This window comes from Setaria viridis, chromosome 4 (genome assembly GCF_005286985.2).
Source record: "Setaria viridis chromosome 4, Setaria_viridis_v4.0, whole genome shotgun sequence".
In the NCBI taxonomy this organism is placed as follows: Eukaryota; Viridiplantae; Streptophyta; class Magnoliopsida; order Poales; family Poaceae; genus Setaria; species Setaria viridis.
The window spans coordinates 7,440,161-7,506,347 of record NC_048266.2 but is presented as its reverse complement, the minus strand read 5'-3'; the positions used below and the strand labels follow the sequence as shown (position 1 = coordinate 7,506,347).

Genomic DNA, 66,187 nt, shown 5'->3' with positions numbered 1-66,187 from the left:
CCAATTCTTAGAGATCCTCCGATCCTCCAACGATCCCAGCAAGCGTCAACACCATAAGCTCGTCGAAATAAGAACGGCAAATCGAAGAAACAATTATGTATATTTACACCTTCGGCGCCGACGACGTGCAGTGAAATTCGTCACCGTTTTCCGGGCTCTACACCAAAGTAGAGCAACCAGGCTTCCCCGTGTCGTAGACGGCGGGGAGCAGGTACTTGTGTCCCCCGGCGCCAATGGCATTGTAGCTGCCTCCGGTGTCCTTGTCGACGAGCACGTCCCCGGCGTACCCGGGGTACGATCCGCTTCCGTACACCCCGGCGCACGCCGTGCACGCCTCCAGCGCGGCGTCCTTCTCGCCCTGGTAGTAGGCGTCGCGGAACGGGTTGGTCACGGCCCCCGCCACCATGCTGGCGAGCGTCACCATCATGCCGTCGACGCCGACGTCGCCGTTGGGCGCGCCCAGGGGCTTGTCCTGCGGGCCGTACGACGGCTTCGCGAACGGCCACGCGCACTGCCCGGGGCACTGCCGCTTGGCGTCACCCGCCCACGCGTAGGCGTAGCCCGCGCCGGCGTCGGCGCCGTGGAGCCCGCACCGCACGCTGCCGAAGCCGTCGACGACGACGCCCGGGTCCGTGAGCACCAGCACGAGCCCGCCCTTCCTGGGCCCCGCGCCCGCCGCGAGCTGGAACACCTGGTCCAGCGTCAGGGACTTGCCGAGAGAGTACTGCTCGTCGGAGGCCTGGCTGGCGAGGAGGATACGCGTGTCGCCGCCGCCGGTGGCGGTGGAGGTGGACAGGTAGACGTTGTGGATGGTGCTCCACCACTGCGCGACCGAGGGCGTCGCGGAGTGGGGTTTGGAGGTCAGCGACTCGATGAAGTCGACGACGATGGCCTTCTGCTCGGCCGAGAAGCTCCCGTACCAGACGATGAAGACGGGGATGTCGCCGCTGAGGACGGCGCCGCCGTGGTACGTCAGCTGGTCGCCCGCCGGGGCCTCCACCAGCTCGAGCTCCCGCCGCTGGCACAGCGACGGCCGCGCCAGGCTCAGGAGGATCAGCGTGGTTGTTACCATCTGTAGCGCCTTCGTAGAGATCAAGCTGCGAGAATCCATTTGGAATCAGTCCGCAACTACGATCGAGTTAAGATCGGAAGATGATGGTAAACTCGGGGACTTGCTGATTGCGAGACGAAGGGCTCCGTTAACAAGGGATTTATAGGCCATTGATAAACCTTCCTGCTCCGTGGCGCAAGCTGATCTGTGATCTGATCATGGCACGCATCCATGTTCAAATTACCATCGTGTCACGCCATATGCACGTTTGCAGTTGCAGCATTGCTGCAGGCAAAGGTTTGTTTCTTATTTGAACGGTGCTCAGAGCTCACAGACGGTGGTCGGCTGATGCGTAGATTTCCCGGTGCAAGGCACGGCGTGCGAATTGGCGAACTGAAACGTTCAGAGCGCTCTCGCTGCTCGTGGCAGTATCGTAGGCACGGGACTTGACCAACGGGGCTTTGCATTGTCACGTAAGCGGAGTAGTACTTTCGTACAGTACTAGGCAGCAAGCGCAGCGTCGAAGGCACACGAAAGCGACGAAATAACCTCGCGATCCCGGCAACCATCCAGAATCCACCGAAAATCTGGCCGGCCAGCTCGTCAAGGTGGTATCCCGGCCGCCGAGGTCGGGGGCTCGGGGCCGGCCGGCCACGGTCGCGCGCGCGCGTTCCCGGGAACCTGGCGAGTGCGGCGCGAGAAAAAAAGCCTCGCCTTTGCCCATGGACGCATAGTGAATTGGTGATTTGGTGAGAGTTCCTGTGGCTGGAGCAGGCGAGGCGAGCACCGCCGCCGAAGCTCCAGTCGTGCACCACGATTCTGGACGTGAACGGCTGAACGCATCATGGAGCTGGTGCCCGTAGCGCAACGCGAGGATCGTTAGAAGTTTTTTTTTTCCGGTTCCCACAGGATCGGACATGGTCGGCTTTGGGTAGATCGAACTCGTTTCCTGGTGCACATCCACTAGGCCCCGAATCATGTGACGCAGATTCTTGGACTGCACTGCTAGTACTAGTGCATGAGGATCAACTGCGCTTCGGAAATGTTTGACGTCAAATGCATCAAAGAGAAGCCCTGGTGGTGGTGGCTGGTGCTTGAGTAGTTGACACACTATGGAAAGGTCGCGTGGTATTGTCGTGTATTGGAATAAACTTCGTACTTTCTGCTAGCCGTTGACCTGAGCTGGCTGGCAAGTGCAAAGGTTTCGGCTTTCTCGAAACGCGCAGACATGATGATGAACAAAGGGAACGAAGGTTCGAAACTCCGAAGTCCGAATTCATACTAGGTATGTAGTATTGGGCCAGGCTTTGCCTCGGCTCACCACCCCCACCCGGCCAGATGCCACCAGCCAGGCAGGCAACAATACACACAAATGGGCCCCACTCTAGTACGGCTTTCCTCTGGCAAACAAGTAAATTCTAGGCCCTTTTAGCACGTTCTGCGATCAAGAAATCGTAGCCGCGTTATCTAAAAAAGAAATCGTCGATGTTGCCTAATGCCTGTGGACATGCCAGGCTTCCGCTCCCGCAGACCAACTGATCAAGCTCACTCATCCACTTCAAAATTCAGAATCGGATCTTTCAGAATTTTCATATCAAAGCACGAAAACAGTCCAGCACGATTCAATACAGAGTTATAGAAGACGAGACAGAGCCCTTGAGAAACAGATACTTCACATTTTATACAGTTTACATCCAGTTGGTGTTTCAGGGTCTAATTGGTTTGATGTCAAAATGTTGGCATGTCAAAATGTTGGCATGCTAAAATTTTGACCACTATTTACAATTTTTTTTCCATGTTTAGCAAGTTTTTTATCCAACTTTTAGCTTGCCAAAACTCTAACATGCTAAAATTTTAGCATCCAACCAATGAGACCCTTAGACAACACTCCATTTCGACCTTCGCCAAATTACTACACACACGCTGACGCACAAGCACATCGTCACTTTATCTTCCACTGACGGATGCCAAGACACGGCGCCGCGCGCGCGCTCTCTTCTCACACCAAGGTGGCGCAGTCACCCGTGTCGGGGTCGTACAGCGCCGGGAGCAGGTACTTCCTCCCGCGGGCCCCGTTGGCGTTGTAGCTGGCGCCCGTCGCCTTATCCACGAGCAGCTCCCCGGCGTACCCGGGGTAGGCGCCCCTGCCGTACACCCCCGCGCACGCCGTGGCGGCCTCCAGCGGCGCGCCGCGGTCGCCCTGGTAGAACCCGTCCCCGAACGGGTTGGTCACCGCGCCGGCCACCATGCTGGCCACGCTGATCACCGCGCCGTCCATTCCGGCGTCCCCGTTGGGGGCCACCAGCGGCGGCGCCTGGGGCCCGTACACCGGCTGGTGGAACGGCCACGCGCACTGCCCGGGGCACTGCGTCGCCGGGTTCCCCACCCACGCGTACGCCGCGCGCGCGCCGCCGCCGCCGTACGAGCCGTGGTGCCCGCACCGGCTCGCGCAGAAGCCCTCCACCGCCACGTCCTGCGCCGTGAGCACCAGCGCGACGCCGCCGCCCACCTTCGCCGGGCGCGCCCTCGCCGCCAGCGCCGGGAGCTGGGACATCTTCAGGCTCTTCCCCAGCGAGCAACCCTCGTCCGAGACCTGCCCGGCCAGGACCACCCGCGCGATCCTGGCGCCGCCGCCGTGGGCGCCGTTCTTGCTGGCGGCCGCCGCCTTGGAGAGGTAGAGCCGGTTGATGTTGCTCCACCACTGGGCGACGGAAGGCCCCTGCGCCGCGGCGGAGAGGGAGAGGAGGAAGTCGGTGACGATGGCCTTCTGCGCCGGCGTGAAGCGGCCGTACCAGAGGACGGAGACGGAGATGTCGCCGCTCAGCACGGCGCCGCCGTGGTACCTCAGCATGTCGCTGGGCGGCGGCTTGTAGAGCTCCATCAGCCTCCTGCTGGGGCTGGCCATGGACACTCCCGCGGCCACGGAGCCCCACGCCGAGCTCAGGAGCGCAAGCGCCAGGAGCAAGAGCAGAGCATGGGTTCTCCGACGGAGGAAGCTACTGGAAGCTGCTGAGGCCATCGCCTCCACTAGGAGTGAACTACCAAGTGGAGCACTACGCAGTGGCACTAGAGTAGACAGCTGGTGTGTCTTGACTGGAAGGCTCAGTGGTGGTGTGTGCTTCCGAAATGGCGAGGAGCTGGGCTTTTATAGGGCTTGCTGCCTGCCATTGTTTAGTGATCACTGGTCAGGAATTCAGGATGAGATCGGCCTGATGGGCAGGAGTAGCTGCGTGCACGCGACGCGTTCGCCGGGCTGCACTTGTTCGAGGCGTGTTCAGCTCTGGGTGACCGGAGATCAACTGGAACTTGGGGACAGCTGGATTAGCATGGGCAGCGCGTGCGCGGCGCCTCTTTCTGACCGTGAACGGACGATCGAGCGATGGATGCTTCGCGGTTCGCTCGCTCGCTCCACGACTCCACCAGTAGACTTCTACCTCCTTTTCGGCTGAATTTTTGGCGCTACACTGAACTGTCCCGGCCCAAATAATTGCTCGGCTGTAGCGGACTAGCGGCGCGGCCTGCCTCGGCGCATCAGTGTTTGGCAGTACAGTCTTGATTAAACATTAAGTTGACCTAATCCATGATGAGAATCTTGGATCCGTGATGTAACGTGATGGGCATTCGTGCGTGGGCAGGAGACACATATGATTGGGCGTGTTTTAAAGAGGGAAAGCTGACCCGGTTGTTGGCTTGGTCCTATCTCAGGGGGAGAGGTGGCAGGGTCATCGGATCGGAGAGTGATCCAGTCCCAACAGTGGGTTCCGGCAGCGCTGTCCCGGCTTTACTGGACTCTGATGGAGCCGTCGGGGTTGGGGTCGAGTGGAATGCTAGGTTCACTGGCCACTAGCTAGTCATCAGTTATCGCCACCGCTAATCAAATCTTATTGGAGTGAAATGGCACGCTTAGTCCAATGCACGTCGGCTGCGGTGGCTCCGGTCCCTCGCGAATGCGCGTGCCCCCCCCCCCCCCCCCCCCCCCCCCCCTTCCTGTATGGGCATTGAGTTGACAGGCGGGCTCTGCACTGCAATGCTTTGAGAAGCTGGTTAGTTCGGGGGTTGTAGGAGCCTTTCCGGGTTGGTTTGCGTGCCTGTCGCAGGTGTCGCTCCTCTCTGAGCTGCTGTCAGTGTACTGCTAGCTGTGAGCCAGAGTCCCAGTGGTAGCACTGTGTCTTTGCCGAAACCAAACTTCCGAGCAGCTCCAGTGTGGTTCAAAATCGAACCGTGGGCTGTTCTAACCGAACAAAGAACACTGCAGCGTTCGAACGTTGGTTGTCAGACGCAAAATCGACGTTTGCAGACGAGCCGAACTCCGACGAATTAAAATAATCACGCCAACTGCCGTCGTCCACCAGCAGGCAGCGCAGCACCACGTCGCGTGGGTCCCATGAGACTCGTGCTGAGAAAGAGCGGACTCATTTTTTTCGTGCGTGGGTCCTATGATTCGATGCTGACGATGGAGCTAGCGAACGGTAGTTTTGTTCGGCTTGCGTGGACTCCAACAGTCGAACCAGGACTAGAGCCGCTCATACAGTCGAGTTAACCATGGTGATTACTGATCGGAGACTGTCATGGATGGCCGCTCTGCTGTACTCTGTGGTCAGTCAACCCACCTTCATCCCCTCCTGCATTCCTGCCTACCTCCTACGAGCCCGGCGCTATTGAGCCTCTGCCCTCTGCCCACTGGCAATGATTGTGTGGCCCCGTTTGTTCCTAGATTCTAGATCGAGTTTTGAGTACCAGTGTACCACCGCAGCCGGGACCGTGAAGCTATGCAATGCCCACGAGTGCGCTACGCGCCGGGACGCCGGATGAACGAAGCTGACTCCTGCCGAGATCTGTGGCGGCAAGGCCGATGGTGGCCCAGCACAGGCGCGAGGCCGGGGCCGGCCTCATGATGACGAGGCCGACGACCTTTTGACGCGCCGCTGGCGGCTTGCGTGCAGCCACACCACACGTGACCCATGCGGCCGTCGACGGCAGGCCGGCGCGGGCGCGTCGGCAGGTAGCGCCGGGTCACCACCGGTCGGCCGGCCCGCCCTCGGCCATCGCCGTCTGCTCGCGGATGCAGCTACAGCCGCGCGCGGCAGCTGGTGGTAATAGACCGCTCACCCTCCCTCCGACTCCGAGCCGCGTGCGATAGGTGTCCGTGCAGCCGTGCGCCCGTGCCATCGATGCGTTGCGGGCTCTGCAGCGGACGCGATGAGATCGATGGCTGCTACCATAAAATTCAGACTATTGCTTGTTGTTTTGTCAGCAATTTAATTTGATCTGTAGCATTTTTTTATTAAAACTATTAGCAGTGAAACTCAGTACTTGCTAGGAATGAGTGCATGTTTTGCAGACATGCATTTCTACAGTGACATGCATGCTGCAAGTATCCAAATCCAGCAGTGCCCAATGGAACAGTCAGCGACGCTGACTGCTGATTGTTGCCGAAAGCAATTATTCTGGACAGGCCCAGGCGCACAGCTGATTCCTCGCCGCGCGCACTGTGCACGGCGACGGCGGCGGCCGGCTGTCGCTTCTGACGCGTGACTGCCTGCCCGATCCCAGACTGCATGCGGCGCACCAATTCAATGGCGACAGGAGCCTTTCAGAGAACAGGTCCACGGACCACGGTTCTGGGCTGCCGCCTCCATTATTGGCGCCGGGAAACTGCAGCAGCTACCGCCCGCCGCTGTGCCGGCCGGGGTCCCGTCCCCTGTGCAGGTGGTGTCCTACGCGAAACGGCGACACGTCTCCGCACGCGTTCGAGTGCATGGAAGCCAGCTGTTCCGGGATTACACATGATGGCCTCTCGAGTTTACGGGGCACTAATAAGCGCTTGCTTTGCCGGTAATCCTTTTGGGGTCGATGCCTTTGGTTAGGTTGCTTACTCATGGAGCGGCGCATGATGTTAGTATACTCCTATAACACTTTGCTTTGGTGACTTGTCGACACTAAGCTAGTAAGCGTACTCCTACAGTCCTACTACACTAAAGTAATCTCTAGAGCAGCGGCGGCAGGTCTCCAAGTGCTCTTGTTTGGTGGCTAAATACGCCTCTAGGATAATCTATACAAAGCCTCTGGTTTTTATTTTCATTTTTCAGAGTGTATTTGGTTGCATGCACCACATGATGCATGCATGGATGATCCTAGATAGGGTGGTTCAATCAATTTGCTTGAATAATGTATTAAGTGGGATGGCCTCATCCTAGATGAGCTGGTCCAATTCACCCAACCAAACGAAAGGATCATTATTATTTTGAATCATTTCATACCAAACACACCCTCAGGTTCTAGACTCATCTGATTTGTCATGGGACGAGAGGGAGCAGGTGGCCAATTATCGGCCTCAAAAAATCAAGACTGATCTTTTCAAGTGAGAGAGAGAAGACCGTACTCCAAGAATCATTTGGTCCCATTCCACATCACTGGTCATTATTTCATTACCAAATGGATGCATGGAGCATATTCCTATACAAAATAAATGAGTGGGAAATAAAATAGCTCGATAGAGGCATCCAGCTGGAGGTGCGACGGGACGAGCGAGCGGACCGTGACGGCCCATGCGTGCATGCATGTACATGCGAACGGCGATGGCGATACCTCCCGTGTCAAGTTCCGGCGCCAACTTTTCGCTTGGGGTCGAACGTTCCGAAGGAGCTCCCATCCCCGACGGGCCGACGGCGTCGTCGTCATGGGGGCCCTCCAATTATGTGTGGTCCGATCAATGCTAAGCTTGTTTGACCTCCACGTACGCCGGTGATGATTGGGGTCTGGGGTCGCACGGTCAGTTCACGTCCTGATCCTCTAGGACACCAGCATTATGTTCTCGATCGCTTCGCTTAACCAAGATCCTGCTTTCCTAATTCAATGTATCAAAAATTATTTCGAGAGTGTGATACGTGTATTGCGAGTGCCTAGAGTTTTAGAAAATGTTATTGTAGATTTGTAGTGAGTAGTGACAGAATACGGTTGAAGTGAGTAGTGTGAATTGATTGGTACATAGTACCAGCCTAACTTAATATGTTACTAGACAAAAAAAGATTTGAAATTTTGGAGCGAGCAAATTCGAAATTGAACTAAACAGCGTCAAACGTTGAAGGTGGAGGCGGCACGTTTAATTTGCGGCCATTATAGTCTGGTTCAAGGGAACTGTCAGTTTTCCCTCAACCACTAGCTCTTTAGAGTGAAAACTGTTTGGAGTGTTACGGCACCTTGAAGCACGGTAAGCACCCTCTTCAGCTGAGTGTTTAGGACTCAACTGGTTGGTACCTGAAGCACGGTAAATATACCATTACCACAAAGTGACTCGTTTCGCATGCTTATATCATATGCATCCACGTACGCTCGCATCAATGCCACTCCGCCACTCCGGTGTGGGAGCGCCTCTATATAAGCAGTTCTCTGCCTGGCTCTGCTCCCCACACTCCAAAACATCACCTCTCCCATTCCCAAACTGAGTCGCCGCCTCACCGAGCTAGAGAATTAAAGATTCTTCCAAGATTCTAGCACCTCTCGAGAGCCTTCTCCCAATGGCCAAGCACAGTGCGCTCCTCCTGCTACTGATGGTGCTCGCCGTAACCATGGGCGCCGCGCCATCAGCGGCGTTCCTGGTCCAGCCACAGCCGAACCTCCTCACGTACCACAACGGCGCGGTGCTGAGCGGCGACATCCCCGTATCCATCCTCTGGTACGGCCGCTTCACGCCGGCGCAGAAGGCCGTCGTCTCCGACTTCCTCCTCTCCCTCTCCGCCGCGCCCGCGCCGCGGGAGGCGCCGCCGTCCCCCGCCCCGTCCGTCGCCCAGTGGTGGAGCAGCATCAACCAGCTCTACCTCTCCAAGGCGGCGGCCGTCAGCAAGAACGGCGCACACGGCGGCGCCGCCGTGGCCAGGAGCGCGCGGGTCGTCCTGTCGCGCCAGGTCTCCGACGAGGGGTGCTCGCTGGGGAAGAGCCTGAAGCTGTCCCAGCTCCCGGCGCTGGCAGCCAGGGCGCGTGGCCCTGCGAAGGCGTCCGGCGGCGGCGGCATCGCGCTGGTGCTCACGGCGCGGGACGTGGCGGTGGAGGGCTTCTGCATGAGCCGGTGCGGGCACCACGGGTCGGACCCGCGGTCCCGGGCGGCGTACGCGTGGGTGGGGAACCCCGCCGACCAGTGTCCGGGGCAGTGCGCGTGGCCGTTCCACCAGCCGGCGTACGGGCCACAGGCGCCGCCGCTGGTGCCGCCCAGCGGGGACGCCGGCATGGACGGCGTGGTGATCAACGTGGCCACCGTGGTGGCCGGCGCGGTCACCAACCCGTTCGGGGACGGGTTCTACCAGGGCGACCGCGGCGCGCCGCTGGAGGCCGCCACGGCGTGCGCGGGGGTGTACGGCAGGGGCGCCTACCCCGGGTACGCCGGGGAGCTGCTCGTGGACAAGGCGACGGGCGCCAGCTACAACGCGCACGGCGCGAGGGGGAGGAAGTACCTGCTGCCGGCGCTGTTCGACCCCGACACGTCGGCGTGCTCCACGCTGGTGTAGCCGCCGTGGACCGGATAGAGACGAAGTGACGTCGACGGATAAAAAAGCTTTTAAATGTTGTTGCTGGGTGTAAATACTGTAGAGTATGTACAGTGAGTATCATCGTACGTAACGTGCCGGGCAGTCCCAGTCTAAATAAGGACGTGTAAAGTTTTGTTGTATATATCGTGTATTCGTGTGCCACAGTTCTTGCATTTGCATATACGGTTCGTCCGATGCTTCACGTGTTCCGAGAGGGACGGTGCCGCGTGTAGCAGGTGAATCTGGAGCTCGGGAGGCTTATCGGCTAGACGTTGACGACGACGACGCCACGGCGAAAGGGCGATCCGGTCCATGCTGCCGTATTTGGGTGCGTGTGCTGTTGGCGTCAGGGAATGCCACGTAAGGTACGATTCGATAGTGACTCATACCGCACGTGAGGTGTATGTCAGTGTGTGGAATTCGTGTGCGAGTGTCTCGGTGACCCAGTGTGGCCACTGGGCCCCAGCGGGATGGAGACAAAATGGGCCGGCTTTTGCTTTAATGGGCCAGGATACATTATCTAACGGGCTGATAGTAGCCACACTCTTGTTTAATGGGCTCATATTTTTGTTCTGGCCCAAAAATGGAATTGATTTTCGACCCTTGGTTCTCAAACCCGTTCATTTGCATTTGTCAGAAAATGCTCATTTTCACTAATTTTGACCGATCAAAAGAAGAAATGCTAGTATTTTTCCAGTCAAAAGAAGAAATGCTCATTTAACAATTTAGAGTTGAGGATAAAGAAAACAATTATGGACGATGTAACTAATAAAAAATATAATAACATAAAATATTGCAAGAAGGCCACACAGGTATATATATTTAAATAAATTAAATAAAAACCATAAAAATGATATAACTCTCTGGCACGCAAACCCCAAAGGCAAAACCAGGAGCTAGCTCCAAATACTGCCAACAGAAACCACACGCCGGCAACATCAGTCGTCAATCATTTAAACACTGGCAGAATAAGCCCCGAAATCCATTCAACCAGACATTTTCTCCTGGTCCAAAAACACTAAACAAATGCGCAACACAAACACAATCCCGCGGCCGTTCAAACTTACAGCCATGAAAATTGTTGCGGCCACGTTCCGTCCCACCGCAAGTTGCAACAGGCCAACGACTTCGTACTCGTCTTCGTCTCGGCAACGGCAAGTCCGCATCTCCCATTCCCGATTTCGAATCGCGCTACGTGCATCTGCGAACGGACGGCGCCAGGAAATCCAAACCCGGAGCTGATGCACGCGCGCGTCATGCGCCTCGTAACTCCACGGCGCGCCCGCGGCACACCTCCCTCACGTCGTCGCCTTTACGCCCACACGCTCCAGCTTCCCGCTATATAAACCCGCCGCGACACCACGAGCTAGTCCCAACCCCAAGTGCCCGAACTCCTCACGCACCGCCACTACGTGCGCACCCGTTTGCACAAACTCGTGGCTCGATCAACACCTCATTGATCTCGACCTTCTCGCGCAGCAAGAACCATGGGCGGCGGGCGCAAGAAGCAGGCGTTCCAGCCGCTGCTGATCCGCTTCGTCCTCGCCGCCGTCGTGCTGAGCGCTGCGGCGGCGCCGCGGTGCGCGGCGTTCAACCCGCGCATGCTGTTCCTGGTGAAGCCCGACCCGATCGTGCTGCGGGACCACGGCGGCGCGCTGCTCACGGGGAACCTCACCGTCAACCTGCTCTTCTACGGGCGCTTCACCCCGGCGCAGCGCGCGATCGTCGCCGACTTCGTCCGCTCCCTCTCGACTGCTGCAGCGCCCCGGCACCGGGCCGCCGCCGCTCCGTCCGTGGCGTCGTGGTGGCGGACCACCTCGCTGTACCGCGGCGGCGGCGCGCGGGTGGCGCTCGGCAGGCAGATCCTCGACGAGCGCATGTCGTTGGGCCCGGGCCCGCTTTCGCCGGGCAACGTGACAGCGCTGGCGCGCGCCGCGGGGCACCACCGGGGCGCCGTCACGGCCGTGCTCACGGCCGCCGACGTCCCCGTGGTACCCTTCTGCGTGTCGCGGTGCGGCGCCCACGGCCGCGACCTCGCCGGCGCGCACGGCAGGGCGCGGTACGCGTACCTGTGGGCGGGGAATCCGGCGCGGCAGTGCCCCGGCCAGTGCGCGTGGCCGTTCCACCAGCCGCCGTACGGGCCCCAGGCGCCGCCGCTCGTGCCGCCCAACGGCGACGTCGGCGTCGACGGCATGGTCATCAGCCTCGCCGCGCTCCTCACCGGCACGGTCACCAATCCCTACGGGGACGGGTACTACCAGGGCGACGCCGGCGCCGGGCTCGAGGCCGCCACGGCGTGCGCCGGGATCTTCGGGAGCGGGGCCTACCCCGGGTACCCCGGGAAGCTGCTCACGGACCCGGCCACCGGCGCGAGCTACAACGCCGTCGGGCTGGGCGGGAGGAAGTACCTGCTCCCGGCGTTGTGGGACCCGACGACCTCGCAGTGCAAGACACTTGTGTAGACATGGCGGGACTGACGCCCGCAGCGCGTGGAGACGGCCAAGTGCTTTGCATGAGGGAGGAAAAATAAATGCCTCATTTATTTCCATTCCTTTTGTTCAGTTTGTTGCATGTACTTGTAGTTTGCTCTCCGAGGAGCATTTGTAGTAGGATGTCTGTGCTAATGGATTTGCATGTTATGTTTAAACACGAAGTAATACTACTATCTCTACTTGAAGTAGTAGTTTGTTCTCCAGGAACGATTTTATGATGCATTTTAGGATGTCTCACGGCGGTAGTCTCCGGAGGTCACTGCTCGGTCGCTTGGCCTAAGATCTATTGCGCTACAGAATTGGGAGGACTCGGGCTCATTGATCTGAGGGTCATGGGATGGGCCCTCCGCCTCATATGGTCCTGGCTAGGTCGATTGGATCCTGACAAAACCTGGATAGATCTACCTGCAGCCCATGATAAGGAGGTGGTCGCGATGTTTGAGGCATCTCTTCTGGACAATCACCTTTATTCTAGTCGGATAGAGGGCTTAACGGGTCTTTAATTAAGGAAGTGGCCCCAGATCTTTACCAGGCGATCCCAACAAGGTGCCGCAAAACTAGAACCGTTAAGGACGCCATGACCGGTCGAAGATGGGTTAGGGATCTAAAAGGGGCACTCACAATATAGGTCATTGCCCAATACCTACGTTTGTGGGACCGTCTCCAGGACATAGACCTAAACCCCGAAGTCCCAGACCCATTCAGTGGAAATGGTACCGGATGGAAGGTACTCGGCAAAGACCACGTACAAGGTCTTCTTCCATGGTCATACCTACTTGCCAGGTGGGAAAACAATCTGAAAAGCGAGGGTACTGTTAAAGTGCAAATTCTTATTCTGGTTGGCCGTCTACAAATGATGCTGGACATTAGATCGTTTGTCTCGTCACGGCCTACCAAACTACGGCAACTGTGCGTTGTGTGCACAGGAACCGAAAACGGTCGATCACCTTCTGTTAGGATGTGTCTTCAACAGGGAATGCTGGTTTAAACTGCTCCGGGTCTCCGGAAAGCAGGTCTAACCCCAGCTATAGGGAGGAGTTGTTGTCGTGGTGGTTACAAGGTCGAAAAAGGATTGACAAAGCGATCCGAAAAGGTTTTGACTCCTTGATCATGCTGACGATTTGGAAAATTTGTTTAGAACGGTACAATAGGATTTTTAGGGGGAGGCCATGTCGGTGACAATGGTACTGACCGTATTCTTGCTGAAGGAGGATGCTGGATCGAAAGCGGGCTAAAGGAGCCGTCATTCTTCATTAGGTCTTATGGCTAGTTTTAGTTCGTCATTAGTGGTAGGTCGTTTTTTCTTCTAACTTTCTTTGTAAGTTTTCCTTTCTGTTTTAGGTAAGAGGTCATTTAAAACCCTGTCCAAATCTCTGCTTCTTTTGAATGAAATACTTGCCCAGGCAAGTTCTCAAAAAAAAAATTAGGATGTCTCTGCCAATAGATCTGCATGTTATGTTTAAGTTTAGTTGTTCACAGCTCCTACAAACAAAAATCACCGGCAACTGCTAAATATGCTAGTATGTTTAAGTGTTAAATGCTGCTTCTCGGAGGAGCATTTGTAGGATGTCTGAGATATGGATTTGAATGTTTCGTTTACTACTATTATCAATCCATTTTGTCCATTTACCCTCATATATAAAATTTATGTTTGACTTGTGCACAGAACTATTTCGATTGGTCCAATCTACTCTATAACAATTTTTTTCTTTTTTATTTCTCTTGGTACAAATTGAGTTTAAGTTCAAAGTTGTGATTGGATAGAGATGACTTATGTTTAAAAAATATTTTAAAATTTTTTCATAATTATTTTCATAGGTTAAGAACATTTAATACATAATGAACTTAACGATACAAACATGCGTGAAAAGTAATTATAAAAAAATTCTAATGTATTTTTCTAGGAGATCATGTTATAAGTCTGCTTGTAAAATTTGAAATTGAAACTCCAAACTCCAGCTGTGCATGGAGAAAGGAAAAAAAAGTAAATCCCTTTAGGAGGTGGATTAGACTTTCAATGGAGTAAATTGAATCTAAAGTTTGTTATGAGGTTAATAGGATAAAGCGGATCGACGAGGTGCGCACAATGGACTTTTGTTTGTTTAAACATGGAGTAATGCTATCTCTACTTGAAATCATCATTATTTTTGTTCACATTCCTTGTTCAATTTGTTGAGTACTTGCATGTACTCCCTCCGGGCTGGGCTCCGGCCCATGACAAATTAACGAATAACACTATTGAGTACTTGTGTATCAATTGGTTAGTTTTGCTGTGGTGGAACCTAATAATCTCGTTTGAGTCTTAGACTCAATCTAGGTGTTCGTATTTTTTCTAAAATTATTTCAAAATAAATGGAACATCCATCGATAGATGAGTTCTAATGAAAACTAAAACAAATCAGCAAAACCAACATGCATATTGGCATGAGTAAATTCGAGGTCGGGATTGGGAGTTAATTTCGGCGGTTTGTCCACGAATGTAAACGAGGAAATAGTGAGAATAGGCAGAGAAGTTGGTCTGTTGCGAAACGTGCCAGAAATCAGAAAATGGGTCGATGCACGGTGTTGTTTTGCACTTGCAGTCTTGCACACAGGATTAACTTCTATAGCTGCACTACCCAGTGGCAAATTAAATTAGCTAGGAATGCTAATCTGAAATTTGGGGCATGTGCGATGGCGCACTCTGCAATTGCTCATATACAGGCCCGACGAGCAGTCTACTGGTTTTGTACTAATAAAGACTAGTGTTGCATGATAAAGGCATCCGAAGCCTCTATCTTCGTTTTTTATTTTTAATCCTTTTTAAGTTTATTTTTAAAGTTGTGGGGGGTTATTTTTAAAAATAAATTAAAAAAGGTTAAAAATAAAAAATTCTTATCTTCAAGATAGAACTCCCATCTCCTGATGGCAGTTATAGATAGCTCCTGCCGCCCACTTGTACCCAATGCAAAATCTTCAAGATGCTATCCTCAAGATAGAAAACTGACGTGAGGCCTGAGCTCTCTCTCTATATCTTCTCTAACCAATGCGGACTTGCCATCGACATTCGACAACACCCATCACGCACCATGGAGGCGAAGCTCACTACCAGTCTTGCTATCCTCACCGCACTACTCATCATGCATCACCCCTCTATCACAGCCGCCGCCACCATTGCCCACCACACAACAACGCCGGCCAACGCTAGCTTGGCAACCGGTTTCAGCCTCCAGCTGGTGGTCCCCGACCACGACGACCTAGACCACACCGTCCGCCGCGGCAGCGACGGCTTCCTGCATCTGCAGAGCCTCCGCACCGACCTACCGCCACGCCCGCCATCAGGCGCTAACAGCTCCTCGGCGGCGAGCGCCACCACCCTACGCCCAGAGATGACGTACACCCCGCTACGCCTGCCAAAAGCCTTGGTCATCGGCGTCGGCACCGGCGCCGGGCACCAGGACTACCTCTTCCAGGTCGTCGACACCTCGAGCCACCTGATATGGATGCAGTGCATGGGGTGCGACCCGCACTCCCCGCAGCGCCACCGTCTCTTCGACTCGACCACCTCGCCGACTTACCACCTCGTCGCCGGCACCGACCCGTTCTGCCGGCCGCCCTACTGGTCCGAGTTCAACGGGGAAGCGTGCGCTTTCCGCTTCGACGGCCCGAGGGACATGTCCGTCGAGGGCTACTTGGGCACCGACCAGCTGACCTACAACAACGCGGTGCACCAGAACGTCCCCTTCGGTTGCGCCCACAAGGCCCACCATTTCCAGAACGACGGCGTGTTCGCCGGCGTCATCGGCGCGGCGGCCGTGGCCCGCGGGCTCACGCGGTTCTCCTACTGCCTCTTCCACGGCGGCGAGACGAACCGCCAGGGATTCCTCCGTTTCGGCACCGACGTCCCGCGCAACCCGCGGTACAGGACCACCGAGATCCTGCCGGCGGCGGCGCTCGACGCCGCCCATGACTCGTCGGGGCACTACGTTAGCCTCGTCGGCGTCAGCCTGGGCGCCCGCAGGCTCGACGGGATCCGGCCGGAGATGTTCGCCCGCCGCGAGGACGGGCAGGGAGGGTGCGTGGTCGACCTCGGCACGCCGGTGACGGTGATGGCTCGGGCGGCGTACGACGTCGTCGAGGAGGCCGTGTGGTCGGACCTCGAGCGCCACGGAGCGGAGCGGGTGGGGCGGCGCGGGTACGGCCTCTGCGTCCGGGCGTCGGAGGCGATGAAGGGGCGCCTCCAGTCGCTGTCGCTTCACTTCTCCGGGGACGAGGAAGCGGTGCTGGTAGTCGCGCCGGAGCAGCTGTTCTTGATGATGGATGACGAGCAGGGGCGGATCGCGTGCCTTGCCGTAACGCCGGGACGCCGAACCGTCATCGGCGCGTTGCAGCAGGTGGATACGCGGTTCGTGTTCGACCTGAAGGACTCCAAGCTTTCGTTTGCACCGGAGTCGTGCATCCGGGACACCGTACCGTCGAAGCCGTTTAAATGATGATCCAACCATGCTATTTTCGTAATAAATAAAATCAGGAACACATCGTGAGAATCTCGTGTATGTGCTATGTATGCCTCCTATGAAAAATTTTCTGCATACGCGCGTCATGACGAAGAAGGCCGAATTTTAAAAAAACATAGAGAAGGCACAAGCAAGATGCCGGTTAACAACTGCTGCCGATGGTCCACCAGTTAGGCCCAAATGCTGCCACTCGGCCCGTAGAGCCCAACCATTTCGCCGCAAGTTCGCAACGCCTCTCCGGAGCATCAGTTCCCCTTCCCCACTTCGCCTCTCCGATCCCGCACGCCACCGCCGCATCGCCACCGGCACGGTAGCCATGTCCAACCCCGGCTCGTCCCCCCCCTCCGCCTCCGCTCACCACGACCACGAGCACACCCCGCTCTGCCGCTCCTGCGGCGCGCCCACCACGGCGCCGACCCCGCCCCCCTGGTCGGGGACCTCCGACTCCCCGCCGCCGGCGTACCGCCCGATCCGCCTCTCGGCCATCAACGCGCCCACCAACACCGCCTCCATCGTCCTCTCCCCAGTCCCGCAGCCCCTCCCCGTGCCCCCGGCCGCGCCGCCCCACGCCTTCCAGACCCCCACCAAGCGGATCGCCTCCCCCGACGACATCGCCCGCTTCCACGCCTCGCTCCACGGCCGCCACTTCCTCGGTTTCGTCGCCGCGCTCTCCGCCTCCGTCCACGGCCGCAAGCTCTCCGACCCGCTCCCTTCCCCGCCGTCCCCCGCTGTCTCCGCGCTCCTCGGCCTCATCTCCGCGCTCGCGGCACTCGTCGCCTCCACCCCGCCGCTCCCGCACAACTCCCGCTACGGGAACCCGGCCTTTCGCCTCTGGCACGAGAAGCTCACCGACTCCGCCAACGACTTGATCGCGCGGATCACATCCACCGCCGCGTCCCCCGCGGACCTCGCCGGCGCCGAGGTCGAGCTCGTGCCGTACCTCCTCGACTCCTTCGGCAACGCCACCCGCATCGACTACGGGACGGGGCACGAGACCAACTTCGCCGCCTTCCTCTACTGCCTCGCGAGGCTCGGGCTCATCACCGAGCCTGATTACCCTGCCGTCGTCCTGCGCGTCTTTGCAGAGTACCTCAACCTCATGCGTACGCTGCAGGACACGTACCAGCTGGAGCCTGCGGGCTCCCATGGCGTGTGGGGCCTTGACGATTTCCATTTCCTGCCCTTCATATTTGGGGCCGCGCAGCTTATTGATCACAAGTACATGAAGCCCAAGTCGATTCACAATCCAGATATCTTGGAGAACTTCTCCAAGGAGTACATGTACCTGGCATGTGTTGCATATGTGAAGAAGATAAAGAAGGGGCCGTTTGCTGAGCATTCACCGATGTTGGATGATATCAGTGGTGTGCCAAATTGGAAGAAGGTGAATAGTGGGCTGCTCAAGATGTACAAGGCCGAGGTGCTTGAGAAAGTGCCGATCATGCAGCATTTCCTCTTTGGTTCACTAATCAAATGGTATGAGTCATAGCACTACATATTTTTTCTTGGCATGTATTTGGTGCCCATGAATTGATCTTGTTAGTTCCAACTTAGAACAAGAGCTTCTAGTGTAGGGAATGGCTGAGAAACCTGCTGAATTGTGCAGTGAGTAATTCAGTTCTGTTTCTAGACTGGGTTTGGTATATGAGTCATGAAAGATGAATATATGATTGATAACCACATCAAAAAGGAAAATAGATGTCATTTTTATCCATTGGAACCTCTGGATACAGCATTGTTTGGGAAGAAGTTATTATAATGCAGATTACTTGTTTCCTTTGCATTTATCTGGCATTGCATTGTTGTAATTAGGGAAAATTCTATGGTGTGATCCTTTAGCCTGTTTTGCCTGATAGGCTAACTCTGTAATGATTTGCAGTTCCCCGGTCAAGTAGTTGTGTTTTCAAATTTGTGTATGATAAATGTTGTCTGAGAGACACCCAAAATGGTTGCTTTCTTGCTTTTACTTTACTCATCCAAACCCTTCTCTTTCCCATTTCCATGGTATCTCTAATCATTGTTGTAGAACCCCCTATGTTGGAAAGATATACCAAAATTAATGTGGCTGATAACTAGTTGGGTAGCATCAAGTGCCAGCTAGAAGAGTAGACCTGTTCAGACCCAAGTAAGGTTATGGACAGAAAAGTTGCGATCAAACAGTGTTTGGATAAAATACTTGAAGGTTGTTATGGATGAAAGCAGAAAAAAGTGAGATTAAACTGAATTCATATGATTTACTGGAAGACAGCTATCTGTTTACTAGCATGAACAAATAATATGCTTGAAGTTATTTGTGGAATTTTGTGATGCTAAATCACCTAACATAACGTACCACTGAATCATTGGATAGTTCTATCTAGTCCATGGTGAGATCTTGGATTGGCCTAGCTAGTAGGTCACTCTTTATGTTCAATAAGGTCAACATGTCCTTTTTATCATTTTATGGTTATATTTTGCATTTCGCATGTCATTCAGTTCAAATGCCCAAAATAGTCAAATTTTCTGTAGGCCATTTGTACAAAAACCGTCCACATTCAATGCTTAAGTTGATAATAATTTGTCTAGCATGTTTCTTGTTCTTGATGCCAATGTGCATTTTTCCTTCATATTGTTTCTGAAACATGAATTAAAAAAATAGCTTGTAACTATTGTAAGAAAGTTGTTCTTATTACTTCAATATTTTTATTTACTCTGCGTGCACTTGCCATTCTATTATTATAATTGTCTTGATCACTTGTATGATGTGTTCCTTTTGTACCGTTACACATTTTGGTTCAGAGAATGGAATAAGGTACCATTGCCCAATTTTCGTGAATCCAGTTTGACAAGTTTCGTGACTAAACACTCTTTACCCAATTTTCCATAACGCATGCTGCATTACCCACATCACAGAAGCATCACAGGTTTTGGTGTTTTATACTTGACCAGCCAATTTTGAAGCGGTATCTATTTAATGCAATAGAGCAACTAGCTAGTAGCTACAGATATGTACTTTGTCTCAGAAAAAAAAAACAACACAACTGGATAGGTAGCCAAGAACAGTACCATCAACACATTTTCCCCGGTTTTTATCAGTTTTTTTGAAAAGTCTCTGTCATTCAAAACACCTTAAAGTGCAATAAGTCAGTTTGAAACAGATCCCCATTGCTTGGGTTACATACAGCTACATTAGTAGTAGCCTAGCCGACACACATGCTGTTTCATGAATTGATAGATAAATTGGGTCTTTGTTGATAGTTGAAAGTTCAAACTAATTGCTACTAAATGAAACCATTGTTAGTGATGCCTGATACAGACTATTGTTGCTTACTGCTGCCTGCATTTTTATTCACGAGAACTGCTGATTGAACATTTGGTTTCTGTGCTCTGTTCTTTTCAGGGAGGACTAATGCCATCTAAAGAAGCTCCCCGTGATCTGTGAGAACTCCTGTGTGATGCAAGGACTGGTTGTACAGTGACGCTGCCCAGAGTCTGTAGAGAAAAGACCTATATAAGGTCATTTTTCCTTCTAGGGTGAATGGGTTTTCTGTATGTTTGCGATAGCGTGCCATCACATCTGCTATTATGCCGCTTCAAATTCTGGGAACCTGTCACTTCCTTCTCAGCTTGCATCTCCTTGAGGACATTGTAGTAGTAGCTGAATAAACACCTTGTATGGAGGCTTTTTAATGTAGATGACGAGAGCAGTGGAGCAGTTTTTTCCTTTTCTTTTTTTTTTCTTTTGTAAGGATCAGTGAATGGAAGCCTGAAACGTGCTGCCGCTTGTAGTGGGTTTGCACTGTGACTTATGCTGTTGTCAGTCTTCATCTTGATTGACCGTTTGACCTCTGAATTCCTGATCCTTAGCAAAGTGGCACCGTCGAAGAAAAAGAAAAATCCAACGTCTGGTACCGTCCTGTTTTATTTGGTGAGATGTTTAATCTTTTGTTTCTTCTACAAGTTGAGTTGAAAATTTGTAAAATGCTTCGCCAAGCTTTATCCTTTTCAAATTTGTCCTGAATATGAACTTTGCACTAATGTTGAGGATCCTCATTTCCGAAGGAAAAGGCTTCGCACTCATCGCTATTGCACATTTTGCGACTAGTGAATCTTTTTGTATTTTTGTTCCCGCGAAGCTTGTCGTCAAAACTCAAAACTAATCTTATATATATAAAAAAAATTCAAAACTCCTTTTCAAAAAAAAATCAAAACAAACAGGTACTACAAATAAATACCCCTCAAAAAATAAATATCCCTCAAAACCAGCGCATGAATCCTCAAAACCAAACGAATAAACTGCCATCAGCGCCGAGCACCGTCGTCTACCTCGACTGCGGCAACCTTCTCCAGCTACCATCCCTGCGTCCTGCTTCCCTCACGACCTCAACATCGGCAGGATGCGGTAGACCCGTGGGTGTCAAATAACTCGCGCCGCAATGACCCTTGCCAATGGCCCGAGATCCGCCGCCGCGCTTTACTCCTCCCTGCTCCAGAGCTTCATCGGCTCCAACGCCTTCCGGGAAGGCAAGTCCGTGCACTGCCGGATCATCCTCGAGTCCTCCGCCTCGCCTCCGGACCTCCACCTCAGCACCAAGCTCGTCATCTTCTACTCCCACTTCGGCGACGTCGCGGCCGCCCGCAGGGTGTTCTACGGAATGCCGCACCGGAGCGTGGTGTCCTGGACGGCCATGGTCTCCTCGTACACCAAGAACGGCCGGCCCCGGGAGGCGCTGGAGCTGTTCGCGCTCATGCTCCGGTCCGGCACCAGGCCGAACCAATTCACCTTCGGGAGCGCGGCTAGCGCGTGCTCGGGCGCCCGGTGCGCGAGGAGCGGGGAGCAGGTGCACGCGTGCGCGGCCAAAGGGAGGTTCGCGAGGGACATGTTCGTGCAGAGCGCACTCATGGACATGCATCTGCGGTGTGGGTCGGTGGCGGATGCGAGTCGGCTGTTTGCAGAGACGGAGAGGAAGGACGTCGTGTCTTGGAATGCCCTGATCAGGGGGTTTGTGGAGCGCAGGCATTACAGTGATGCGCTTGGATTGTTCTCATTAATGCTGAGAGATGGTAAATTAATTATCTTGTTATTCACTGGCTTGAAATATTCTGCTTATCTTTATGCACCTCAAATCCACACGTCCCCTTGTACACTAAGGATATCACTAGAGTAGATTACATTAGTTCAGTATTTCTAGTGAAAAGGAAAAAGACAATACATGATACACTAATATGCTAAACTAATTGATGGCAAAATGGATGATTTTTCTCTCATTTAAACAGACTATATAGAATAATGAGTACTGCTAAGTGCTAAATGGAACATCTCTTTATGTGAGAATATTGGTGGCTAGGTGTGTGATAATTATTTTCAATGAAGCCTCACCAATTGCTTCCATCCGTTTTAATTTCTTTGTTATGCTGTTTTTCCTTTTTATTTCTCATTCAATATGCGATACATCTCCCTTTTGTTTGGACAGCAATGCTGCCTGATCATTTCACATTTGGAAGTGCTCTAAAGGCTTGTGGAGCAGTGAGTGCGCTTTCCAACGTGGAGCTAATTCACAATTGCATCATCAAGCTGGGTTATTGGGATGAAAAGGTTGTTACTTCACTTATCGATTCTTATGCAAAATGTCGGAGCTTGAGCAGTGCAAGGATGATATACGACTCCATGTGTGAACCAGACCTCATGTCATCTACTGCACTGATCAATGGGTACTCTATGTATAGAAACCACAGCGAAGATGCAATGAAGCTCTTCTGTAAGATTTATCGTGATGGTTTAAGAATTGATGGTTTTCTGTTAAGTTCTTTGCTTGCCATTTGTGCTAATATAGCATCAATAAAATTCGGGGCACAAATTCATGCTTATATCTGCAAGAAGCAACTTATGGGTGATGCAGTATTGGACAATGCTCTAGTTGACATGTATGCAAAAGCTGGAGAATTCTCAGATGCCAGACGCGCTTTTGATGAAATGCCCCACCGAAATGTGATTTCTTGGACTTCACTTATTACTGCCTATGGGAAAAATGGTTTTGGAGAAGATGCTGTGACCCTTTTTGACAAGATGGAGGAGGATGGTGTAAAGCCGAATGAGGTGACATTCCTCGCCCTTCTGTCTGCATGTAGTCACTCTGGTCTTCTGAACAAAGGGATGGAGTATTTCACTTCCATGATGAGCAAGTATGGTATCAATCCAAGAGCGGAGCATTACAGCACTGCTATTGACCTTCTTGCTCGTGGAGGTCAGTTAGAAGATGCATGGAAGCTTGCTCAGAAGATGAATGCTGAACCCAACTCATCAATGTATGGTGCAATGCTTGGAGCTTGTAAAATACATGGAAATGTGCCTCTAGGAGAAACTGCAGCCAAGAATCTTTTCAGTATGGATCCTGAGAGTTCTGTAAACTATGCTGTTCTTGCAAACATGTATGCAGAGTCATGTTTATGGGAAAATGCTCGGAGGACCAGAAAATTATTGGTGGAAACATCCAGAGGAAAAGAAGTTGCTTGCAGTGTCATATGAGAAGTCTATGGTTGACAGAGACAAAATTTCCTAGGTGATGGTTATCTGCCTATATAAATGACAAGAAGAGTCTGGAATCTGAATAACCTTTCAACCATGGTTCAGGATCCCAGGTGAACATGAGGCCTGACATACAAGCCTCCTCAACTTGCATAACTCTGAACTCACTCATAACAACAGGGAACTTGCGACTTATCAGCAGCCATCATGTTGGTTCACACAGCTTATCCTTGACATGGTCAATTGTGCCAAAGCCTCAGAAACTGAGATTAGGTATCGATTCCTTTTCAGATGGTTATCATGGTGAGCCATTCAGCAGAATAGAATCGCAGACCCTGCATAGCACAATTATTTCAGCAACATGCGATGCAGTGTATGTTCTGACACTACCAATGCAGTTAAAGGCTCTCTGATTACTTACTGCATATTTGTATCCTACAAAAAAAGATCCCTAAACAGTAAACAGAACAAATACCCCATGTCATTCAAAAACACTTCAAACCTTGGATTTCCATCTGGCAGTACACATTATTGAATTAAAATGAAAAATCTGGACGACTCCAGAAGACAACAAATGTAGAATGTAGGTCCTCAATGGCTCTTGGTTAAATAATGGTACAACTTGAAAAACAAAGAAAAGGAACAAAGGTTCATAATCATGTTCTTCCAAACGAAAACTAGACAAAATAACTAAGGAATCCGTAAACACAGTAGATGATTTAAAGATTCAAAGATGCAAATCACAAATTGAACCAACAGTCGCAATGCCAAGGATAAGCTGTGTGAACTAACAAATTAGGGTTGCTGTTCAGTGCTGACATCCTGGATGAAATCCAGGATCTGGTGGCAGGGGATGCTCTTTTCCTTGGTTAAGTGGTAAGAACTAACAGAGCTAGTCTTTTCATTTGTTCTTTAAGTAAGAGGTTATATTTTGGGAAACTGGCACGAATTAGCTAATTCAGTCCGACAATGGTGGTAAAGGTTTGAATTTCCTCAGTTTGCTAATACTGCATCGTTGTTGCTTGCAGTGATGAGAGTTCAACTACTAGAAGAGTTCTTTCCTTTTCTTATGTAACTGATTACAGACCAGAGAGCCTTAATTCGCCCTGTTCTGTTTTAATTAGGCAGAGGAACTGGATGAGACCGGTGATGGGGTTATGCTGTGGATAATTCCAATCCCCCAACGGCCTTATGATGCTGTTCTGACCGTCTGGTGAAAGGCATATGTTGCCGACAATTTTCCTCCATTTTTGTTGATACCGTTCACCATTCAGAACTTGTTTCGGTTATTCACACCGAGTGATTTCTTATGAGCGTGAAAGATGTAGTGGTTCAGCTTTGTATATGGACTATTCTGCATGAACGAACTTAACTAATTTCTCTACGTTATATTTATTATCTTAAAAAATGGCTGTTACAGCTGCAGTACCGCATCTCTCTTTGTTTAGGAGGTAGCCTGATTGATTTGCGTTGGCAAATGAAAACTGTAGTGACAAATAAAAAAAAACGCCGTTGCCGGGGATCGAACCCGGGTCCACCCGCGTGACAGGCGGGAATACTCACCACTATACTACAACGACCTGGTTGTTGATCGGCTGCAGAAAAGGTATCTTTTCTTAATACTTACGGCCTCATTCACGTGCGACAGCACCTGATACTAACAAAATCGACGAATGCCTGAGCTGACAACACTGTCGGTGCCATCTGCCATGACCATGACTCCATGAGCACTAGAGCACAGCAATCGCTCGATGTGGCTTCGTGCTCCCATGTCAAACCAACTGCAGATTCTCGTTCTCCGTCGGTACAAGTCAAACACCGACGTCGAACCAACTGCAGATGACTTCATAAACAAAGCGGCAACATGGACCACACGTCGATCAAATCATCCCTGATGAGCAATAGAATCGAGCAAATAAAGCAACCAGAATCTGGCGCAAAAAAGAGTCTGAACTCTGCGTAGGAGTAGGAACAGGGAGGAGCGAGGAAGAATAGCGCTGACGCGAGCATGGGCCAGTCGCTGATGAAGCTCTTCTTCGACAATTCCTGCCAGAAAGAAGTGAAGGTAACAATCACCAACAACCATCGCCATTGGTGCAGATGGCATTGTGATTAAGCTCTTCTTGTCGCTCTGAATCCTTTCTCGGTTGTGCTTTTTTTTCTTCCTTGCCCCTGTGCCGATGTAGGTCGTGATGCTCGGGCTGGACGCCGCCGGCAAGACGACGATCCTGTACCGGCTGCACGTCGGCGAGGTGCTGTCGACGGTGCCGACAATTGGTAGATTTCTGCAGCTATCGACATTGATTCTAGCACATACATTGCGAGCATGGACTGGAGAGGCGTTGCGAGTTGACGAATAATCGTTGCTTCTTCAGGTTTCAACGTGGAGAAAGTGGAGTACAAGAACGTGGCCTTCACGGTCTGGGACGTGGGAGGGCAGGACAAGCTGCGGCCGCTCTGGAGGCAGTACCTGAGCAACTCGGACGCCTTGGTTGGCATTCTTCCGATCTTTCCCCCCATCCCATCTGATCTACCATTCCTTTGGAACGCTGCTGGAGTCCGAATTCAGAGCCTGAAACTGAAATTGTTTGTTAATCCCATTGGCGTTGCAGATATACGTGGTTGATTCGGTGGACAGGGACCGGGTTGGCGTTGCCAGGGAGGAGTTCCAGGCCATCGCCAAGGACCCGCTCATGCTCAACAGCGTCGTCCTGGTGCTGGCCAACAAGCAGGATATGGTAACTAGCGATGGAACCCAACCTAATAGCCGAGGCACAGAACACGTAGAGATCCTGCTCTCATCTCTGCTTGTATTTTTCCCTCCCTGCGCGCAGAAAGGGGCGATGAAACCGCCCGAAGTGGGCCAGCGCCTGGGCCTGTATGACCTCAAGAACAGGACGTCGCGCGTGGTGGGGGCATGCGCGCTCACCGGCGAGGGCCTGCACGAGGGGCTCGGCTGGCTGGCGGCGACGCTCAAGGACGCGCACGCCTGGGGAAGCTCCGTCCGCTTCTAGCGTTAGCCGACGGCACATGCGTCGGTACACAGATTTTTGCGTTCTGTACACAGGATCGAGTGTTGATGCAAACTGATTTTGGTCACTTGTGTTTAGTTGACCAGAGAACTGGCCATTTTACCGAGGCGTATATGCAAGTGTTGTTTACATATTTGTGCTTTTAATACGGGTGAAACAGTGCGTACGTCATCACGTCAGTGGTGAATGGTGACCGGGCACGCGACTACGCGAGGTTTGGATTTCTCGACATCTCCACATTTAGGTGAACGGAATAGTTAGATGTGATAAAGAAGTAAAGATGCACTAGCCTAAAATAAGACGATCATATGCCAACCTCAAATTCATTCAAGCAACACACGTTAATAGTGGCCTCTATCGCCGCAACAGCAACATCACAATTCACAATAGTACCTTACGTGTAACCAAATCGTAATCGTTTTACACAACTGTCACTGAAAGTAAACAATACAGTACAAGCCTTAAACGCTGTCAATTCAGAAACATGTCTGGGAAGATGGTGTCAAGCTATGAAATAACAGAACGCAGGGATAAGGTCCAGCTTCCTCTTCAATTTGAACCGACTATGGTCCATGTGCTGACAACTCTATGGAGACCTGATCTTCAAAAATAAGGTCTGCGCGGGCGGCGGAATCTGGGGAACCTCCTGCGCATCAACAAAAACAAACGGGAGTTAGAAAAGCTGAGTGATCGTAATAAGGTCTGCCCAGATGCCATGAAGCTAAGTAGACAGTTGACAACTCACCCATAGCCATAAGGACTATAACCATACGGCCTCATGTAGGGGTGCCCATGGTATGGATTGAAACCTCGGCCGCGGGGTTGCTTCATCCCAGGAACATTAGTCCTCTTTGGTGCCACCTGATGAGGAAAAAAACAAGGTACTAATCTCAAAATGCGAATGTTTACCTGAAGAATAAGGGAATGGAGGGAGCAAAATGGAAATAGACCGTCAGCTGTACTTAGTGAAAGCAAGAAATAACAAGATTCACACCTTGAGTTGGCGGCCATGCAACTCTGACTCGTTCAGCTTAACAGCTTCCTGAACAGCTTCAACTTCAACAAATTCCACATAAGCAAAACCTTTAGGCTGCCCAAACTTGTCAGTCAGTATTGTCACTCTGTTGACAGTTCCGCAAGAATTGAAGTGCTGCTGTACTTCTTCTGGAGTGCAGGCATAGTCAACCTGCAGTTGTGATCACACAAAAAGTGAGTGGATTTGTATTTCCATGTAATTCAATAACCAATCGGCTGACAAGATGCAACCAAAACCAGACTTTGAATCTAAATTTTTTGCAGACAATAAACAATTCATTTGAAGCATCCACAAAAAGTCACTCAAGGTGCCTCTCTTCACATAGACGAAAATAGTACATGAGTCACAAGTCAGCTGTTCCAAATATCATATGAGACAAGTTGCACCAGAACTACTCAAATTTGTCCAGATGTGACTTTAATTCTTAAACACCGTTCCTATAAACCCATCTAGGTCAGCCTGTAGTTTGACAAAAAGTGATGTCCCAGCTAGTTTCATTATCCCTGCCAAGTCCCTAAACTTGCTCTACAGTGGTTACAAAGTTAACACCACATTGCCACTGCACAATAGAGCAAATTCCCAGACATAAAATAACTATTAAAATTTAAGGGCACCATGTCACAGTCAAAAGATTAATATGGAACTATTTTAACTTTACAGAACATCTACTTTGCATCTTCCAGCATATAGCTGAGCTAAATGAATGAATGCAAACTTGCCAGAAACATGTGCATAGCCTCGAAAAGGAACATGTATTTACGATGTGCCAGGCGATTCACTAATTACATAGATGAAGGTTTTTGAATGATAAACATATAGGTTGTACATAAATAAAACAAACTAAGAACCCCCAGTTAGAAATAGTCCACAAGCATTATGTCTAATGACAACAAAGACAAAACAGTCCATTGCTAGCACCATCCAGTACACCTATATGAATATCTTCTCTAGAAGATGACAATTTTTTCTGACACAAAATGGAGTTTGACCAGAAGTTAATGAGAAGTTTCTACTTTCTAGGATATAGTTGGTCAAATTATGAAATCTTCAACCACAAATAAAGAGAAGTTCTCATCAGGGCCACATGACATACATAAATTATCATGAAGCACTGGGGCTTTAGCTTATTATAATATGATTTGGCACCCTGCTATATTTACTGTTTATATTATGGCACTATGCCATGTACCCATAAGACAAAAGGATACACTTCGATGCTTAAGAAGTGTTCAAAGATCACACACAAGGCAAACTAATGGATTGAAGTTGACTTCTTTAAAAAATGGATTAAGAAGTGCCAAAGAGAATGTTTCAGCATGAAAGAGGGAAAACATCAATACAAAACTGCAGAAGAAACATCAAGTGTAAATCCCAACGGTCGAAGCTTCAACACAAGCATACAATGATTACAGTATACTCAGCATAAATGTGAGGTCAAACTTACATGTCATGCCTATGAACTGTGCCAGTAAATGGCTAATGATATCACGCCACATCAGTACCAGGAATGTGCCTGACACGTTCTCTGCTGGCTACCTTGGGGGATAATTCCTAGTCTATGATATCTCTTTTTCCTCTCTATATTTTCATCTTTTTTCTGTACTTTTTTTTACTTTTTTCAAATCATTTTTTTCTATTTTTCATTTTTTTCTCTTTCTTTTTTTTCAAGAACTTCTTTATAGGATTTTTCCTCTTTTTCTTTCCCCCATTAAGCTAACACTAGAACTTGTGCTGAGATTCAACCAGATGCCAAAACTTTGATTGAAAGGCTTGATTACAGCAGACTAACCTGCGACCATGGCCATTGCTCAATCAATGCAACAGAGAAAAACAAAAAGAAATAGATAAAGATAGAGGAGACAACTTATTATTTGTATCATGAACTGACAATAAGACCAAGTCCTGTTGTTCAATGAAATGGAATTTTGCAGCAGGGACTACAGATAATACAAACCCCACGTTGAAATAAGATTACTAATGGAGCCCCCACCCAAAGAGACATATTATATACTGGAAGTGAAAAAAACAAATAAAAAGGCAAGCACATCATTATTAAAACCCCAACTATAATATTTTAAACCAATTTTATATCTTTAGTTCGAAAAACATATTCTGGTAACAAGGACCAAAATGCGAATCATCAGATATATGCATAGCCATAGGTTATGAAATACTGAATTGTACATCAGTCCTCTTAAATTATATAAAGGGAAGAGATTAAACTTACATTTCCAACGAATACTGACCGAGCATCCATCTCCTCTTTGTTTTCAGATGTGGTTGCATTAGGATCTACACCTACAGAAAAATTAATGAATATAGGTATATTACAAAATGCAATCAAACAAAGGCTCAGGTTGGATAGGGGATGATTGGGATCCAAATCCATAGGATTACTAAAACCTAAAAATTTAAGACCAATGACACATATGTTCCTATTCCAAACATGCCATACATGTACGGACAAACACCAAGGTTCAGCTAAAACAGAAAGCTGAAGTTATTGCAATGGAAAATGGAGCGGATACCAAATACAAAGTCATCTTAGAATTTTGTTATCATGGCAAGCCTTCTAGCTCGACAGAAAGACCATGATAACAGAGGATATAAAACAGAGATGCAGGTCACAAACACCCATCCCACACGGAGCCTATTAAACACAAAAGCTACCCAAGCAGTAATATTACAGGGTAATATCATGTGGTGCATTCACATCCATGCAGCAACCAAAACAAAAATCTAAACAACGACCACATGGCTTCTAAAGCAACCAGTCAATTCCCAACTACTGACAAGCGGATGCAAGTTAATGCAGAATTGCTCACCCACCCTACTATAGATGAGCAGTAACACACTAACACCATGTCCTCGCAGCAGCAACAATGACCACACCACATCATCTCGCTTCTAAGTTCTAACACAATCAGCCAATTCCCAACTACCGATAAGCAGATGCAATTTAATACAAATTTCCCCAACCACCCTGCATTACTACAATGTCCGCACATCAACGAAAACAAGCACAGCAAATCATATAGCTTCCAAGTTCTAATCGAACCCGCTAATTTGAAACTACTGATAAGCAGCTGCATGCTAACGCAAATTATTTGCGCATTGGCCCTACACACATCAACGAAAACAAACCAGCACAGCAAATCATATAGCTTCCAAGTTCTAATCGAACCAGCTAATTTGCAACTATTGATAAGCAGCTGCAAGCTAACGCAAAACTTTTGCGCAACGACGTGGATCTTGTAACTTTTAGGGGAAAAGTAGCACACACGAGGAAGGGGATTCCGAACCTTGCATCTCCTTGGCGACCTTGGCCTGCATCTCGCGGAGCGCGGCGGCCTCCTCCTCCATCTCCTTGAGGCGGCGCTTCATCTCGTCGAGCTCCTGCAGCTGCGCACGCGAGCACGGGTCAGTACCACCGCTAGGGTTTGGGCGGCGAGGGGGCGGCGGCGGAGGTGAAGGGGTGCGGAGCGGGACCTTGGCCGCGTCGTCGCCGGCCCCGGACATGTCGACGTCCTCGCCGTCGACGGGGATCTCCTGGCCGTACACCTCGTGCTCCTCGTCCTCCATGGCCGCCGTGCCGCGTGCGAACTCGGCTGCTAGACGAAACCTGATGCGGTCCGCGATTCGGGAGGGGTGACCGGGTGAGGCTCGTGGGGGGCCGGGGATTAGCCGATTAGGGAAAAAATGGGGGCCTCGCAGGTTATATACTTATATAGCCGGCGGGAGCGTGTCGGACCAAGGATGGGGTGTGTTGCTGGGCTAACTAGGCCCATCACATTCCTTTTTTCAATCGATTTGGACTACAGTTTTGAGGCCCGACCACATTTGGACCATGTGGAAGGTTTAGCCACGAAATTTGGATATATATTTGACACTTTTAACTAGCAATATCACAATATTCATAAACAATATATTATTTTAATTTAAAATAGTTATATATTATAAAAGAATTTTTCATGAAGAACCTAGTGGTATCAATCTTGCATTGTTAATCTATATAAAATTTTAGGTATTTATAGCAAACTTTTATTTGAAAAATTTTAGACAGACCTATATTTCATCAGATGAAGCATTTAAGTTTGACAAGATCGCAAATGCTAGTAACGACTGCTTTGATAATAGTTTTGTTTAAGAACAAACTTGTTGTCCCGAAGGAAAAAAAATTAATCACTAGACAAACAATTTAAATCCAAGACCGTCATCCTCGCAGACGGTGACGGTGCCGAGACAAAAGACAGCTGAGAGAGGGGGGAAAAATACTTGCAACTTTTAGACATTTATGATGATGCACCTGACGAGAGGGGAGATTTTCCTTCGGAAAGCTTCACCGAGATCTTCTTGCTCAAGGCAAAATTGGAAGAGTTGTGGAAACCGCACCTTTAAGGTGCCAAAGTCCCACCAATCAAACAAGAATATGACAGAAGCTCCATCACCATGTGAACACTGCAATATTGCGATAAAAATTATATGTGTTTTCTTGATGGATTTACTCACAGGAGATCCTATTGGTTATAGAATTTTGTAAAGAAATTTAAGTAAGATAAAATTGTCACGTTATGCGTCTCAGGGTCGACAAAGTAGAGTGCATGACCATGTCCAGCTCGAGAAAATGTGAGGGGTCGAGCCTGGCTAGTAAAAAAATGCTCACGTCTAAATCCTACGCTACTAGGGAATCCACATTTAATACTGGTTGGGAACCCCTTTAGTAGGGTATTGTTAGTAGAGTATTGGTAGTTCGATACTAAAAGGGATCTTTAGTACCGGTTAAGATAACCGGTACTAAAGGGTATTAAAAAAATTAAAATCCTAGCTCAGCCCCGCCCCCACCTCCCACCGCCAGCCCCCTCCACCCCCCGCTGCTGCCGCCCTCCCCCCACCCCCTTTGCCACCCGCCTCCGCCCAGCCCCGCCGCCCGCTCGCCCTCCTTCGCTCCCGCCCGCGCACTCCGCTGCTCCCGCCCTCCGCCCTCCGCTGCCCTCCTCCGCTCTTCTCGCCGCCGCTCCCGCCCGCCGTCGCCGCTACTGTGAGAGCTGTGAGTGAGAGAGGAGAGGATAAGCTGTGAGAGTTGTGAGAGGAGACGGGAGGATAAGGAGCGACCGGTAATGGGTGGACGGGACCTTAGTACCAGGTGGAGTACTAAAGGACCCCTTTAGTACCGGGTGGAGGCTCCACCTGGTACTAATGTGCCTCAGGACCTTTAGTACCGGTGGAGGCTCCACCCGGTAAGGCCTTTAGTACCGGTGGAGGCTCTACCGGGTACTAAAGGGATCGCAGGAGCTTTCTCGGGGACTATCCGATAGGCCCGGTACTAATACTCACATTAGTATCGGGTCAAAATGTAACTGGTACTAAACCTCAGGATGAAACTTCCCGTGCTAGTATTAGAATTTTTCTTGCAGATCCTAGATTGATTTCATCCTTAAAAAAATGTTTACCCCAAACACATCAGCTCTAAATTCCTTTGTTCCAACTTTCCAAGCACGCCCTAGGAACATAGGAAAAGATACTGCTACTAAGTTTTTCGAGTGCAAGTAGCTGACTAGCAGTGCAATGGACCGGACTTGGAGAACGGAATTCCAGTTCCATTTGCTGCTGCTGCAATGGGAGGATTAGGTCAGAGTTGTTGGGTCAATAGGCCACTCAGCACAGCAGGGGGGGCTTGAGCCTGTGCGTGTGGTCAGGGATGCCGCTGCGGCTGCCGCCCATTCTGTCTCTCTGCTCTTGCTTGCATCTGAATTACGCCAATACTGATCGTATCACTTGCCCGCCATGACATTCTCAGCCATCAACCGTTGATTAACCCCAAAATCACTTTGTCCATTTGCGCCACGCACTACTCGACATGGGCCCTACTCCGTGTAACCAATGCCACTCCGCTGCAGCCTTTATAAGAACACAGTGGCTAACTCGCTCGTCGCTCCATCCAGTCCACGCTCACTATTGCAAGCTAGCAGCTCGCACTTGCCATTTGGCACGTCTCCATCAACTGATCGAGCTCGTAGCAGCTCAGCAAGCCACGGCCATGGCAGGAGGTAAGCTGCAGGACAGGTTTCAGGACGACGAGGACGTGCGCGTGGGCGTGGACCGCTTCCCAGAGCGGCACCCCATCGGTGCGACGGCAGCGGACGACCTGGGCCGCGACTACACCGAGCCGCCGCCGGCGCCGCTGTTCGACGCCGCCGAGCTCTCGTCCTGGTCATTCTACCGTGCCGGCATCGCCGAGTTCGTGGCCACGTTCCTCTTCCTCTACGTGACGGTCCTGGCCGTGATGGGCGTCAGCAATTCCCCCTCCAAGTGCGGCACGGTGGGCGTCCAGGGCATCGCGTGGGCGTTCGGCGGCATGATCTTCGCGCTCGTCTACTGCACCGCTGGCGTCTCCGGCGGCCACATCAACCCGGCCGTCACCTTCGGGCTCCTCCTGGCCCGGAAGCTGTCGCTGCCGCGGGCGGGCTACTACGCGGTGATGCAGTGCCTTGGCGCTGCCTGCGGCGCCGGCGTCGTGAAGGCGCTCGTCGGTGGCGCGCTATACGAGGCCGCGGGCGGCGGCGCCAACGCCGTGAACCCGGGTTACACCAAGGGCGACGGCCTCGGCGCCGAGATCGTGGGCACGTTCGTGCTCGTCTACACCGTGTTCTCCGCCACCGACGCCAAGCGCAGCGCCAGGGACTCCCACGTCCCGGTGCTCGCGCCGCTGCCCATCGGGCTCGCCGTGTTCCTGGTGCACCTCGCCACCATCCCCATCACCGGCACCGGCATCAACCCCGCCAGGAGCCTCGGCGCCGCCATCATCTACGACAGGCCGCACGGCTGGCACGGGCACGTAAGTTCTTGTTGTACTCTACAGGGAAAAAACAACCGTACTGCTGCATCATGATGCTATATGCTGAATTGCTGATCAAAATTAAACTCTGATGGTTTCGATAATGCTTGTGTTGAATGCCAGTGGATCTTCTGGGTGGGGCCGTTCACCGGAGCGGCGCTTGCTGCGGTGTACCACCAGGTTGTGATCAGGGCCATCCCCTTCAAATCCAGCGCTCACTACTAGCTGACATGATCCTACTGTACGTCGTGCCGACCCAACATGTAGTCCGATGGCTCCATGGAATGTGTGTTCGTGTGTGCCAACCTTGTTCGTACATGTGCTCAATTTTCTTTTCACATGTTTGAATCCATGGAAATGTGGAATTAATAAAATGTCCAGTTCAACAGTATGGCATCGGCCCACTTGTAATGCAACACAAGCCATAATAATGCACAAGGCCCATTATGAGCATACACAACCAGCCATGGCCCATGGACCTGAACTACTACTTGTCTACTTTGTTTGTGCCTTCGGCCCTTCTTGAGAGGCCACCGGGGAGAACGGAGAGGGTGTGGCCCACTTTCAGTGACTCATCCATCCAAACAGAGCTGCATGTCCCATTTGGCCATCCCCTCCCCAAGAAATCGCGAAGATATTTTGGTGTCCAACGGAAGCCATTTGGGCTGGGGGACATGACCACTTGTGAGCCCGCACGAATCGTAAAGCCAGAGACCCGGCGTGCGGGGATCGTCGATCCCAAATCACACTGTAGAACCTTCTGTCCCCTTGGCTCCCAAGTAATCTCCTGCTAACACCCACCCCACTTCCGTCGCTGTCAACGCATTCCTCGCAGCGCACCGCTAGAATCCAAAACCCCCATCGCAAAGGGTAGAGAGAGAGAGGAGGGAGCGAAGAGAGAGAGGAGGGAGCGAAGAGAGAGAGGGAGATCCATCCATGGATTCCGCCGCCGTCGTCAAGGTTGTCCCGCAGGCCGGCCTCGTCAAGGAACTCCCCGCCGCGCCGTCCGTCGTCGTCCCGCAGGTCGGCATCGTCGAGGAGCTCCCTCCCGCGCCTTCCGTCGCCGTCAATGGTGTCCCGCAGGTCGGCATCGTCGAGGAGCTCCCTCCCGCGCCTTCCGTCGCCGTCAATGGTGTCCCGCAATCCGTCCTCGTCAAGGAGCTCCCCGCCGCACCGTCCGTCGCCGTCAGTGGTGCCCCGCAGGCCGTCCTCGTCAAGGAACTCCCCGCGGTCGACGCGTCGTCCGTGCTCGGGAAGTCCGTCGTCTCCGCCCGCTCCCCCAACACCACCGAGGAGCCCAGTGGCGAGGACACCGCCTTCGACCACCGCCGCGCGCTCGACCTCTCCGTCCCCAAGCACTTCTCCCCAGGTACCGACGTACCGTATCGCGTTTGCTCGTTCCCTTCCGTTTGTTCCCTCGAACCTGACGAAGCGAAGCCGAGTACTGAATTACTGATGATTTGGGGTTTTCTGCAGGCGCGCGGGACCTGTTCGGCGAGCCGATGAAGCTGACCCAGCTGCTGTCGCTGATGGAGAACGGCGCTGCGGCGTCCGGGACCGGCTTCTCCGGGCGCGGGTGGTGGGTGTCGAAGGAGGACAACGACGCGCTGCAGCTGAAGGTGGCGATGCCGGGGCTGGGGAAGGAGCACGTGAAGGTGTTGGCGGAGAAGAACATCCTGGTGATCAAGGGCGAGGGCAACAAGGACCCCGAGGACGGCGACAACAAGGGCCCGGCGAAGTACAGCCGCCGCTTCCAGCTCCCCGCAGAGGCCTTCAAGATGGACCAGATCAAGGCGGAGATGAACAACGGCGTGCTCAAGGTGACCGTTCCCAAGATCAAGGACGAGGAGCGCAAGGACGTGTTCCAGATCAAGGTCGAGTAGGGGTGGGGATCGAATCGGTCCGTCCAGGTCTCGTAGTTGCAGTCCCTATCGTAGTTGCAGTGCACTAGTAGTAGTTTACTGGAGTAATCTTTGCTGATGGAGAGAGAGGTTGCGAACAAGAGGGAGACGTTTCTTTTTGGTGGTGGTGTTGTCTCGTGCCTGATGTCTGAAGCGACCTGTTTACCTTTCTGTTCGTCCTGCAGAGTTTAGTTTCTTGGATGGTGATGGTCACTGATGACCTTGTTATGAACATCTTATGGTAATGGTATCAGAAGTTACTGATTGGCATCTATCTGTGCTTCCTGTTCTTGTGGTCTTGTGGATTATTGCGTTGCTCATCCTTTGTGAATTTGTGTTTGACGTCGGCTAAATCTGAACTTGTTGATGGTCCAGACTCCAGACTTGCTGCGAAGTTGCAGCGTGCGAGCTTTCCTTGTTTGTTCTGTTTAGTTTCTAGGATGGCTGATAATTGGTCTGTCATAAATTTCATGTCAAATGAAATGCTAGTTACTGGCATACCTGTTCCTTTAGGTTTCCTGCAGTGCTGATCGATTTGTGAAATTGTGTGTTTATCCTTGGTCAGATCTGAACTTGTTCATCATAGGTAAATCTGAATTTGTTTATCCTTGGTTAAATCTGAACTTGTTGATAGTTTGCCTCTGAGTAAGCATATTGGTTATAATCTAGGGAGAATATTCAGTAGAATTCTCAAACTGTGAAAGAGATGGAATCTATTTACAATAATAAACTTGTCAAAAGGCAAGAGGCAGTGTCTCAAAGTTACTGTAACCTAAACCATGACTGAATGAAAGTTTATTTATTTCCTATATTTGAAGGTTAGGAAAACATGTTGTTTTCTACCAGGAGGTGCCTCTATTCTTATGTGTTCATTTTATATCTTTTTTTTTGAAAATGTACAGCGGGGGAGGTCCCCACTGTGAAATGATATATTAAAAAAAAATAGAAGAAACTGTACAGGACAACAGCATAAAGGGGTACCAGAGTACCCTAAAAGAGGGGGGGGGGGGGGGGGGGGGGGGGAATCATAAAAAGAGCTAACAAGCTATCATGAAGACTGCAAGGATCAGTTCAATAATCTTAGAGTAAATATGTAAAATATAGCGAAGATTTAAAGCATCTTAAGCTGAAGATCGAGAAGCTGAAGGACAATGCTGAAAAGGTAATATTTAAATGGTTTCAGTTGTAATTAATACATACGTCAAAATGTGATGAATCAACAAAAGGGTTGGAGGAATCATCCAATCTGACTCCACAGCTCGAGTTGAAGTTAGTCTTTGTTGTGATGTTGTCCCTGCTCATTGAATTATTATGTCTGATAACCATTAACCATACTTTTCCTTTTTTGTAATTACAGAAGAAACTGAGATCAGCGCTGAGCCATGAACTTACTCAATTAAGAACTGAACTTGAACCATGGGAAAATCAAATTATTGAGCATACAGGAAGGTTAGTTGTTGCATCTGCTGAGAAATAGTTGATGGAACAAAAAGTATACCTTTATACCCCCACCCCCTTCTTTTTACCCTGCACCATTTTTTTTTCTAATTGGAAACAAGACCGTTGCAATTTGTCAAGTCAATGTGCTTTGCCTATTGTTAAGCTATCTGGCTACCTGACTGCCAGTTCAATTCCTAATTATTTTTGCCATTCAAACCTTGGCTTACCTTGTCATTGAACAATGAGAATTCTGCGTGACATTGACACCGCAACAGTTCCAGAAACAAATCTACTAAGCCTTTTAATTTGTTTCTGAGTCATTAATTAGATATACGATTTTCCAGTTTTTGCTCCATTGCATTTGAACTTTATCGGTTGGCATTGCCCTGATTGTGTTTGCACTTTTTGTCTTTTAGATGATAGACAGCCATAAGGATGAGCTCGACAAAACCATGGAAGAATACACCGAACCAGAGAAAGCACTGGATGAACTGAGAGCCTTGAGGTATGTGTTTTACACCTTGTCAAATATTAGGGCCTTAATTAGTTCTACTGTATTGTTTACAACCTTATCTGTTTGGCCATAAAACAGGTTGATGCTGAGCACGAATTGCAACATACAAAAAAGCTTTCCAAGGAATGGGAAATGAAGGTGAAAGCATTCAAGAAAAGGCTTGATGACATTCAGATAACCTTGCCAAACACATGGACCAGTGTGTATAAATGCTATTGTTTTCTGTAACTTTTGTGACTTGTATGTTTTCTGTAGTTTCTTGTAATTTTTGCCTTTTCAGGATCCAAAAGGATGCTATTGATCATTTGATCCTGAGAAACTTTTATGACTCTTGGTGATGAGCAACTCAATGGCCCGTGTGACATGAAAAGGGCAATGGAGGTAGTGGCGTTGTTGGAAGCTCATCTTAAAGACTTGACCTCGAATCTGGAATACATAATATATTACTTCATGATAGATGAGTTCATACTAGATTCAACATAATATCTTTGAAACTGAAGGGGATGTACCAGGTACTGAATACATATAGCATCCTATAGTGTAGCACCTCTGTTTTACTTTATGCGCACAAACCATGAAGGCAAAGACAATGAGATTTATCCTTGCTTAACCCTTTTCAATTAAATCTTTTAACCGCACGACCTGTTTCATTGCTTTTTAATATTGAGGGATGAGGTGGGAAAAGAATGGGATCATAACAAAGGAAAATAATTAAATCTCCTCATTTGTCATGTCTGAAAAAATAATGCTTAGCAAAACCAATCTACAACGCGGTGATCAAAGGAAAAGTGCAGGGATCAAACATCAAATGGGAAAGGATAAGAGAGCCTGGTGACTTTAGCAAACAATTTCAACAAGGCTGTGATAGCTGTATTGATTTTATCTTATGGGTGTGTTGCACTTGTTGAAATGATTTTTAAAATAACAATATGGTTTCAAAATAGCAAAATAACTCCAACTCCTTTTGATTTCAGATAATTACTTCTTGAAGGCTCAAGGTGATGCCGAACTGGAACTTGTTGATTCCTTGAACCCATTTTCATCATCAGGTGTTATTTTCAGTGAGGCTTCCCAAGAAAAGCTGGAAAAATATTGTCAATATATCCGGTGGTGAGAAGGTTTTTTTTTTCATTCTTGTATATCTGTCAGAGTGGTCTGTTGATATTGTTTAACGGGCAAGGAGGTTAACCTAGAGATTATTGTCCCAAGTAGCCGTTTTCACATTATTTTACAATTTCAGACTTGAGTCCAATTGATACGTAAGTTCTGCCAATGATGTATTGAAATTGGTTAGTAAGGTATCAGAAATATTGCCAACAATATTTTTCAGATCTGTGTCAATTTTATTACAGTAAAGATTGAAGACACTATCATATAAGTTCCAGATATAAGCCAACAACTGTTGCCCATGCGTTAAGTTACTCTGATCCAAGAGGTCATGGGCATTAAGTTACACACTCCATATTCATTTTGAGCATCTATGAACAACACTGGACCAAGAGGTCAGGGGCATTAAGTTACACCAATTAGAGGTCAGGAGCATTAAGTTATTACACAAGAAATAAACATTTAGAGGTCAGGGGCATTAAGCTACCCACTCAATATAAGTTGTATTCACTCAAAATGAAATTCACATCCATCTGGTGCATGCTCCATTTATCAAAAGGATGTACCAAAGCTCAACAGCTATAGATTAAAAGCAGGCACCATGCATGCTACCAGTCCAATACCTCTACCAGGGCACCACATATCAAATATTAACTAAACGGTGCCCCTTATTCACTTCAACTCACTCATTAGCTTATTTCTTATATGCTATTAGTCCGGTACTAAGATCGCTGCCATCGCTTCCTCGTGTAGGCTTCGTGTCATACTTCATCTTGGGTGCCATCCAGATTGCCCATATCAAGACTGTCGACTGGATAAGAACAGCCGGCCATGAATCCCACTTGTCATGCCTCACCATGAAAGTGGTCATGCCAATGTAATAGAACACGTACAGCACGGCCCACACATCCTACAATGGAGAGACAAGCAGGGAGAGCAAAAGATTAGTTCCTGAAGCTATTGGAATGCTCTTGTCAGTTGTCACAAACACAGTGTGGGATTGTTGTTGAAAACAGCACAAATAATCTATATATATCAAGCACAGAGATGAGAATATTAGTGGCAGAGGCTTCTCCACACATTCTATGTTTCTTTCCTTTGGGTAGCAGTGTCTGATGTTCAACAATCCACCGCAATGATTTATTAGTTCACTGGGAAGTTGAGTTTATACCAGCTCAATCATCAACTAAAGAGTAGTATTACTTAACTTTCAGAAATTAGATTGCATCAATCATAAGTTCATAACTATACCCAATACAAGTAATTTAGCAACACATACTAGTAGTAACTAGCAAGTGGATAACTGTTAGAGAGAAATTGAAATTGAAAAGAGGAAGTTGGTTTTAGTGATGTTCGATCATTTTCGGATGCGAGAATCCGTTAGTTCTAAACTGTTCTAGACCTATAATGAATCCAGCAGCATCAGAAATTTTGAGCAAGCTTGCAGTGCCGAGTTAGGAAATAAGATATAGACCTATAAGGGAAGGCGGGAGAAAAGCCCTCACCAGCGTAACCTTGATACACATTGCCAGGCGAGGGTCCATCGCAGGACGGTCCACCACAGCCAGCTGCTCCTCCTCCTCTGTCGCCGTCGCCGCCGCCTTCACCCCGGTGGCGCCTTTCTCGAGATCCACGGAAGCATCAGAACTCGCCTTCGCCCCGGTGGCGCCTTTCTCGAGATCCACGAAAGCATCGGAACTCACCCTCGACATAGACGACATCGCGGCGAGAAAGAACGATCTGACGAGGAGAGATTTCGGCGCTTCGCCGCGGCGGCGGCGCAAGGGCCCTAGGTTTCACGGGAAAGCAGGACGAGAAAAAGTTATCGAGCACGGGCCGGGGCCGGGGCAGCGTCTTTGTTTTTATGGGACGGCCCGCCGGACGGGAGTGTTTTCAGGTTTCTATTCGGTATCGGGCTGTTCGACTATACGGAAGAAATCCTTCACGCGGTCTGCCGTTAATTTTCGTTTCGACCGTCGCCGTAGAGTCCCGGCGTTATTCCCGTTCGTGTGTGATGGTACATGAAATTGGAATCATATTCTAATTCTAATTGGTTGTAATATAAAAGCGCAGCTCTTACGTCCGACCGATGTCTGATAAAAAAATCGGACGTAACACTTATCACGCGTGAGCTGCTGCCCATCCTCCCAATCATACGTGAAACGTTCTGATCCATATGAAAATATCAATCTCTTCTCCCAAGGAACCGCTGCGTCTTCTCCTATCATCTACTCAGCCTCTTCCCTCTCCATTTTCTCAACTTATCGTCCACCTCGAGTTCCAGCGGCACTAGCGATGCACGCGATGAGCTTAAACATGCATGAGCGCAGCAGTGTGGGGCGTCGTTGCGAGCTCGAGCATATGCGGCCGAGCCCTCGAGAAGGACGATGCCGCGAAAGGATGGCGCACGGTAAGCTCGACCACTGCAACACGACGAGCGATAGGGTGGCGCGCGGCGAGCTCATCTGCCGCGACACGACGAGAAGGCGGTGCTCGGCGAGCTCGCGACCTCGTCTCCCTCATCTAGATGTGCAACACATAGGGAGTGCTCTCGTCGGAAGTGGAGTCAGATCTGATTGTGTTGATTGGAGTAACAGGATGGCAACGACGGCATGACCTGGTGCGTGAAATATGCTGTTGCGATATGTTATTTCTAGGTGTTACACTATACCATTTTGTATGTTGCAACATGTGATTTTGGATTTTTCAAACCTTTTCCTTTGATGTCACAATATGAGAATTTTTTTGTTACGTTAGCTCTTTTTTGATGTTGCATGAGATGCTCTCCGATATTTAATGGTCAATTTTGCAAAGTTGTGATCCTTTGAAGAGATTCAGATCAGATGTTACGTGAAACATATCAAAATGTTACAGGAATTTGTTTTCCCCCGGATCTTCAAATATTGGATGTCTAAGAGCTATATTTGGCATGTATTTTTTTGACATTGCAAAAAGTTTATCTTTATATTGCAGACTCAGTTTCTGGTGTTGCGATGGACTGTCCGATGGGAATTTCCCATCGGACGTCCCGACGCTAGCAGCGCCCATATAAGTCAATGTCGAGGAAAAAAAAACTAATGTTGACGGCATCGCTGCCCAAAAGAATGCCCCACCTCTCCTCGTGGCTCGTCGCGGGCGCCGCCTCCATGCTCATCCGTGGGGGCTCATGTCAGAATGTCGCAGCAACCACCCGCACACGCTCGAAGATGCTGTCTTTCTCGCTCCACCATCAACGAGAGCTCCGTAGGCCGCGAGGTGTGCCGGCCCCAAGAACTTGCTGCCCGGCGTCTCGCCGCTCGAAGCACTCCGGCGCTGCTCCAAAAGATAGGAGAAAGGACCGATGGCTGGCGTTGAAACAGCACGAAGGAGAGGCATGCACTTGGGGTCGGTGTGGTTGGGCGTGAGGTTTGGGTCGGCTGACGCCGGCAAAGGCCCACCGCTATCAGCATCCATGAGGGCAAAGCACATTTGCATCACCGTCACTACCGGCGCTCCTTTCCCTATCTGCGATTCGAAGTCTTGGCCAATGGAGAGCTTGGTGCCACCACCGTGGCCGAGCACAGGATAACTCTGGTGGAGTTGGCCGAGCAAAGCTTGGAAGCAGGCACAGACGCACGGGACTGGCTGCAAGCGTAGTACAGAACGTGCTCATCCGTGAAAAAGATAAGGATGGATGGATAGTTTATATTAAAAAAATAAAGTATTAGCCCAAAACTATTGATCATTCACCAGTAGAGAATTGGCTTTCGATCCGACTCCTTTTGTCCTGGTTTAAAGTTGGCCCGGGACAAAAGGGGGTGCGCCGGGTAGGGAAAATTGGAGGGGAGCATTACTCCCGGTTGGTAATTGCAACCGGGACTAAAGGCCCCCCTTTAGTCCCGGTTGCAACGGCTAGCTGGGGGGCGTCGGTGGCGGGACCCTTTTATCCCGGTTGGTGAACCCTTTTATCCCGGTTGGATGGGACAAAAGGTGTTCCCTTTTGTCTCGGTTGGAGTTTTTAACCGGGATAAAAACTCATCCCCCACTATATCCCGAGACAGAGACTTTCTTCTTCCTCCAGCCCGAGCCAGTCCAGCACATTGATAGAGAGCTGAGCTTCACCTACTTTCTTCTTCATGTTGTTGTATTGTACCATGTTGTTTGGATCTTTAATCGATTTTCACGCGTAATCCATTGTCAAGTGTAATCCATTTTCATGCGTAATACGATGCAGATGGACTGGCAATGGATATATAATGCAGACAGGCGGAGCAAGGCGTTTATTGATGGCTTGCATTATTTTCTCGAAGTGGCAAAAGCGAACAAGCCAGAGAATGGATTCGTATGTTGTCCATGCTTCCAATGCAATAACAGGAAGGAGTATTCAAAGGATTCCTGGGGACTATTCACAGCCACTTGTTTAAATACGGTTTCATGCCTAACTATTTGGTTTAGACCAAGCACGGTGAACTAAGGGTTGTAATGGAAGATGGCGAGGAGGAGGAGGAAGATGACACCATTCCGGACTGGGTTGCAGGCCAAGCTTTTGCAGGTACTACAATGGGCGAGGCTGATGAAGATGAGTTTGCAGAAAATGACCCTACTGATGACCTTGGTCAGGTGATACGAGATGTATACAGAGATTGCGAAACTGAGAAGGAAGCAGCAAAGTTGCAGCGCATGATAGATGATCACCAAAAATTGTTGTACCCAGGTTACCAGCAGGGCCATAAAAAACTAGGTACGACACTAGAATTTGTGCAATGGAAGGCAAAAAATGGTGTGTCCGATAAGACATTTCTAATTTTGTTAAGTTAGATTTTTAGATTTCTAATTTTGTTAAGTTAGATTTTTAGATTTCTAGTTAGTTTGTTAAGTTAGATTTCTAGTTAGTTTGTTAAGTTAGAGTTGATACAGAGAAAATGAAGTTAGAAATTCGTAGGATGCACCGTCGTGGAATCCGCCGTCCCGCCGCCGTGATCGCCGCCGTCCCGCCACCCGTCACAACCTAGTTCCGGTGAACCGTCCCCGCCTCCGCCGTACCGTCATTGCCTCCGCCGTCCCGTCACCGCCCGTGGTTCCGGTGAACCGTCCCCGCCTCCGCCGTACCGCCGCCCTGACCGCCGCCGTCCCGCCTCCGCCGCCCTGATCGCCGCCGTCACAACCTAGGCACCGCACGTGGATATTGTTACAAATTCGTAGAAATTCGTCAAAATTCGTAGAAATTCGTAGTAAGACGATTTCTATGACTGTCATGTATGATTCCATGTATGTTTCCATCAATAGTTGAAATGGTAGACGATGAGACCGCAAGGTATATCATGGAGCAGATAATCGCTGGTGATGGTAGTGGCGACAACGTTCCACTATCATACACGGATGAAGAGGGCACCCAGGCGGACATGTTCCTCAACATGTCCGCCGATGGGAATGAAGAGCAACAGCCGCAGCAACAACTTGCCGTGGCGGAAGGTTCCGGCGAGGTATATACAACCATTCTTGTATTGTTTCACGCCACCGTTACTACTACGTACTAATTAACGAATCTTGAACTGTTAGCCCTCCGGATCGACACAAGGGCAGAAGACCCGAGGTCGTACAAAGGTGATGGAAGGGAGGCTTGTCATCACCGAAGTTACAGAAGAGGGCAGGCCGGTTGCTCCCGAGAAAGTAGCAAAGAAGTGCGTGAGTCAAATCGGGGCAATCGTCTGGGACAACGTGCCTATCAGCATCAGAGAATGGAAGGGCAGAAGCACTAATCCGTACGCCCTTCCAGAGACAGAAAAGAATATGCTGTGGGAAGACGTGAAGAGACATTTCACATTCCCCGAAGGATATAGTGAGAAGGATGTCAAAGTGTGGACGCTTAAGAAGATGGCTACTCAATTCCAGACATTCAAGAAGATGCTGGATACCCACTACATCAAGAAGGGCAAAACTCCAGACTTCAACGCGTGGCCAAAGTTGAGGGACCACTGGGATGCATTTGTTGAATACAAGAGGAGTGAAGAAGGTGTGAAAAAGATCACGACCAACATAGCAAATGCTAGTCAAAAGGGCTACCACCATCATTTGGGGCGAGGTGGGTATGGCTCAGCAATTCCCAAGTGGAGGAAGATGGAACAAGATCTGATCGAACGGGGAATCGTACCTGCAACTATTGAATGGCCCGAACGATCAAAAAATTGGTATTACGCTCATGGAGGCTCCCTAAGCCAAGAGGATGGGACGTTGATTTTCAATGACACAATACATGAGAAGGCCGAACATCTCATGAAGAACATTGAAGATTCCAAGACTGGGAGGTTGAAGGTGGACCGAGAAAATGATGAGCTCACATTGGCCCTCGGTAATCCAAAGCACCCAGGACGTTGCCGAGGGTTCGGGGTGGTTCCGTGGAAGTTCGCTTTCCGAGGCGACAGCGCCTCTTACAGAAGCCGGAAGCGAAGAAAGGAACAGATCGAGGAGAGCTGGCGGCAGATGCTAGAACAAAGAATGATGGATGAAATCAATCGGCGGGTGGCCGACGCAGTTGCGGAGTTGGCCCAATCTGGAGCACTGCCGAATCCTAACACCGACAGCCCTTCTCAACGCCTCAGGAGCAGTTGTGCTTCTACAGGGGTCCCCGATGCGCAGACGCCCAGGTTACCCGTGGAGGAGCAACGGTTCCCCGTGGATGCCATCACGCAACGGACCTCATGTGAGTTGCATGCACCGGTCGGCAACCTCACTATTAAGGTATACTTATACATAATATTTATCCAATCTTGTCAATTGATCCTGGCCTCGAGATCGGAGTTCAAATTGTTTACTTCTGCTATATGTACAGGTAGCGTACGGGAGTGCGTTAGCAACCCTGGCAGGGCAGAGCAGTCATGGCATGGACATTCCAACAGGCTACGCCAGCGTATGCGTCGAGCAAATAGTTGATCCCCAGTATGAAGGTCTAGAGCTCGACTTCCCGGGAGGCGACGGGGAAAAGACATTGGCAAATGCGCTTCATGGGATCATTCTATGGAATAAACGCTACATCATTATTCCCAGCACGGAGCCATCTCCTCAGACCTCAAGACCGCTCCCCGTAGATCCCCAGCAGCGACCTTCTCCTCATACCTCGAGACCGGCATCTCCTGCTCCAGGACCGTCCCTTCCATCTATATCAAGGTCTCCATCTCCACCACATCCTGGTGCTTGGAGCGACGACGACAATAACAACACCCCTCCCCGATCACCGTCGCCGGCACCAAGAGCGGCCCCCTTGAAGGAACCTGCAGCACCACTAAAGAAGTCACGAGCACCGCCTCCCAAGCAAAGACAGAGAAAGAAGAAAACAAAGGACCCTGAAGTGACTCGTAAGGAACACTGGGAGGCAATGTCTCATGAAGAACAGTGGGCAGAAATCCAACGAGAGGCCAGTGAGTGGTTCAAGAAACAAGCCGAATTAAAAAAGGCAAGGGAGATGGAGCCACCGCCAGTAAGTCGACGAGATTTAAACTTTTTTATCAGGATGGAAGAAGGAGCCAAGAAAAGGATACCACTCTTGTCAAACTATGAACGGGCTCTAGTAAAGGCTGATGAAAAGGATAAAAGGAAAGGAAAATCATCCTCCAGCGGTCCAGTCCCCGACCTCAGCCATTTATCAAAAAAAGATGCTCAACGGGTAAAAGCAATGCCCTTGGATCAACAAGCAAATGTATTGAAGTTCATGGAAGAAACAGGTCTGGGACTTGATGAATGCATAGGGCAAGTTGAGACGCCAACTGCACCGCCCCCTGAGCCGAAGTGGCCTTATGAGTTAGGCAAACCTCTAGTAAAGCCTTCATTGGTACGGAAGCTATCAACAAAGATGTACGAATTCCATCAATGGTACATGATGGCATCCGCCGACTCGAGGGAGATGATCGGCATGAAGGTAAAACCGATAGATTTTCACGGTGAAGGGGAGAAAGTGCTATGGCTAGACTTTAAGGATATATACAAAGTGTACCATCATGATACCCTGGACGTCTCTCTGATCAGCACTTGGATTCTGTAAGTGTCCGTTTATCTCTACATGTAAATTTTGGCGTGCGTCACCGTACTAACTTCATCTTCCATTTCATGTAGGATGCTAATTCAGACATGCCGCCGAGATGCGTACCTACATATAGGCTTCATGGATCCATCTGTAGTTAACCAACAACAGATACAATTAGCGCCGGAAAAAACCTTTGCGGAAATATACAATTTCCTATACAAACAAACATTCAAGGATTTCATACTACTTCCATACAACTTCAAGTAAGTGTGTGTATACCGTCTACTTTCGATGTCTTTTTCCTTATCTCTACATGTTAGTTAGCTCTAATATGCATGAACATTTTACGCACGCAGCTTCCACTGGATCCTTATTATAATTGAGCCTGAAAGAAGCCATGTCATTGTCTTTGATTCGTTAAGGAAAGATCCGGTGGACTACCAAGAATTGCAAGACATGCTAGGCTTGTAATAATTCTGGACCTTTATCTCTATGCAAAAATTTATTTCCTAAATTTTATCCCTGTTACACTATGTCATTCATTATTCTAATCCGCAGCGCGTGGAAACAATTCATAAGAACACACAAAGGTCCATTCAAAGAAAATCTTACATGGAACACAGACTTCCCGGTACGTATGCAGTCTGCACATTTATTACATTGTATAACACAAATATTTCATAACTTATTTTTTTCCGCACTGAAGTGCTTAAGACAGAAACCCGGGAATAATCTATGTGGCTACTACATCTGTGAGCACATGCACAGTTTTTTGGGACCCAAGGGACCGAAGATGACGCCGCACAACTTTAAAGTACGTAAAATAAATATATTACTAGTTAATTATTTTCTAGCTCCTTATATGTATTTGTTCATGTAACATTCACAAATTTCCAAATTATAGATGTTAAATATTCAATAAGGACTCTTGAAGGAAGAAAGAGTAGCGGCAATATGTGAAGGTCTCATTGGATTCATAATGGACGAGGTGGTAAATCCAAAAGGAGAATTTTATTACGATGGACGACAATTAGACACTCCGATCAGCAACACCACGACGGGAAGATTGTAGGAAGATACTTTGATTTATTTGTATATATAATACGCGCTAATTATGATCGATTTGTACTAAGCTAGTTGAATTGTGTATATGAATTGTGTATAAGGATTGTGTATATATATAGTAATTGTATAATTACAAATCCCATTCGTTTAAATACTAGTTGATTTCGTTCTAAAAAAATCTCAACTACAAGGTTAACAAATTAAAAGGGTCGCGGTACTACGTATACGTGATGCATGCATGAAAATTCAGGCGTCACGGCAGTGCCATGCAAGCGCCATTCAGGTGTCACCAACCGGGACTAAAGGGTCTGTCCCGCGCCTGGCGTGGCAGGCCCTTTAGTCCCGGTTAGTGACACCAACCGGGACTAAAGGGGGACCTTTACTCCCGGTTAAAAGACCCGGGAGTAAAGATCCCCCCTTTTGTCCCGGTTGGTTTATCCCGGATGGATATCCGAGAGATATGCACCCTACCAACCGGGACTAAAGGCCAATTCTCTACCAGTGATTGAATCAAAGAGGAAGAAATAGGAAGCTTGTGGGAAGATGATGTGCATGGTTAGATCGGTTTTGCATGGTGTAAAACAATTGAAAATGGTCGCATTATTCTACGGTGAAGGATGAAATTAAAATATAATTAAAAGATGTCAAATTGAACCGAGGATAAAATGTTTACTTTATATCAGAAAAGCAATTTAGTGGTTCTATGGTTTCATTCGTCATGCAAAAGTTGTATAAAATCGAAGAGTAACTAGGACAAATTAGGAAAAATCTTGTCCTATGTGAAACCATAGATAAACCAGACATAATCAAAACTCAAAACTTTGAAGAAAACCCTTTAACCTTAAATTACTCTCAATCCTCTTATTTATATAAATCTTTCATGTTAGTCTCTGAAATTATTTTTTCATTTACATTTAAGCCACTGCAATATTTTGAAACTCATAACTTTTGAATATCTATTTTTTGATATTTTTAAGCATGCGGGATGGTAGCAGCAAGACTACAATACATACATGTGATAATATAACGTGATTATTTACAATGTGATAATATATACATGTTATCTTAGTCCGTAGCAACGTACAGGTATATTTGCTAGTAAAAGAAAAAGAAAGGAGGACGCGAGCTATTCAGTCACAACCTGACTGAATAACAGAGGACGCAGCATAACTAATAGCTTATGGCTAAAGTCTAAGGCTCAATAACAGATTCTGACTGAACTGAAAATAGCATATTCTGATACTCCCAAATATTATATTTTGTTTAAAATTATCAGATAACAAGAACTTGAATAATACTATATTTAGTGAAAATTTTAAGATTTAAGGAATATAGGATACCGAGATTGTGGACAAATATTCCCAATACTAAAATATATTCAGTGTGGTAAAACACTGTTCATGTAACTAATTAACAAATGTGCATACGCTGAAAGTCTGAAACAACGTTCTTTGATTTATGTCTACACTCACGACAATTGAAACACTGTTATGAAAAATAAAAAAAATGATAGCTGATAACCAGAGAATTCAGATCACTAACAACACTAAGTCATTGCAGTGAACAATTCGGCATGAATACTAGCATCATAGTAAATAAACTCAATCATTGTAGTGAACGACGTCTAACAGCAACACAAGGGAGTAATGATCATGGAAGGGAGAAACTACTGCCAGCAAACCAGGATCAGCTATAGACAGCCAACATAACTGGCAATTGAATCGATCAAATAAATTGCTGAAGATAAACACTGAACACAAAACAATCCGATTTTCAGAGTAAATAGAGTAAAATTTGTGCCGCTTTTGAAACCGAACAACAAACAGGGTAAATGATAAAAAAACTAATCACCATACCAAGGAACTAGTAACAACCACACTGAACAAAGGATAGCCACCCTGAATAGACAATACTAATAACTTGATCATCATAGAAAGAAACTATTCGCAACGTCACTGAATAGATTTAAAAACTGATAAAACAGAAAACTCAGCCACACTGAATCACCGCAGAAACAAAATGAATTGAAACACAGCACCACTCACCAAAGGGTTTGACTTGTATTCAGAAGCAAAATGGTAGCACGAAGTCAAAATACAGCCAGAGTTGGGAGTTGCCAGTTACTGACATGACTACCATTTTACATCACCGTATACACGTCATGGACGCCATAGTTGTCCGCTCTCGTAAGTCTGCCACCAAGAACATCCTAGCCACATGCCGGCCGGATAGTACCTAGAAGAAGATATAAGCTCTCTAAAGCACTGCTAACTAGCCAACCTCAGGCTTCGACAAGAGCCGCCGATCGAGTCACGTATGCCCACGTCCCGAGAGCTACAACCAGCACAGCTCCAGTGCTGAGCACCCACCATGCCGACGCACCACACATACAAATACTTAACCACTCCATCAGCATCACCCCGGAGATGGCCTCCACAAGGAAGAGAGCTCCTGCCTCTGACCCCATCTCCTCTCTGATAAGGCCTGACGTGCAAAGAACAGGTACGATCACGAAGATTGGAATGAGTAGGAGGCACTTCTTGATGAAGTTAGGGCCGTCCATGTTGACGCAGACAGAATCACTGGATGGGGACGCCAAGAGGAGTGTGGAGCAAATAACACCCACAGACAGGAGCAGTAGGACAAGGCACCCTGCCACCTTGCCCCAGAGCTTGGGGTTGAGCTGCACATCACAAAAACAGATTTCCTATCCATGAAACACAGCTCAGGTTTACTATGTACGAAAGGATTGACCAAATGAATCAAAAACTTATGCCTAACTTACCACTTTCCTCAGGAGCTGGGTGACTGCCGACGACCCATCATGTCCCTCCAGCAGTGGGAAACTTGCCTCGGATGCCATCGAAGAGCTGCCACATGATAGCATATGTGTGTTATAAGCGTCATATATAAGGACTGACTACTCATCATTCGGAAGATTCTTGTGTCGATTTTCATTCACATCCTTAGCCAATAGGAACAGGACTCGCCATAGAGAGAGAATAATTGAAAATAACATCACATTGGGATTCCAAATGAATCAGATCCCCAAGTAAGATAAACAGGATAACCAAATGAAAACATACAGACAAATCGACAGAACTCAGAACACTTGGTGAACTCACAACCCTCAGACAAATGATTGTTCATAGAAATGAAAAGGCCTGGTTATAGCACACTCTAAAAAGCTACAGACAGTGAATCTGAAAGAGAGTGTTCAGAGAAATGATTACAGGCTTAGTTCAATCAATGATCTGGGAAAAAAAAGGGAAAAACGCATAGACTAGTTTGGAGAAAAAAGTCATTTCTATTAGAAAAAAAGAAAAGTAAGTTACCTCCTTAGTCATATAGTCTCCAAAAACATGTATAATTTTTCCTTGAAAATATTGCAGGATTTTGCTCAATGACAGAAACAATACTAATTATAGTACTGTACATACACAAGCATTTCAAAAATAGCCACAAGGAGTTTTGCTGATTTGCACCTTCTAACAATAAATCAACTACCACTGCAGGTGTATAAAAAAGGGGACAATGGATATGAAAGAATTCCGATACAGCTAACTTTAAAAAATTCGACTGCAAGGAAAGACATTAAAACAGGCAACAGCCGATGGAGACGAGGTCATATGCTTATATGTCACAAGAACAAGAAAAGGGCACCTAAGTCCTAAACTCCAAACTGAGTTAAGGGTTAAGGCACATAAGTCCTAATGCGATCATGGGGGTCAAGATATCAGATATTCAGAGCTTGACAGCACAATTCAATACTGAAAATGGAACTTCATTTCTAAATTAAAAAACAGACATAGCAATGAACCTTTGTATCTTGAGGTAAAATTTTCTTTGAACGTTAGGTCCTCAAATGCCTACACTGAAATGGCCAATACTTAAATGTAAAATGGAATGAATAGAAGCCTACACTGATCACATGCCAGAAAAAAAAAAGAGAAACGGAGAAGATTGTGGCTGATGAAAACGAAAGGGAGAGTGAGGCTGAACAAGAATGCGTCTCCGACAGTACAAGCAGAAAAATGGAATTTACTCACAGAAGGTTATTCAGAAAACTGAATCTGAAAGGAAAACACTGATAAATGAAATAATGCAATAATTGGACACTGATGTTATACAGATGACTGAATGTGCAAAGAAAACATTGATGAATGAAAGGAAGCAATAGAGGATAATTGGACACTGATGTTACTCAGATAACTGAATCTTAAAATAACAAAATTATAGCTGAATCTGAATTCTGAATTTATTACATTACTATGAACATTTTTTTGAGGTCACATTACTATGAACATTGAATCTGATCTAAGAATTGAGAATCTATTAACTGAAGCTGTCAAGTGAAAACTGAAACATGTATCAGATGAGTGAATCTGAAAATAACTACAATAGAACTGATTTTCATGATGTTAACTAGAGAACCGATGCAAAAACACAAGGATAACTTCTTCAGCAGAAGAACACGTATGGAAAGAACGGCCACTAGATTGAATAATGAAGAGAAACAATAAAATACCGAATGGATTAAAATCAGATAAAGGAAGACATGGACGTTCTTAATATTTGGACATAAAATTGAACGCTGAAAATGAAATCCTGTTAAGGCACTGCAACAACCGGATGTTAGTCGTAGGGTTTAGAGGGGTTTAGGGACGCATGCCCGCAACGTCATGCAGGCGTTCGTGTACGTGCACAGCAGCAACAGGCAGAGAGGCCGAGAGGGAAGGGCGAGGCGACTGGCGAGGCGCTCACCTTGGGGCGGAAGGAGATCAGGGTGGCGCGATGCAGGTCTCGTCGCCGAGGCCGTAGCCGCGCAACCCGGCTCCGGCTTGGCGAGGTCGCGCTCCCTCCGGTGGCCCACGTCCCTCCTGTGGCCCCGCGGCGGCCTTGTGCTGAAGCCTGGAGCCCTGGACCCTGGAGGATGGGAAAGGAGAAGAGGAAGAGAGGGCGGCGGCGGGGTATTTGTAGGGAGCGTGAGGCGCGGCCGCTCGCGCCCGCGGAGGCGCGGTGCGCGTGAGCTCGGGCCCACGACCCAGCGAGAGGGAGAGATTCCGGGAGCAAGGCTTGGACGGAACGGAATGGAGGCTTGGGAGTTGGGACGGAACGGGGAGGAGAGGAGAAGGGCGCGGCGGTGGAAAAGCAGACGGAGAGCGCGGGTTCCCAGAGGAGGGAGAAAGAAGAGGGGAGGCGCGGCCGTGGGTAGTACGAGTTTTTTGGTTTCGCCCCTGTTCTTTAAAGTATTTTGCATCTGACTACTAGTAAGAGGAAAGTATTTTGTTTCCCCCTGTTGCACGAATCGCAAAGCATGATCCCCCGGTCCAGAAGCATCCTCCGGAGCCTTCCAAGTCCAAGTTCCAACCCGCTCGGCGTTCGCCATCCTCTCCGCTGAAGCGAAAAGCGCAGGCGCTGCATTAAACCCCATCCCCACCCACTTCCGTCGCTGTCAAGGCATCACACACTGACACACCTCGTCCCACCGCAAGAATCCAAGAAGGGAGGGAGAGGGAGGGAGAGAGGAGAGAGAGACGCTTCCATGGCTTTCGCCGTGGCCTCCAAGGGGGCTCCGCTGGCCGGCCTCCTCAAGAAGCTCCTCCTCGCCGCGCCGTCCTCCTCCGGGGCCGCGCCCGCCGCCGCCCTCGCGCTCCGCCCGGCGTCCGTCGCCACCGCCCGCCGCCTCTTCAACACCGGGGGCGCGCCGTTCCGCCGTGGCGACGACGACTACGAGGAGGAGTCCAGCGGCGACGAGGACGTCTTCTACGACCGCCGCCGCCGCGCGCGCGACTTCTCCACCCCCATGTTCTTCTCTGCAGGTACGCCGCGCCCGCGAGCCTCTCGTCCCTTTTCCGCTCGTTCGCTTTAACCTAGTCGAGAAGAGGACCGCGGAAACCGAGTGCTGATGCGGGGTGCGTGCGTGATTTGGGGGGTTTTCTGCAGACGTGCTGGACCGGTTCGGCGAGCCGATGAGGCTGGGCCGGCTGCTGGCGCTGATGGAGGACGACGACGCGGCGGCGCCGAGGCGCGGGTGGTGGGTGTCGAAGGAGGACGACGACGCGGTGCAACTGAAGGTGGCGATGCCGGGGCTGGGGAAGGAGCACGTGAAGGTGTGGGCGGACCAGGACGGCCTGATGATCAAGGGCGAGGGCACCGAGGACGACGACGAGGAGGAGGGCCCGGCGCGGTACAGCAGCCACATCGGGCTCTCCTCGGACGCGTTCAAGATGGACCAGATCAAGGCGGAGATGAAGGATGGGTTGCTCAAGGTCACCGTGCCCAAGATCAAGGTCGAGGACCGCAAGGACGTGTTCCAGGTGATGGTCGAGTAGGGGAGGGGATGGAACCCGGTCAGTCCAGATCTCGTAGTTCAGTAGTAGCAGCGCGCAAGAACTAGTAGTAATTTAGTGGAGTAGTTGATGCCGATGGAGAAGGTTGCGAACGAGAGGGAGACGTGTTTTTTGGTGGTGGTGAAGATGTCTGAGGCAGCCCGGTTTGCCTTTCAGTTCGTCCTGTTTTGGTTTCGTGATGGTGGCGACTCCTGATGATCTTGCTATGAACTTCTCATGAGTAATGGCGTAAGGGCATCTATCTGTGTTCCTGTGCTTGAGTTCTTGTGAATTCTTGCATTTCTCGTCGTTTGAGAACTCGTGCGCAAATCTGAATTTGATGATGGTTCAGACGTGCAGCAGCCTTGTTTACATTTCTCTGTTGATCCTGTTGAGTTTCTTTGATGGATGGTTACTTGACTTCGATTTCGTTATGAACTTGAGCAATGATTTTTTTTCAATAAAGGAAGCTTTATTGATTCAAGATCGTTACACTTGAGCATTGAAATGCTAGTTACTGAAGATTAGCGTAGCATGTGCGTTTGTTGCCTGTTCTTGCTGATTTTCATCAGGGCTAATCGTATGCCAAACTGTGTGTTGATGGTTCAGAATCAGACATGCAACAGCTGCAGCTTGGGGGGGTGAAATACCATTCGTGTGCTTGAAATTTTGTCTTTCTGGTTTGTTGAGGTTGCTCGATGGTGATCTATATCCTTCCCCTTTTTTTGCTTTGCTCAGTATTGGACTGATCGTAACCTGCACCAGATGCTAAATGCTATTCTGTTCCAAAATGCGAGTGTATGTCCATTGCGATGTGAATTACGCCAGTAAACCAACGAAGACGTTGATATTCTTGTGTTGCGATGATAGAACATACAGTAGAATCTTTACGTTCTCCATGTCGCACAAAACTGTCCTCAACTGTATCTCCATTGTGATGTGAATTACGCCAGTAAACCATCAAAGACGGTGATCTTCTTGTGTTGCGATGGTAGAACATAGAACCTTTACCTTCTCCATGTCGCACAAAACTGTCCCATTTCAATAAGACGACTACACATATCCTGTCCATTGGAGGAAAGCTACTGCAATAAGACAACTATACACATGCTCCAATTTCACAAATCACAGGGATATGATCTCAAACAAATAAGAGCTCAGAAATCAAAACAGCAGTTACAGAAGTTCAGAAACTAAAACTGCATTCGTAATCAGTATGCTTTCTTTTCAGCTCCGCCTCAGTATAAATTATCAACCAGTTCATATTAGCTCATCCTTCCACTGAGAGGTGGGATGGAGATAATGCCAATAAGTAACTCTGATTGAATGTTAGTGTCAAACTGCTCCAGTATAATTCTATATTTCTCCGTTTATTACCATCTACTTACAAGCAGTTGAGCTAATTATCCTGATCTAAAAAATCTCAAAACTTCTCTGTAGTCCTATACAGCAATTTGGCTACATATGTAGCCTTATACAGCTGCTTCCACCTCCAGCTGTTGACTTCTGAACAAGCCCAACCATGCCAGAACTTCAGCCACAGCTGGACAATGGTGCGCCAACGAATAGTTGGCGCATTATGTCAGGTACATGGACTGGTCAGTATGCACCTTGCTCGGTGAAATTTATGTGTGCGCGCCTTGCTCTCTGTTCCTGAATTGCTCTATGTACACAGGAGTGGTGGCCACCAGGATCAGCGAGGATGATCTGCTCCTTGGCTTAGATGCTGACAAGAGAATCATCGCTATCTGGAGACCCTGGTTGACACAGGCAGTCGGGAAGAGGATTCTCATAAAACGCCTCTTCTGACCGAAACCTATCTTTGCCCTTTGTTCCTGAGACTGGACCTTTTCGTTTCCGTGGAGAGCCTTGTCTGAAGAGCGAAACAAGAACAAAGATAAAGAACAAGCGCAGGTAAATTGTCTTTTAACTACTCATCATGTTCATCATCGTTTTAGTTTAATACCTTTTCCGGTGGATGTCTAGTATCCTTTCAGATAGCTTCTTGCCTTCCTTCAGTAATCCTCTGTCGACTTTGTCAAACAATCGAACTAATGCTTTCCTGAACCAGAGAAAGGAGATAAATGATATTCAGAAGGGAACAGAAAGACAATTTCACAGAAATTTGATAAACGAACTGATTGTGGTTTCACCTGTCAGGACTTATTGTCTTCCGGTGACCAAGAAAACGGCGATGACCCGCAACAGCACGTGCCATGTTACCCGAATAGGATGGGACAAAGACATGGCTCTCCACCGAAACAATGTAATCCAGAGCTGCCATTTGAGCAGCGTATTGGCTGAAAGGCCGTAGCTCCTCGGCTGAGGCAAGTTTCTCCTGCAATGAAGCACGCGACATATGTTGGCTCAAGAAAGTTGTATTAAACACTATATAACAGATGGAATGGTACTGGCTGTACCTTGTTCATCAGAATCGGGAAGCGTGATTGCAAATCAACCATATGAGATTCACCTCCGTATATTTCCCCTGCGGCTATGTACACTGGGGTGCTTGACGGATATCCTAGGGCAGAAAGAAACATGCCAACCTCCTTTGGTGTCAAGGGGCAGTAACCATGGGATCTTTGTTCTAATGGATCAATGTCTTTCACCTTCCAGTAGGTTGTGTTTTCTCTGTAAGAATTAAAAAAGGCAGAATTCAATTAAACAGCTGATAATATTTACTGTTGTAAAAACCAGACAAGACAGTGTAATAAATAAATAAACAAACCATAAGGCCTTGCCTGATCATTGCAAGTTCTTCTGATTCTGTTTGAGATAAACCATATGTACACCCACTAAAAGCAAGCATATCCTTCTCATAGCGTAGATGCAAAGCTATATATGGTCCAAATGATCTCATCCTCTCCACCAATAGCTGCAAAAATCAGTTAAATCTTTGCTTGTCAAAACAACTCTCGGTATATAAATAATGGAAATAATGAGCATGATAAGATATTATAGAATGATTTACCTTGCCTAAAGCTTCAATTGGGGGAGCAAATCTAAGTGCTTGAAAAAAGGCCCGACAGCGAAGCTTCTGAATGTCGGTAGGAAGGTAGTTGTTTGCAAGGCGAGAATCTGACTTAGCAGCTCGAATGACCTAGTATAAGTCTTCAAGTCAGCATCACAGTTACAAAAATTGCATCCAGCAGTCACTCCTTAGTTTGGTATGGAAACGGAAGTGCATAGTGGTGGTTGAATCCTGACCTGGCGATGATCCCACAGTGGAGAAATCTCTTCCTGGTAATAATCTACTCCAGACCAACTCTTGAAGTACCTAACAGACTTTGGAGCTTTCACCAACTCCTTTGGCAGTTTCTTCAAAACTTTTACATCATTTGCTAAAGAATTTATGAAGTGTTCTTCATCAAAGACATCTGAAAAGTTGCTGATATCGAAAAATGGTCTGTTAGTCTCAGATCAGTTAATAGAAGATTGAAAAAAAAAACCAACATATGAGCTACCTTCTGTCATGCCAAAATGATTTCTTATCAAGCTCTGGAATGATGAGTGTAGCATTAAGTATGCGCGCAACTGCCACCATATCACTGATCTGCCATAAGAATAAGAATTGGCTATTAAAAAGGAGATAAAAATTGTTGGATTTTGTGAAGTAGATCTGCCCATGATAATTCCTTTAGCAAACAGGGATCTGTACCCAGTAAACAGAGGACAAAACATGCGCAAGCGCAACAAGCAACAAAGAAACACTTCCCATTCCATTTTAGTCAAATCACATGACACTGCTGTTAAGAGAATTAGGACAGGTACCGATTGGAAAAAAAGTTACAGTTATCGTAAAAAGGTATTAACCATAATTAAGGTAACCTTATAAACAAATATAGTCAATTCTCCTATTTCTTTAAAGTTTAAACTCAAGTAAAACTATGACACTAGTTAGTTTCAGTTATCTAACAATCTGCATGCCTGAGAGTGTAACTGCTTTTGGTCTCCTCTGACAAAACAAGCACCTTTGTCCTGCTTTATATCCTACTATAAATGAAAAACAAGATAACGACTGAAGCGCTGGCACAGTTATGACAGAGTACATCCAAACAGGTGTCATTTATCAGAAAATGATCATGGCATTCAATAATAATATGAAGCATCAGGAAAAGAAATTTGGAATGACAATGAGACAACATCCACCCACCAACTATTCTCAGGACACAGGAGTAAGGGCTCTATCTCTAACCCAGCTTGAGCCACTCAATCTGATTTGCGATAACTCAGTCAACCAATAATAGTAGGGAAACAAACAGCTTAGTTTTATAACCACCATGTACAGCTTATTTAAGCCTACAAGAGAGTGGAACATTAGCACCAGAACACCAACTACATGTGATTAAAGCACCAAACGACTACTCAGTGCCCACATACACTGGAGTTAAGCAGTAAGCACATTGATAAGCACCAAAAACATGCTACCCACAAAAGCAAATCTGCTGATGATGTATGCTCACAAATCGTCAACTCTGATTAAACAGCCCACATGCACGCACACCATGTTCTCGGACACTCTTGTTTTCATTATTATATTTATTTATTGAGATCTTGGCTCTCACACTCAAGTCAACACATCTAAATGCGAACCAAGCAATGAATCTCGTCAGTACAAGCAGGAGCAGCTAGATAAAAATCTTGACGAGGACAGTCCAGCTTACCCCAGCGCGCATCTGGTTGAGACCGCCATTGGTGTGTACGAGCAAGTACCCCCTCGATGCCACCGGGCCTGCGAGGCAAGACGAACGAAATCAGAGCCGCGCACGATAATTTGGACCGCACGGCGAGAAATCCATGTCCGGGAAGCGTGCCGATAATGCGCGTACTTTTGTACTCCGGCGACGGCGCCACGCAGGGCACGAACCGCCGCGATGGCGCCGGCAGCCACAGGCTCTTCTCCGCCGCGCCGTCCAGCTGTCAAATCTAGAGATTAATCCCGGCGTCATGGACTCCCATGGATTCAAAAAAAAGAACAACGGCGGCCGCAGCCGGTAACGAATAGCGAGATACGCGGGGGGCATCGAACAAGGCCAATCGATCACCTTTCGCGACTGCGGCGACGCGAGCTGCGGCGGCGCGACCTCCTGCTCCCACCGCAGCTCCTCGGCCTCCCGCGGCTGCGAGAGGCGGTAGGGCGCGCCGGAGGAGGCGGAGGACGAGGCGGCGCCGGGGCCGGAGCCGGAGAAGTGGAGGGCGACGGCGAGCAGCGCTGCGGCGGCGGTGACCGCGGCGCCCGTGGCGGCGAGCGAGAGCAGCCACCACCGCAGCGCCGCCCGCCGCGCCGTCGCGCCCGCGGGCCTCACCTTCCGGCGCAGCGGCATCTCATCCGCCTAGGGGGAGGACTAAAAAGAAACTCCCCTCCCCTCTCCCTCGCCTCCAACGATCGACGGCGACGCTTGCTTCGCGCCGCGGCGGCCAATTGGACCACGGCGCGGCGGGTGCGCTGGGTTATTCGTCCCCGCCTCGAGGGGGGAGGGAGGCTTTGCCGCTTGTTCCCTCGGGGCGTGCTTGCGTGCAGAGCCCTCAACGACGCGGTAACAGGGGAGGGCGGGGAGGGATGGAGGAGGAGGTTTATTTGACGGGGAGCGGAGGGCAATGGCGTTCACCACCTGCCTGTTCGAGGATGCGGCGTGGGTTGTGCTCCTGGTCCTGGGGCCAGGGAGTAGGGGTGGTGCGGGCATGTATACAGGTTGAAGAGCCGAGGATTCATGGTGGTCTAGGGCAATTAGCCACATTTACTAATTACTACTGCTCTTTTCGGCGCGATTAAGAGATAAACCGTATTGACGGTATCGTAAATGCTATGCACAACTACCTCCATTATCCACTTTTTTAATTCATCATGACGGCACAAAACTATAGTCATCAAATTCATGGTAGTACGTTGCTGAAACGGTTGGATCCCCATGCAAATTTAGAATGTCAAACTCAACTATTTTAAAACGGTTATTTAGAGGGAAAAAAAGAGGCGGCCAATGTACCCGTGTTTTTGTTGCGGGTGACTTTCAATAAGCATATCTTTCTTTTACAACAACAATTTTTTACATCTACAATAAGTGGTGGAGGGTGGCATGGGAGGCTTGGCACCCCCTAACGCTCTGCGACCTCTGTGTCTACCCATTGGCGGCCTGGCACCCCTGGTCCAATAAGAAGCCTCCGTTCGGGACCTTATGGAATATGAAGCAGCTCATTTTGCCATTTAAAGCCTCCGTTCGTGAATTGTGACTCCTGGAATACGAAGCATCAAGGAATCAAGCCTCCGTTCGACTGTTCGTGTTCGTCTTCGTCTCAAGTCAAGAAAGAGCTCAATTGGAGTGTCAGCTTCCACGTTTTCAAATTGATGTATGCAACCATCCAGAACTAAAGGAATTATCAACACTTGCTGATCTAACAAGTGGACTATTTAAAACAGGTATCTAACAAGTGGACTATTTAAAACAAGTAAATATTCATCTTATCCTATGGTGGACAAGTATCAGCTGCAACCACCAAAAGATACTTTTCAGCTATGAAACTTGCGAAGACACGCCTCAGATGTACAATGGGAGATGGATTTCTGCGAGATTGTTTGGTAATTTATATTGAGAAGGAATTGACTGCATCAATTAGTACTTATGATATTATTGCAGCGTACAATCTAGTTGAAGAGCTAAATTTAAGTTGATAGATATGTAATTTTATTTTGGTTAAGACTTGTGAAACATGCTATTATTATATGTGACTAAAACCAGGTTACCAGCTCATATGGCTATAAGTTCAACTTTACTTTGTCCATTACCCCTTACTTCAAATCCTGGCTCCACCCCTGTCTACGATCGGCCACCGTGTAGAACGACATAGTATGTGCTGTTCGGAATAATTACACAGTCCTTAATGTGATTATTTTCCATGCAAATACTAGGAGCATTGTTTACCACATTGATTGATGTTATTACTTTGGCCTTGCACTATTTTTGAAGTCTCAGTCTACCACTTCCACATTAAAAACCCAACCAAGTAAAAGAAATTACAAACTCATGAACGATTCATTGTGTCAGAGTAGAGACGCGAGAGCCCCGGCACTCGTCCCGTCATCATATTCTCGCTTCCCTCAGCGGATCCGCCATGACAGTATGCCAGCACCAGCACGGCCCGCACCTGATCCCCAACTCCCACGCAGCGAGGAGCCCAAGCCCCCGAACGCCGCGTCCATCTCACGCCATCACTGCACACTTCGAATTGTAGCCGTTGCGGGCGCCGGCGCCCAGGCACGCAGCCAGGGCCGGCCGAATGGCCGATGGCAGCAGCCGCCGCCCGGCGCCTTCCCCTCCCCAAATCCCCTCCTCGGGGCCCGGGCCACAGAAGAGGCGCGGCGGGCACGGACGCGAATGCCCGGACGGGGGCGACGCGTGCCCGTGGCGGGACGCGACGGTGGCCTCGCATCCGTCCTCTATTCCCGGAACGAGACAGAGCGGTGGGCGGCGGGGCCCGGCGCGATCCGATCGATCCCCAAATCATGGTATGGAACTCGAAGGAGAAGCTCTTGCTCGTCACGGGAGGGCAGAGCAGCGGCGCACAGGAGCTCTGTGCGGGGCCGTGCCAGTGCCACGGCGCCAGGTGGAGGTCCCGGCGGCCGGACTTGGCAGCTTGCGCTATGGGCAGGTATAGTGTACTAGTGCCATGGGCACAGGGGATATCGCCTGATTTCTTGTGGGAGCACGCGGACGACTTTTGGGGTGACGGTCACGAGATTACGGGTGCACGGGTACGACCCAGTGTGTGGTATGCACATGTACGGCGAGCTTTACGGATGTACTCCGTACTGTACTACCGTAGGCGCCGTTGCGTGTACTGTATACCACGAAAAAGCGTACGCACGTGAGTATGTTCGGCTTTGGGCGTGCTGCTTCTGACAGCGAGGGAAAGAAGATAAGCTTATTTTGCTGAGATTAGTGATGATAAACAAAGTCGCGTACTGGTGGTGGACTAATCACCCCCTGCCCCGGAGTCGCGAGTATCGGCGCTGCGATGTGCTGTCAGGCTGTCGAGGTACGGTCCAACAGGTGTCCACTCCGGGTGCGGGGGCACGCATCCATCTGGCCTTGTTTACTTGCTAATTTGGGAGTGGCAAAATTGGCATTTTGTCATAAATGCGATACTGTAGCGTTTCGTTTGTATTTGTGAATTATTGTCTAAATATTGACTAATTAGGCTTAAAAGATTCGTCTCGCAAAGTACAACAAAACTGTGCAATTAGTTTTTAATTTCGTCTACATTTAGTATTCCATGCATGTACCGCAAGTTTGATGTAATGGGAAATCTTCTTTTTGCATAGTATCGAAGTTGGGAGTTGGGGGTGAAGTAAACAGGGCTCACTTGGCGCAAAGGAAACGAGGCGAGATCGCCGCGTAGGGTCGGCCGGTCGGGGCCGTGGATGCCCATGCTATGCCACTGCCAGACTGCCACTGCCTGATGCCAGGCCAAGGTGGCGAGAGGGTGGTGATGGCCAATGGGTCCCGCTACCCCCAGCGTGTTGACACGTCTCGCGCCAGTCCACTGCCGGACAGCTGGGAGGTTCGGGGCCTCGGAAAATTCTGTCCTACTACGCTCCTACTACCCCACAGCCCACTGATCGAAAACGACGACGGGTTCTGCATTTCTGCTGCGGCTGGTCCCGGGGCTCCCGGCGTCGCTCCTCGGAGAATTTAGGCCAGTACCCTCAACTCCCAACTTTAACACTATAAAGAAGATTTTCCGTCACATCAAAATTACGGTACATACATGGAGTACTAAATGTAGACGAAATCAAAAACTAATTGCACAGTTTTGTTGTAGACGAATCTTTTGAGCCTAATTAGTCAATATTTGGACAATAATTCACAAATACAAACGAAACGCTACAGTGTGCTACAGTACTGGCATAGTAATTTTGCACCTCCCAAATTTGCCAACTAAACAAGGCCTTACGCGGCCGGCATGTGCCCTGCACACCGTTCCTGAACACGGATCCCCTCTCGGTGCTCTGCAAGCCCGCGGCTCCCCCCGGGGCCTCGACCAGGGCTCGAACTCTGTTGCAGATCCACGGCTTTGCGAGTTGGAACGCATGACGGCATGAGCAGGGGACGAGTTGACCTTGGCCATGTTCTGGCTTGTCATGGAAGCATGCTGGACCTCTCCGAGGCACTGCAGGGTGCACGTGACACCGTGGCGGCACCAACCACCAGGCATCAAGAGGCGAGCCCACTAGTTCCGTCCATACAAGGGATGACAAGATCGCCACCATCACAAGAGCTTGTGCGGCCAGCTCTACCGGTCAGTCGCGATACGTTTCAGAAATATAAAAATGCTCAGACACTGCCCCATGCCCTTCGCTACTGCGTCGACGAGCACATTACTATCTGCCACTGAAAAGGAAGAACCACGCTAACGAAGTAAACATGGCGTTGTTTAGGTACAAGAGAAGCCACCCCCGCTTGGAGAACTATGATGTTATCTTGTATAATTTTTTTTTAAAAAAAATAGATACTGGGTTTAGCACTTTAGCTCTGGTTATGGATAATTTGCTAATGAGATTTCTGCCGTTGGATAGTTTGTTTCGTGGCGCACGGATCCACTACCACTAGTCTGACGGGATGACACTCGTACCCAATAGTGAATCCCAAGGTTTTCGATCAGTAGAAGTACTCCTAGGTTGGTTAAAGTAGACCCACTCATGTGATTGCCCATTTGCCCATTTGCCCATCCGCTCTTTCTCAGTTAAGTTTCTCTGCACTGCCGTGTCTCGAAAATCGTCTTTTGGCCTCGATCAATTAAACATACTATCATCCCTGAGTTGTTGGTAGTTTTTTTCTCCACCCTAGGCCTCGTTTGGAGCATGGCAGATTATGTGAATCTAGAATCTAGAATCCAGAGTGGCTCCAAACGGGTCAGATTTTGGTGCAGATTCCAGAAGCCAATTTTCCAAATTCTATGAATCCCAGAATCTGCTAAAGGCTTGATTCCACCAGCTTCTGCACATGAAAATTACTAATTTACCCCTCTTCTGATATTGAGCAACAGGTTGGCTATGAAATGGTAGCAAGGGCAAAAAAGTCATGTATGCAACAAATAGCTATAAAATCAGATTTTGGAATCTAGGAATCCAAACAATTCCATCCAGATTTTGCCCAAAATCCAGATTTTGGAAATCCATCCAAAATCCAGATTTTCATAATCCAAAATCGGATCCAAACGATGCCCTAGGCGATTCAGCAACAACCGCTCGTTGAGTAGATTTCACGGGACTAGATAAAAACAAGTAGTAAATCGGAGAGTTCCCGTACCAAATCTCAATAGAACGGTTCAAGTTATTTGACCGCACTTGGCAATTGGCATTGAACTGCAGGTCTACAGAGCCATGACCTCGCTTGAAGGTAACTCCACGGGCCACGGCATGCAATGCAATGCAATGCCATGCCGGATGAGTCTTACCGTTCAAGCCACACGAGCACGCACACCGCAACCAGCTGTTATCATTATATAAAAAAGATTACTTTTGGAGAGCACGAGCTCTGATTATCTAGAACAAGCCACGCCCAACTTTCGAGCAGAGAAAACAGATCGAGTGCTTTGCGTTGCGTCCATCCGGAAGACGCCTTTTACCCCCGTTGGGTTACTTTTGCATATTATTAGCACGTGTCACATCGAATGTTTAGATACTAATTAGGAGTATTAAACGTAGACTATTTACAAAACACATTATATAAGTGGAGGCTAAACGGCGAGACGAATCTATTAAGCCTAATTAGGCCTAATTAATCCATCATTAACAAATATTTACTGTAGCAACACATTATCAAATCATGGACTAATTAGACTTAATAGATTCATCTCGCCGTTTAGCCTCCACTTATTTAATAAGTTTTGTAAATAGTCTATGTTTGATACTTCTAATTAGTATCTAAACATTCGATGTGATGGGTGCTAAAAATAAGTCGGAGAAACTAAACCAGGCCTAGCTGCCTGCCTAGTGCCTACGTGGCCGCTCTGAGCGACGCCAAAAAGGACGCCATGGATCTCATGTACACCGTGGCTATTCCTTGCTTCCTCCATGGCCGCCTTTACGATCTGTTCGAAAGCAGGAGGACCAGAAACAAGGGCCAGTGCTGACTTTTGCCGCGGTGAGGTGTCTTGATCGTGGTGAACTGGTGGGGGGCGGAGATCCGAACCGTGGCGGTGATGGGCCGATTGAAGACAAATGGAGACGGTCAATTAGGGAAAGTCTAGTTTTTTTGGTTGTTTTATTACATTTTTTTATCCGAAATTGAAGACGGTAATGCGAAAACAGGAAATAAACACGATATCACAACTTCACAAGTACCGTCATACCGAGAACATAATGGTCGACAACTGACAATTGTCAGCGAGAACGTACACCAAACCACCTAACAATGCCTTAGGAGTGTTCAACTCGACGGATCGGATCTACAACCATCCAAAACATATAGTACCACGAATCCATAGACAGCGACTACTGATAAGAGGTGTTTGGATCCTAAGCAAAAGTTTGTCCATGTCACATTAAATATTCGAAGACTAATTAGGAGGATTAAATATGAGTTAATTATAAAACTAATTACATAGATGGAGGCTAAATGGCGAGACGAATCTATTAAGCCTAATTAATCCATCATTAGCAAATGGTTACTGTAGCAGCACATTGTCAAATCATGGACTAATTAGGTTTAATAGATTCGTCTCGTCGTTTAGCCTCCATCTGTGTAATGAGTTTTGTAAATAGTCCATGTTTAATACTCCTAATTAATATCTAAACATTCGATGTGATAGGAACTAAAATTTAGCCCGAGGATCAAACACCCTCTTTGCAGTCGCACCATAG

At 48.8% G+C, this 66,187-nt stretch overlaps 13 protein-coding genes, 2 long non-coding RNA genes and 1 other non-coding gene across 22 annotated transcripts in view; 9 read left to right on the top strand and 7 right to left on the bottom strand.

Moving 5' to 3' along the window:
* LOC117853966 (protein PHOSPHATE-INDUCED 1) overlaps positions 1 to 1,511 on the bottom strand; it is a 1,724-nt gene extending 213 nt beyond the window's left edge. Inside the window, exon 1 of the mRNA XM_034736243.2 lies at positions 1 to 1,511. This exon is cut by the window's left edge and continues 213 nt beyond it. Within this exon, the coding sequence (XP_034592134.1) occupies positions 158 to 1,111 (954 nt within the window). The 5' untranslated portion in view covers positions 1,112 to 1,511 and the 3' untranslated portion in view covers positions 1 to 157.
* A 1,196-nt stretch (positions 1,512 to 2,707) lies between these two features.
* On the bottom strand, positions 2,708 to 4,306 carry LOC117853208 (protein PHOSPHATE-INDUCED 1 homolog). The gene has a single exon (XM_034735588.2). It carries the CDS (start codon positions 4,068 to 4,070, stop codon positions 3,051 to 3,053), a length of 1,020 nt encoding a protein of 339 aa, XP_034591479.1. The 5' UTR covers positions 4,071 to 4,306; the 3' UTR covers positions 2,708 to 3,050.
* A 4,092-nt stretch (positions 4,307 to 8,398) lies between these two features.
* Positions 8,399 to 9,737, top strand: LOC117853209 (protein PHOSPHATE-INDUCED 1 homolog). Its single transcript, XM_034735589.2, has one exon. The coding sequence runs from the start codon at positions 8,569 to 8,571 to the stop codon at positions 9,550 to 9,552; it is 984 nt and encodes a 327-aa protein (XP_034591480.1). The 5' UTR covers positions 8,399 to 8,568; the 3' UTR covers positions 9,553 to 9,737.
* Positions 9,738 to 10,961: 1,224 nt separating this feature from the next.
* Positions 10,962 to 12,268, top strand: LOC117851506 (protein EXORDIUM-like 2). Its single transcript, XM_034733329.2, has one exon. It carries the CDS (start codon positions 11,061 to 11,063, stop codon positions 12,033 to 12,035), a length of 975 nt encoding a protein of 324 aa, XP_034589220.1. The 5' UTR covers positions 10,962 to 11,060; the 3' UTR covers positions 12,036 to 12,268.
* A 2,843-nt stretch (positions 12,269 to 15,111) lies between these two features.
* LOC117853379 (aspartyl protease family protein 2) lies at positions 15,112 to 16,592 on the top strand. Its single transcript, XM_034735758.2, has one exon. It carries the CDS (start codon positions 15,134 to 15,136, stop codon positions 16,535 to 16,537), a length of 1,404 nt encoding a protein of 467 aa, XP_034591649.1. The 5' UTR covers positions 15,112 to 15,133; the 3' UTR covers positions 16,538 to 16,592.
* Positions 16,593 to 16,801: 209 nt separating this feature from the next.
* LOC117851505 (uncharacterized) lies at positions 16,802 to 20,393 on the top strand. Its single transcript, XM_034733328.2, has 2 exons — positions 16,802 to 18,037; positions 19,941 to 20,393. The coding sequence occupies exons 1-2, from the start codon at positions 16,878 to 16,880 to the stop codon at positions 19,948 to 19,950; spliced, it is 1,170 nt and encodes a 389-aa protein (XP_034589219.1). The 5' UTR covers positions 16,802 to 16,877; the 3' UTR covers positions 19,951 to 20,393.
* Positions 20,394 to 20,546: 153 nt separating this feature from the next.
* On the top strand, positions 20,547 to 24,409 carry LOC117851504 (pentatricopeptide repeat-containing protein At3g20730). Of its 3 annotated transcripts, none has more exons than XR_004639563.2 (3): positions 20,547 to 21,604; positions 22,015 to 23,942; positions 24,191 to 24,409. XR_004639563.2 is itself a non-coding variant. In XM_034733327.2 (2 exons), the coding sequence occupies exons 1-2, from the start codon at positions 20,977 to 20,979 to the stop codon at positions 23,064 to 23,066; spliced, it is 1,680 nt and encodes a 559-aa protein (XP_034589218.1). In that variant the 5' UTR covers positions 20,547 to 20,976; the 3' UTR covers positions 23,067 to 24,409. The 3 variants fall into 3 exon arrangements, 1 of the variants encoding a protein (XP_034589218.1); XR_004639562.2 differs by having other exon boundaries at positions 24,095 to 24,409; XM_034733327.2 differs by having other exon boundaries at positions 22,015 to 24,409.
* Positions 24,410 to 24,573: 164 nt separating this feature from the next.
* Positions 24,574 to 24,646, bottom strand: TRNAD-GUC (transfer RNA aspartic acid (anticodon GUC)). Its single transcript has one exon. It is a non-coding gene; the product is annotated as a tRNA-Asp (tRNA).
* A 131-nt stretch (positions 24,647 to 24,777) lies between these two features.
* LOC117851509 (ADP-ribosylation factor) lies at positions 24,778 to 26,229 on the top strand. The gene is made up of 5 exons (XM_034733336.2): positions 24,778 to 25,131; positions 25,253 to 25,343; positions 25,442 to 25,557; positions 25,679 to 25,804; positions 25,901 to 26,229. Exons 1-5 carry the CDS (start codon positions 25,075 to 25,077, stop codon positions 26,078 to 26,080), a joined length of 570 nt encoding a protein of 189 aa, XP_034589227.1. The 5' UTR covers positions 24,778 to 25,074; the 3' UTR covers positions 26,081 to 26,229.
* A 243-nt stretch (positions 26,230 to 26,472) lies between these two features.
* Positions 26,473 to 30,830, bottom strand: LOC117851507 (polyadenylate-binding protein 2). Of its 5 annotated transcripts, none has more exons than XM_034733333.2 (6): positions 30,624 to 30,830; positions 30,437 to 30,536; positions 29,362 to 29,426; positions 27,093 to 27,284; positions 26,844 to 26,959; positions 26,473 to 26,744 (listed from the first exon to the last, which is right to left on the bottom strand). In XM_034733333.2, exons 1-6 carry the CDS (start codon positions 30,714 to 30,716, stop codon positions 26,702 to 26,704), a joined length of 609 nt encoding a protein of 202 aa, XP_034589224.1. In that variant the 5' UTR covers positions 30,717 to 30,830; the 3' UTR covers positions 26,473 to 26,701. The 5 variants fall into 5 exon arrangements, with proteins under 5 accessions (XP_034589224.1, XP_034589223.1, XP_034589225.1 ...); XM_034733332.2 differs by having other exon boundaries at positions 29,362 to 29,432; positions 30,437 to 30,530; XM_034733334.2 differs by having other exon boundaries at positions 30,437 to 30,530.
* A 2,251-nt stretch (positions 30,831 to 33,081) lies between these two features.
* On the top strand, positions 33,082 to 34,423 carry LOC117851704 (aquaporin PIP1-6). Its single transcript, XM_034733573.2, has 2 exons — positions 33,082 to 33,969; positions 34,093 to 34,423. The coding sequence occupies exons 1-2, from the start codon at positions 33,172 to 33,174 to the stop codon at positions 34,192 to 34,194; spliced, it is 900 nt and encodes a 299-aa protein (XP_034589464.1). The 5' UTR covers positions 33,082 to 33,171; the 3' UTR covers positions 34,195 to 34,423.
* Positions 34,424 to 34,546: 123 nt separating this feature from the next.
* LOC117851705 (24.1 kDa heat shock protein, mitochondrial) lies at positions 34,547 to 36,144 on the top strand. The gene is made up of 2 exons (XM_034733574.2): positions 34,547 to 35,338; positions 35,446 to 36,144. The coding sequence occupies exons 1-2, from the start codon at positions 34,906 to 34,908 to the stop codon at positions 35,850 to 35,852; spliced, it is 840 nt and encodes a 279-aa protein (XP_034589465.1). The 5' UTR covers positions 34,547 to 34,905; the 3' UTR covers positions 35,853 to 36,144.
* A 3,206-nt stretch (positions 36,145 to 39,350) lies between these two features.
* On the bottom strand, positions 39,351 to 40,802 carry LOC117851693 (uncharacterized). Its single transcript, XR_011897934.1, has 2 exons — positions 40,437 to 40,802; positions 39,351 to 39,841 (listed from the first exon to the last, which is right to left on the bottom strand). It is a non-coding gene; the product is annotated as an uncharacterized lncRNA (long non-coding RNA).
* A 9,202-nt stretch (positions 40,803 to 50,004) lies between these two features.
* LOC117852035 (uncharacterized) lies at positions 50,005 to 53,357 on the bottom strand. Its single transcript, XR_011898001.1, has 3 exons — positions 52,757 to 53,357; positions 50,778 to 50,862; positions 50,005 to 50,675 (listed from the first exon to the last, which is right to left on the bottom strand). It is a non-coding gene; the product is annotated as an uncharacterized lncRNA (long non-coding RNA).
* Positions 53,358 to 53,441: 84 nt separating this feature from the next.
* LOC117853120 (24.1 kDa heat shock protein, mitochondrial) lies at positions 53,442 to 54,696 on the top strand. The gene is made up of 2 exons (XM_034735487.2): positions 53,442 to 53,814; positions 53,939 to 54,696. Exons 1-2 carry the CDS (start codon positions 53,538 to 53,540, stop codon positions 54,325 to 54,327), a joined length of 666 nt encoding a protein of 221 aa, XP_034591378.1. The 5' UTR covers positions 53,442 to 53,537; the 3' UTR covers positions 54,328 to 54,696.
* A 928-nt stretch (positions 54,697 to 55,624) lies between these two features.
* LOC117853119 (O-fucosyltransferase 7) lies at positions 55,625 to 59,983 on the bottom strand. Its single transcript, XM_034735486.2, has 11 exons — positions 59,373 to 59,983; positions 59,157 to 59,244; positions 58,992 to 59,059; positions 57,792 to 57,880; positions 57,535 to 57,715; positions 57,299 to 57,427; positions 57,069 to 57,202; positions 56,745 to 56,958; positions 56,478 to 56,662; positions 56,291 to 56,386; positions 55,625 to 56,197 (listed from the first exon to the last, which is right to left on the bottom strand). The coding sequence occupies exons 1-11, from the start codon at positions 59,649 to 59,651 to the stop codon at positions 56,044 to 56,046; spliced, it is 1,617 nt and encodes a 538-aa protein (XP_034591377.1). The 5' UTR covers positions 59,652 to 59,983; the 3' UTR covers positions 55,625 to 56,043.
* Positions 59,984 to 66,187: the final 6,204 nt, after the last annotated feature.

What these genes read in the sequence shown, in the direction of transcription:
- LOC117851506 (XM_034733329.2), top strand. Translation starts at nt 11,061, where the DNA reads ATGGGCGGCGGGCGCAAGAAGCAGGCGTTCCAGCCGCTGCTGATCCGC.
- LOC117853209 (XM_034735589.2), top strand. Translation starts at nt 8,569, where the DNA reads ATGGCCAAGCACAGTGCGCTCCTCCTGCTACTGATGGTGCTCGCCGTA.
- LOC117851705 (XM_034733574.2), top strand. Translation starts at nt 34,906, where the DNA reads ATGGATTCCGCCGCCGTCGTCAAGGTTGTCCCGCAGGCCGGCCTCGTC. An exon ending in CCCCAAGCACTTCTCCCCAG is followed by an intron (nt 35,339 to 35,445) that starts GTACCGACGTAC and finishes GGTTTTCTGCAG; the next exon opens with GCGCGCGGGACCTGTTCGGC.
- LOC117851504 (XM_034733327.2), top strand. Translation starts at nt 20,977, where the DNA reads ATGACCCTTGCCAATGGCCCGAGATCCGCCGCCGCGCTTTACTCCTCC. An exon ending in CTCATTAATGCTGAGAGATG is followed by an intron (nt 21,605 to 22,014) that starts GTAAATTAATTA and finishes TTGTTTGGACAG; the next exon opens with CAATGCTGCCTGATCATTTC.
- LOC117851704 (XM_034733573.2), top strand. Translation starts at nt 33,172, where the DNA reads ATGGCAGGAGGTAAGCTGCAGGACAGGTTTCAGGACGACGAGGACGTG. An exon ending in CGCACGGCTGGCACGGGCAC is followed by an intron (nt 33,970 to 34,092) that starts GTAAGTTCTTGT and finishes GTTGAATGCCAG; the next exon opens with TGGATCTTCTGGGTGGGGCC.
- LOC117851509 (XM_034733336.2), top strand. Translation starts at nt 25,075, where the DNA reads ATGGGCCAGTCGCTGATGAAGCTCTTCTTCGACAATTCCTGCCAGAAA. An exon ending in TGAGCAACTCGGACGCCTTG is followed by an intron (nt 25,558 to 25,678) that starts GTTGGCATTCTT and finishes TTGGCGTTGCAG; the next exon opens with ATATACGTGGTTGATTCGGT. An exon ending in TGGCCAACAAGCAGGATATG is followed by an intron (nt 25,805 to 25,900) that starts GTAACTAGCGAT and finishes CCCTGCGCGCAG; the next exon opens with AAAGGGGCGATGAAACCGCC.
- LOC117853120 (XM_034735487.2), top strand. Translation starts at nt 53,538, where the DNA reads ATGGCTTTCGCCGTGGCCTCCAAGGGGGCTCCGCTGGCCGGCCTCCTC. An exon ending in CCCCATGTTCTTCTCTGCAG is followed by an intron (nt 53,815 to 53,938) that starts GTACGCCGCGCC and finishes GGTTTTCTGCAG; the next exon opens with ACGTGCTGGACCGGTTCGGC.
- LOC117853208 (XM_034735588.2), bottom strand. Translation starts at nt 4,070, where the DNA reads ATGGCCTCAGCAGCTTCCAGTAGCTTCCTCCGTCGGAGAACCCATGCT.
- LOC117853119 (XM_034735486.2), bottom strand. Translation starts at nt 59,651, where the DNA reads ATGCCGCTGCGCCGGAAGGTGAGGCCCGCGGGCGCGACGGCGCGGCGG. An exon ending in TCATTTTGGCATGACAGAAG is followed by an intron (nt 57,716 to 57,791) that starts GTAGCTCATATG and finishes TTTCGATATCAG; the next exon opens with CAACTTTTCAGATGTCTTTG. An exon ending in TCCCGATTCTGATGAACAAG is followed by an intron (nt 56,663 to 56,744) that starts GTACAGCCAGTA and finishes GCTTCATTGCAG; the next exon opens with GAGAAACTTGCCTCAGCCGA.
- LOC117851507 (XM_034733330.2), bottom strand. Translation starts at nt 30,716, where the DNA reads ATGGAGGACGAGGAGCACGAGGTGTACGGCCAGGAGATCCCCGTCGAC. An exon ending in GGTCGCCAAGGAGATGCAAG is followed by an intron (nt 29,433 to 30,436) that starts GTTCGGAATCCC and finishes ATTTTTCTGTAG; the next exon opens with GTGTAGATCCTAATGCAACC. An exon ending in TATAGTCCTTATGGCTATGG is followed by an intron (nt 26,745 to 26,843) that starts GTGAGTTGTCAA and finishes GTTGATGCGCAG; the next exon opens with GAGGTTCCCCAGATTCCGCC.
- LOC117851505 (XM_034733328.2), top strand. Translation starts at nt 16,878, where the DNA reads ATGTCCAACCCCGGCTCGTCCCCCCCCTCCGCCTCCGCTCACCACGAC.
- LOC117853379 (XM_034735758.2), top strand. Translation starts at nt 15,134, where the DNA reads ATGGAGGCGAAGCTCACTACCAGTCTTGCTATCCTCACCGCACTACTC.